Below are 72,089 nucleotides of genomic sequence, written 5' to 3'. Positions count from 1 at the left end.
GTTGAGGTACAACAGAAGCATAAAGTATCACAAAAAAAAAACAACATATAACAATTAGCATGTTGTACCATATAGATACTTTGACCACAAGCTGTTATTGTTTTTTCTTCATTTCCTACATGGGGCCGGATAACTGCGTGCTATACTGGTTTGGACCACAAGGGGCAGCTGATTCGTATAAAAGAAACTCCAGGGAGAGTTTAGCTTATTTAGTGCTTAATAGCTAGTAGTTTACAGACAAGATGGTAAATAACTGATGAAATGAATTACTTGATAATTGAGCTTCTTTTGGTACCTTAGCTTCGTTTCCTAGCTACCTGTACATTTTTGGAGAAAACAACAAAACACTGGGATGTCATGAACAGACATAAGCTTGTATTAGTCTCAGCGTCAGATGCTCCGCCCACAGGCCATGGCGCGGCTGATATCTTTTGTACACTTTTCTGGTTATGAGCTATCAGCTTTCTTGACTTTTGCAATCTCCTTAGCTTTTCACACTTTCTATGTGGCTGTATTCAGTGAGAAAAATAAACCTTTGAATGCTGTAACCAAGTAACTTTTCAGAGCCAGATGTCACTGGATTGGAAAAAAATAATAATATTTTATTTTAAGGCCAATAATGTTCTTACACTGTTGTTGTCCTTCGACCCTCATGCTTCGCTCACTTACCCGTGACCTCCAGCAGCTGCTGACTGGATCGTCTACACTATGTGTTTGAGATTGTATTCTTCTCTTTCTGGGGACCGTGTCACAAACTGAACAATCTTACAGGAATATAGCCATATTGGTGCATAGGCGAAATTCCCCCCATAAGAAAAAGGCATTCCGGTGTGTGTGTGTGTGTGTGTGAGAGGTCTCCACTTGTGCCATTTGGTCCCCATGATTATAACAACACAAGGATTAGTGTGTGTCTACGTGTGTGTGTACAGTAAGTGTTTGTGTGTGCTTTGCTCTAACACGCCGCTCTCTGATAAGCGCTTTCTCTTACAGTGAGAGTGAATGTAGCAATCACAGAGTCAATGGAGGGAGATGAAGGAGGGAGCGATAAGGACCGATACGTTCAGACCTGTGGAAGGGGTCACTTCAAAGTCATGCAAACGTTTAGGTTTGGAAGATGTATTCACGAGAATATTACAAGGACTGTATTTTTGCAGTTGCTTTCATTAATGAGAATTGAGTTATTTGAATAATTGAAGTCCCAGGAAGGATGGTGTAACATCATAAAAATGCTTGTACAATATATTACTAAATTTGAATGTTATATTAACTTCAACCTGATATAATAAATAACATGAAGTTTAAATGTTTAATATCTATTGGATGCTGATTTACGATTATATAGCTTTGTGCTTGGGTTGACTTTATAAACAGAACAAAAACAGCAACAGTTTGTGATGTAATAAAACATGCTCCACTTCTTGGGACCAATCACAGCCTCATATGCAAATTAGTACATATATATGTTCCAGCTCCTAAATGTGTCCTTATGCAGCAAGGGTTTCCCTGATTAAGGGGTCAAACCTAGATCAAGTGTATTCAAAGTCCAGTTATAGTTGAGCTGAGTTGTTTTGTTTTTGTTTTTTTTTTAATTTACACTGAATGACACTGCTGTAGTATTTTTTCAGAATGTTGGCCAACGACTTGCTGACTTTTTCTCAAAAGTGCAAACATGATGACCTACGTTAGAAAATTTCTTAAATTCAAATAATGATCACATACACATTTGCTTCCTTTAGTCCATGTTAATACACTTAACTAGCTAGCTAGCTCACTGTAGGTTACCACATTATATTAGCTACCACTTTTTTCCTAGCCAGTTAGGTTTCCTGTCCGGTGAGCTAGCTAACGAATTTATTATTTGTCCACTCCTGATTCCCTTGGCAGCACAACTCCAGCAGGAAAAAATCGAGGACCTGGCAACCCAGAGCTGTCCAGAGCGGGCGTGGTCATAATATTTAAAGAACGTAATTGATTGACATCTCTTCCCCCCCCCCCCCCTGTTCATGCTCCTCGTGTAACTATTAGACTGTTCAAAGGGAAGCAGTGACACACACACACACACATACACACACAAAATAGGAGGACAAGTCATGCTGCTGTATTGGTGATGACTCACTACAGCCACCCATGACTGCATGTCTGATAAACTTTCATAAATCTGTCCATCCTTTTCTCTTTCTCTCTGATCTGTCTCTCTCTCTCTTTCTCTCTTTCCCTTTCACTCATCAATGCCAGCATTGAGGCCCTGAGTGTGCTTGGGGTCGTTGCTGGCCTGCGACTGGCCCTAGCTACATTCTCTCTCACGCCACACACACAAACACACACATACACACATACAGTGTCAAACAAAGCCTTTGTCTATTTTATGGAAATTGTGTATCTCTCTCTTTCTGTGTGTGGTCAGATTGTGAGATGAACAAAAGGAAAAGACAGCTCAGAATCTCACAGATGTTGGATGAAGGCATATTTTCCTATTTTCATGACCAGCCCCCCCCCCCCCTCCTCGACCCCCCACCCACACACACACACACACACACACACACACACACACACACACACACACAGACATCAAGCAGTGACATGATGGAAGAGACTATGTCATTCACAAGTATAAAAAAAAAGTTACACGCATTCTCACCTATACACCCACACACCCACAAATAAACTAACCCTAAACATGCAAAGACACGCTTCATCTCCATTAAACTCAAAACAAGTGTGGCAATTTTAACTTCAGTATTTGTGTGTGTGTGTGTGAGTGTGTGTTTGGGGTGTAAGTGTAAATGAGTATTTTATTTTCCTGTGTCAATGACAGAGTCTTCCATTATGTCATTGATTTCTTTAGCATTGTTATTTATGCTTCTCAGTGTGCGAGCGACCGCCGAGGGTCCAACATCAAACATCAAGCGTGTTTGATTTTCTCTGCGATATATCATGTACTGTGAACCCCACTGCAACTAACAGCAAAAACAGCGATGAGAAAGCGTTAACAAGAGCACAAGAGGAATAGAATTCTTCTGCTGTCACGCGCAGCAGTTCCCTGAATCCAGTTTTCAATATATCAAAATTATTTGTCATGTCAAATGGTTGTTAGGAACAGCAAAAATAAAACCAAACATGACATGATTCCTGCCGGAGCACAGCATATAGCTGTTTCTTTTCACTATACCTCCAGTTCTCTTTGCAGAACAGACAGCTGTCTGGCTCTCAAAAAAAAATTCCTTCCTCCATACTTTCTTTTATTTCTCTTTTTCTTGTTTCCCAACAAAATAGTCACAATGACAGAATTTCCCATGATAGATAGCTCTTGCTTTTCTTTTGACGAAAAAGCACAAGTGATTGCAAAGAAAAACAAATTATAACACAATTTCGAAAAAAAACAAGCTTTGACTAGTGGTAAATATCATAAACTTGGGGTTGAGGACACTTTCCCAAGTAGGAATTACAAGTTGAGGGGGCATTTTCTTTTATTTCTCCTAGCCGGAAGTCAACAATAGATATCAAGTGCCCCAACTTTATGGCATGTTAAGCTAGCATAATAATAAACAGGCTAAAACACAAATTACCATTACATAGAGATTATGTGGTCTAGCATTTGAAATGCATTTGAAATGCCCTACATTCTAATATGTATGTTAATCAGCCATAGCTTAGAACTTCAATTAATGTAAAAACCCAAATCACATGTGTGATATTTAACGGTAAAGATATTTGAAATTTGAATTTGGTCAATGTTTAAAGTATTATTATATGAAATTTAAGGCTTAAAGCTGAAAGCACGTCCTGTCATGTTGCTTAAATATTTTACAAGCAGTAACTAAGTCTCAAAAACATCCTGACAGAAAACACACACACACACACACACACCTGCAGTCTGATAATGTCACTGATAAGGAATTCCACCTTCTAGTCACAGGATTGTAGGCAGGTTAATATATGATAAAAACAAACATGCTTACACACTTACACACACTCACTCTTAAACCCAGTGACTAAGTGGTCTGTCTTAGCTGATAAGCTTGGGGATGCCGGTGATTCACAGCTGATGACATCAGAGAGCCCTGTCTAGCTGAAGCGCCGGTCCCGGACTGCTCAGAGAGAGAGAGAGGGAGAGAGAGAGAGAGAGAGAGAGACGCTACGTTCCAATACTATTTTTAACACACCCTCATCTTTTGCCATTCTCCCTCGAAGGGAATCCCCATCACCATCTTACACAACTTTACTGGCTCAAGTGAAGATTCTCAGTTTAGCCCGTATGGGCCTGAGGGATTGAATCAACATTAGTGTCAGTTTAAAGAGCAGACTTTTCCCAGGAGGCACTGAGATTTGTTCTAGCAAAAGTACTAAATGAAGTTTCCAGGTAAGCTAGCTAGCTAAAGGTGAATTATTATGTATTTAAACCAGCAGCCGAAAGAGGTAATATTAAACTAAGGATTATGTTGTATAAGTTAAACCAGCAGCCATGTTTGCTAGCAAGATTGATACCATGCTTGGTAACTTATTAACTACTATGTTGTGTAATTAACCAGCCTAAAAGTGGAAAAAAAAGGCTAGTGGAAATTTCACATGAACAGTTATGCAGTTTAACTTTAAACTTTGGAATTGTTGACCCCACGATACAGGTCGCTTAGAAAAATTAAGATGCCTATCGTCCAGAGATTGCAAGTTCGAATCCTGATGATGTCATAGCCATCCGTGGTCGGGAGTCCAAGAGAGCAGAACCGACCGTGCTTTCTGGGTGGGAGGAGCATACTCTCCGTCCCTTGTCAATCACAGTGACACTAGCCAGTTGTGGGCATCTGTGAGATCATGTATGCGGAAGAGGGTAGATAGCGCTTTCTTGAAAGTGCGCTAGGTGTACAGAGGGAATAGATAGTGTGCCATTTAGTTAGTATGATAACTAGCTAACCGAAAAAAAATGAATTAAATAATGTCCGCTGTTGCACAGTAGTTAGCACTGGAGTTGAACGTACCGCATGAAATGTGAGGTTTTGATAAACGGGCCCCTGTTGGTGCGCCACTTTTTAAAAAAAAAAAAAAAACCTTCATCAGATAACAAATGCCTTCTCGCTATGTTCTGAGTCCTGACGCCAGCAATCATCGATCCCTTAGATGTTTAATGGCTCATATAACAACCTTCAGAACGTTTGAGCTGAAAAGTAATGGCACCCACCTTAAGACAGCAGCTATGAGGAAGTGAAGGAGACGGAACTGAAAATAACATCGGAACACAGGATTTCCGTTTCATTAATATAGAGATGCACTCTGAATGTGTGTGTGTACACTCTGAGTACGGACTTGAGCGCTCTCTCTCTCTCTCTCTCTCTCTCTATCTCCCTCTCTCTCCATTCTGTCAGCACTGCTCTCTCACTCTTTCCCCTTGCACTCTCACTTCATGCCTTTCGTCCCTCCCTGTCTTTTGCCTCTCACTCTATTTTCGACCGCATTCCTCTCATCTGAGGTCATGTAGTGTGTGTGTGTGTTTGTGTGTGTGTGTGTGTGTGTGTGTGTGTGTGTGAGAAGTCTTGTGTTTGTGTGTTTGCTGTGCTCGTCTGGATTTGGAGACACACAGGTTCAGACACATGCACTGGAAGGTGGATATATTGATTTAAAAAATGAAAAAAAAATTGAATGATTATTTGTGCAGCTCATACATGTGTGTGTGTGTGTGTGTGTGTGTGTGTATGTGTGTGTGTGTGTGAGGCTTGATATCTTAAATTAGGCCTTTATCAGCATTAAGTTTCTCTCTCTCTCTCCCTTCCAACAGAGGAAACTGCAGTCCAATGATAACAAGCTGCAAGACAATAGGCTGCCATACACACACACACACACACACACACACACATACATACACACAGGACTAGTTTAGCTCCGAGAGGTCAGCGGGTAAATAGAAGTGCCAAGACCCTGCTCTTGTGATAACCAACACACACACACACACACACACACACATACCACAGGAAGGCCTTTATTAGACAAATATGGAACGATGTGGAAATACCAGAGAAGACTGGGAATGCTGCACAAAGAGACTGACGTCAGCCGTGCGAATAAATGCATCTGTCAAGACGCCATTTTGAACTCCGGGAATTATGGGAAATCCCTAAATTCTTACATTCCATGGATTTCTGCTTATCAACATCAGAAGAGGTTGAGTTCCCACAGTCAGACAACGCTGTCTAGTCTGTGTTGTCTAATACTGCTAATGATAAACTGCAGCTAATAGAGGGTAGCGGCTAACCGCACTCTCGTTTAAAGGAGTAGTCCGATCCTGCATGCTAATACGGCTAACGATGAATGAAAGCTAACAGAGCATGACGGCTAATTGTCCTCTCATTTCCCCAATGAAGCTAATCATTTAGCCACATTAGCGTTATCCATCAATCCGCTAAACGTATTCTGTCATGCTAAAGAGATCAAATACATTTTATCCACAGTAGCATTTTAATTTTACATTTTAACTGCGGAACTTTTGTTTGTATTTTAGCTAAACTTGGACAGTATCTTAGCTAGGTGGATGAACAGTGTTAGCATGTTCAGGCTTTTATAACTTTAATAAAACTTTTAGCCACATAAACTCATAACAGGAATTGGATTATTCGCTGGATGGACTGATAGATGGATAAATAGATAAATAGTGAATGGATGGCTATAGAAACTGCATGCTAACCCTACAGCTGGATGAACAGATACAGGAAGTGTTCCTGTATCTATCCATGTCACGCTCAGGTGTTAAAGAACTCACGTCAGTCACACAACCCACAATTAGACATGCTCAGGATGAAGTAAGTGTAATGAAGGAAAATCTTCAAAGTCTGTGTGTGTGTATGTATATATACGTATGTGTGTACAGCTGGGTGCAGGTTTGGGTCTACAGAGACAAAGGCAGCTTTGATGAAGGGTTAAGTCGACACACACTCACGCACACTCACACACACACGCGCCGAGATTATTTAGAGATCAAACAATGACACACACGCGCAGGATACACAGCTTATCACCAATTGCTCATAATTACTGTCTGTATGATTAGCAAAAGACACATCTAATGCCAAACACACACACACAGTTGAGTAGAACAATGAAGGTGGAAAATGATTGTCCCTCCATTAGCATACCCACCACCAGACACAACGGCTGTGTGTGTGTGTGTGTGTGTGTGGAAATTTTGTGAGGTTAACAATGGTCTATTCTGTAGCGGAATGGACCCTCCCAAAAAGAGATCTGACCATTGGGACACATTTGGGGACAATCCAGACCTGTCTCTCTCTCTCTCTCTTCTGTCTCCCTCAGTCTCTGACTGACTGTCTCTCTGTCTTTGCCTCTCTGGACTGTATACAGAAAGTTCCAGGTTGGTGGCTCCTCATTTATTTCTGTCCCGCTCCTCCCAGTTGTGCGTGTCCTGCACAAGTGTGTGTCTGTCTAAACAATATGTGTAGCACGGTCCATGTGTGTGAGTGTGTATCCGTGTTGTGGGTGGAGTTAAGCACCAGTGTACCGCTTTTCCAGTCCTGTTTTTAACGCACCGTCATCGACTTCCCCACGCCATTTCCTCCCCGTCACCATCTCAAGGCCTGAGGGATCGAATCCACACCGGTGGAGAGTTCAGGAACAGAACGTACCCAGAAGGCATTGTGGTTGGACGCCACTTCCTGTTCAAACCAGCAAAAAAATTGGTCATGCAGTTTATAAATGTAAGCAAGAGTAGCCCAGTAACAATTGGGATTTTTTTAACATTGCATTTGAATTGCTACTTCAGAAATGTCCATCATGGCAGCTGATGGAACTTCAGTCATTTACTTCACTGGTATAAATCTCTTCAGCTACATGCAGGAGCTTAAAACTCCAGAACCCTAAAAAAACTCAGACTGTATGCATGCTGGCTTCCCATCACACAACTTTAACTGTGAAAGTAGTCATTTCTCGGGAGGTTGAACCCAAGCCAAGGGTGCCAATACTTTAATTTGTAATAAAATAGAGAGGAAAATAGAGAATTCAAGAAAAACACAAGGTTACCTCACTAGGTAAGGTCACTACTTTATATCCTCTGTAGGACACAAAATAAATAAGAAGCCATTTTGGATTTACTACAAGATGGCAGATTTTACTTGGATACTTTTTTACCTGAAAATATTACAATATTACAACAGAAAAGTGTTCGCCTTGTCTTCGGGAGATCGTAAGGTGGAATCCTGATGATGCCACAGCCACCCATATCCAGGAATCCAAGACAGCAAAATTGCCTTTCTCTCTGGGTGGGAGGGGCATACTGTCTCTCCCCTGTCAATCACAGCGACACTAGCCAATCGTAGGTGACTCTGAGGTCATGTATGTGGAAGAGGGCAGATAGCGCTTTCCTCTGAGAGTGTTACACTGCCCTGTGATGCAGCAGGTCGAAAAGATGCATCTTGGAGGAAGCATGTGTTAGCTTTCATGATGGGGAGAGCTGGCTGGTGGGTGTTAATTGGAAAAAGTGTTTTGGAAGAACATAGCGGGGAAAAGAAAGGAAAAGCAGGACTATAATCAGGGTTTATGGTAATAAGACTTAAAAATGTCTACTGATAAAAAAAGTGCCTCAAAGAAATAATCCTATCTTACAAACCTCAAATGTAGCCCTAATTATAAAAATGGGTCTGTCTGGTTTCAGGTGTGTGTGCGTGTGTGTGTGCGCTTTTGGCTCGGAGTGTGTTAGGAATCGTAGCAACAGCATTAGAGAGATAAAGATCACAGCAGCGGTATTTCATACAGCACTGTGAGGTAGTGAGTGATGAACCTGCAGGGGAGGACACTTACACATCCATAAATCCCCAAATCCTGGAAGAGCTCTGAAAGTGTTACACATTTTATCTCCTTTCAGCTTAAAAAAAAGAAAAACTCTTCTCATCTAGAAAAAAAATAACAGTGTTACCACGAATGAAGGGAAACGGGCCAACATACAAACTGAGACTATTTGTGGAACGGTGCTAGCGCCTCTCTCTAGGCTGACTAGCATGCTAACATAAACTTGCTAACCTGGAGTCCTGAAGCCAAGGACAACATCCCACACAGACTCTGTCTCTCTCTCTCTCTAACACACTCACACACTTGCAGAGTCTGAGACCATTCACCGTGAGGATGAGACACTGGAACCAAATGCTAGCAAGAGCTGAATCTGTCAAACAAATGTAATGTAATATATGTTGAGGTATGTGTTTAAATTATACTGAAACTCACTCTTGCTAGTTCTTATAGTTAGCATGAACACTCCATGAGTCTTCATGCTAACTATAAGGACTAGCAAGTTTACATGAGATTTTTAAAAATTGATTTCTTATATGTGAAATATCCCAAACGTTTTCACTTTTAGTGTTTAGTCAAGCAGTAGGGCCTTTAGCATAAATATTAGCTAGCTAGTTTAACTAGCAACAACTTCCAGCAGTAAGGAGTTAGCATTGCGGTATTAGTAATTAGTCATAAACTGAATATCAAGGTAGTGTTGATAAATTATAGATTCCATGTTTTTTTTTCTTTATTTTATTCATTAAACACTGACATTAAATATAGGAAATATCATTTTTATACACTTTTATAATGTTTAAAGGCCACAGGTAAGGGATTAGCATCTAATGTTACACCTATTAGATAAAGGTCATGGTCATCCCATTAATTTAACTGAATAGAGTCCGCCAGTTTCAACTCGGAATGTGTGTCAAATCTGTAACACGGTGTAATGTCTTCCCCGTGTGGTGGCAGCGATGAAGTGCAAACACTTTGGTAGTGATGTTGTTGTTTAATAAATAAAATGGTGAAATAATAATGTTATATAAGATAAGATTATAATATAGAATATAATGAATGCACAAAAGAAGGAAAGAAAAATATTTTATTTATCTGGTTATTCGTGCCTCGCGTCCAGTGTTCCTGGGATGGACTTCGGATCCAGGGAAAGACTTCCGAAACAGAACTCACAAAATGGCTTCCAGTGCAAATTCCATCACCGCCTCATAATGATCAGAAAACCTGCAGCTCAAGTATGAGAGAAAATGGTACGTTTATCTCCTGCACACAAACATGTATGTACAGAGACGTACAAGATACATCTTTTCGATCTGCTGCTCATGCTGCATCACAGGGCAGTGTAACACGCTCAGAGGAAAGCGCTATCTGCCCTCTTCCACATACATGACCTCAGAGACGCCTACGATTGGCTAGTGTTGCTGTGATTGACAGGGGAAAGACAGTATGCCCCTCCCACCCAGAGAGAAAGGCAATTTTGCTGTCATGGATTCCTGGACATGGATGGCTGTGGCATCATCAGGATTCGAACTTACGATCTTCCGAGGATACAGCGAACACTTTTCTGTTGTAATATTGTAATATTTTCATGTCTCACCTGTGATCCAAGTAAAATCTGCCATCTTGTAGTAAATCCAAAATGGCTTCTTATTTATTTTGTGCCCTAAGTAGTAACCTTACCTAGTGAGGTAACCTTGTGTTTTTCTTGTATTCTCTATTTTATTACAGATAAAGTATTGGCACCCTTGGCTTGGGTTCAAATTCCAGAGAAATAACTACTTTCACAGGAAAAGTAATCATATGCATTTTTTTATCCTAAGAATGTCATACTGTGAATTATTCCACTATTTTAAAATGAACGATTCGATTGCGATCGATTGTTTCACTACACTGAAAAATATAGTTCAATAAATTAACTAATTAACCAAAGATACTAACGTTTCAGTACATTCGTAGGCAAACCCAACAAAACTGACTTTCCCATTTTTCCATCTCTTTGGATTGTTGTCCTTCTGAGCTGTCACTATTTAATTATTTATTACATTTGAATGAAATCTATATTTGAGATTTACACACCACATTGCCGGGGATGAATCTTTATTTCTTCACGTAGAATCGAATGTAGAAATCAGGGTTGCCAGATCAAACTTTTTAAATTATAATCACGGGTTTTAGTGGAATCCAAATGTGTAACTAAACTAAACTCCATCCATCAGTACCCGAAGCCATTGTTTTCAGACCTGTGAGAGTTTGAGATACACTATTTTGCTATAACATTCACCATAAAAGAAAATTTTAACTACAAAAAAAATATGAATTTTGGAAAAATTCCCTCAGCCGCGATACGGAAGTTGAGGATGAGCGCTCCTGGCCCTACCTCAGGAAACTATTTCAGTATGCCGGAGTAAGCAAAGACTCGCATAAAATGAGGTGTTTCCTTCACCTCCTTAGAAGGCATGAACTCCAATTAATTAAAAAAAAAAAATGTACATTTGCTAACTGCTAACCAGCTGTTTTTAACTAAGCTAGTCTGTTTTTTTTGTTAGCACTGATTCGAGGAGCTAACGCAGATCGGCTAGGCATCAAGTCGGATTCTAGCTAAAGGTAAATATTGCAAGCTTACAGCATCTGAATGATGTTTTCGAGCAAAGCAGTGTTGCTTTATAGTGAAAATCATTGTCTAATACTTTTAGATAAGTAATAAAAATCACTTTTTACATGAAAACATGCCATTAGCTTAATTTAACATCAGTTTAAAATGTTTACTTTTTAATCCTCGTGAGTATGTGTAAAAGTAGATTTCACATAAGGATTTTTTTAACTAAGTTTTGTCAGATTTTGAGCTGAGTTTTGAGATTTTGACACATTTTCACTTGAGTATAATTTCATTATGAAGGCGTCCTCAGTGTACTGTAGCGTTAATGTGGGTGTAGTTCCTCGATCTGACCACCAGGTGGAGACATTTCCCAGCTTAAGCTCTGATCCGGTCGCTCATTTTGAAAATAATTCCGGAGGCGGAGCTTTTAATTGTCAACTGCCTGCTTCCTGGTGTAACTGTCAGTGTTTCCTCCTGGCCTCCGTTACTTTTTTCTGCATTATTATTAGTGTTTTAAGCTACAGAGCAGCAGTGTGTGTGTGTGTGTGTTTGGGGTGTGTTATCTTCTGCAGTGTGTGCTTGAATCTGCCAGCTCCATGCCTTCGTTATCCGAAAGCCAGCAGGGAGGTGAGTGAGAGAGAAACTGCAGGAGTAAATAGTCCAGATGAATATCATGCACACGTTCCTGGTGAGAGTTCACATCTCATGAGCAGTTTCTGTAAAGTCCTGACTTTGTCCTGAGGGAGGATGAGTGAGTTTATAGTTTTACACATCTGCAGCATTCAGCTTAATTTGGTTCTAAATACAGAGTTGTAATGATAAATATAATGTTAATTAATCAGTAATTAGCAAGGAATAAGAAATCCTACACGATTATTTAGATAATTATTAGTTTTAGTTATTTTTCTTCTTCCAATTATGATATTCTTTCTTTTATTAATTATTAAACAGATGTTTTTGTATAGCGTGTGTGTGTGTGTGTGTGTGTGTGTGTGTGTGTGTGTGTGTGGAGTTTCATTCCAGCAGCAGTTTCCACTGACATCTCTGTCCCTGTCCCTCTCTCTCTCTCTCTCTCTCTCTATCTGTCTGTCCCTGTCTCTCTCTCTGTCTCTCTCTCTGTCTCTCTATCTTTGTCTCTCTATCTGTCCCTCTATCTCTCTGCCCCTCTCTCTCTCTCTTTCTCTCGCTCGCTGTCTCTCTATCTGTCTCTCAATCTGTCTATCCCTCTGTCTCTTTCTGTCTCTCTATCTGTCTGTTCCTGTCTCTCTTTCTCTATCTCTCTATCTGTCTCTCTGTCTCTCTCTCTTTCTTTGTCTCTCTATCTGTCTCTCTGTCCCCTGTCTCTCTCTGTCTCTCTCTCTCTTTCTTTGTCTCTGTATCTGTCTCTCTCTGTCCCTCCCCCTCTGTCTCTCTGTCCCCCTGTTTCTCTCTCTCTCTCTCTCTCTCTCTCTCTCTCAGATTTCAGATTCAGATTCAAGTAGCTTTATTGGCATGGTAAAAGGCTTTACATTGCCAAAGCATTGTTAATATTAAATTACAGATATACACGTTTACACACAATGGAAAAAAAAAAAATATAAATAATAACCCATAATGTTTTTTTTTATTGCCGACATGTTTCGGAGCATGTTTACAGTGTTGGTGTTGTTGTGTATGTTTACAGTATTGGTGTTGTTGTGTATGTTTACAGTGTTGGTGTTGTTGTGTATGTTTACAGTATTGGTGTTGTTGTGTATGTTTACAGTGTTGGTGTTGTTGTGTATGTATACAGTGTTGGTGTTGGTGTGTATGTTTACAGTGTTGGTGTTGGTGTGTATGTTTACAGTGTTGGTGTTGGTGTGTATGTTTACAGTGTTGGTGTTGATGTGTATGTATACAGTGTTGGCGTTGGTGTGTATGTATACAGTGTTGCTGTTGGTGTGTATGTTTACAGTGTTGGTGTTGGTGTGTATGTTTACAGTGTTGGTGTTGGTGTGTATGTATACAGTGTTGCTGTTGGTGTGTATGTATACAGTGTTGGTGTGTATGTTTACGGTGATGGTGTTGTTGTGTATGTATACAGTGTTGGTGTTGTGTACGTTTACAGTGTTGGTGGTGTTGTTGTGTATGTATACAGTGTTGGTGTTGTGTACGTTTACAGTGTTGGTGTTGTTGTGTATGTATACAGTGATGGTGTTGTTGTGTATGTTTACAGTGATGGTGTTGGTGTGCATGTTTACAGTGATGGTGTTGGTGTGCATGTTTACAGTGTTGGTGTTGTTGTGCTTGTATACAGTGTTGGTGTTGTTGTGTATGTATACAGTGTTGGTGTTGGTGTGCATGTTTACAGAGTTAGTGTTGGTGTGCATGTTTACAGTGTTGGTGTTGGTGTGCATGTTTACAGTGTTGGTGTTGGTGTGTGTGTATACAGTGTTGGTGTGCATGTTTACAGTGTTGGTGTTGTTGTGCATCTATACAGTGTTGGTGTTGTTGTGTATGTATACAGTGTTGGTGTGCAAGTTTACAGAGTTAGTGTTGGTGTGCATGTTTACAGTGTTGGTGTGCATGTTTACAGTGTTGGTGTGCATGTTTACAGTGTTGGTGTTGGTGTGCATGTTTACAGTGTTGGTGTTGATGTGTATGTATACAGTGTTGGTGTGCATGTTTACAGTGTTGGTGTTGGTGTGTATGTTTACAGTGTTGTTGTGTATGTATACAGTGTTGGTGTGTATGTATACAGTGATGGTGTGTATGTATACAGTGATGGTGTTGTTGCGTATGTATACAGTGTTGGTGTGTATGTATACAGTGTTGGTGTTGTTGTGTACGTTTACAGTGTTGGTGTTGTTGTGTATGTATACAGTGTTGGTGTTGTGTATGTTTACAGTGATGGTGTTGGTGTGCATGTTTACAGTGATGGTGTTGGTGTGCATGTTTACAGTGTTGGTGTTGTTGTGCATGTATACAGTGTTGGTGTTGTTGTGTATGTATACAGTGTTGGTGTTGGTGTGCATGTTTACAGAGTTAGTGTTGGTGTGCATGTTTACAGTGTTGGTGTTGGTGTGCATGTTTACAGTGTTGGTGTTGGTGTGTATGTTTACAGTGTTGGTGTTGTTGTGTATGTATACAGTGTTGGTGTGTATGTTTACAGTGTTGGTGTGTATGTATACAGTGTTGGTGTTGTTGTGTATGTTCACAGTGTTGGTGTTGGTGTTGGTGTGCATGTTTACAGTGTTGGTGTGTATGTATACAGTGTTGGTGTTGTTGTGCATGTTTACAGTGTTGGTGTTGTGCATGTTTACAGTGATGGTGTTGTTGTGTATGTTTACAGTGTTGGTGTTGATGTGTATGTATACGGTGTTGGTGTTGTTGTGTATGTATACAGTGTTGGTGTTACTGTGCAGGTTTACAGTGTTGGTGTTGTTGTGTATGTATACAGTGTTGGTGTTGTTGTGCATGTTTACAGTGTTGGTGTTGTTGTGCATGTTTACAGTGATGGTGTTGTTGTGTATGTATACAGTGTTGGTGTGCATGTTTACAGTGTTGGTGTTGATGTGTATGTATACGGTGTTGGTGTGCATGTTTACAGTGTTGGTGTTGATGTGTATGTATACGGTGTTGGTGTTGTTGTGTATGTATACAGTGTTGGTGTTACTGTGCATGTTTACAATGTTGTTGTGTTGGTGTGCATGTTTACAGTGATGGTGTTGTTGTGTATGTATACAGTGTTGGTGTGCATGTTTACAGTGTTGGTGTTGATGTGTATGTATACGGTGTTGGTGTTGTTGTGTATGTATACAGTGTTGGTGTTGTTGTGTATGTTTACAGTGTTGCTGTTGTTTTACATGTTTACAGTGTTGGTGTTGTTGTGTATGTTTACAGTGTTGGTGTTGTTGTGCATGTTTACAGTGTTGTTGTTGTTGTGCATGTTTACAGTGTTGTTTTTGTTGTGTATGTTTACAGTGTTGGTGTTACTGTGCATGTTTACAGTGTTGCTGTTGTTGTGTATGTTTACAGTGTTGCTGTTGTTGTACAAGTTTACAGTGTTGGTGTTACTGTGCATGTTTACAGTGTTGTTGTGTATGTTTACAGTGTTGCTGTTGTTGTGCAGGTTTACAGTGTTGGCACTGTTGTGTATGTTTACAGTGTTGGTGTTGGTGTGCATGTTTACAGTGTTGGTGTTGGTGTGCATGTTTACAGTGTTGGTGTGCATGTTTACATTGTTGATGTTGTTGTGTATGTTTACAGTGTATGTATACAGTGTTGGTGTTACTGTGCATGTTTACAGTGTTGGTGTTGTTGTGCAAGTTTACAGTGATGGTGTTGGTGTGTATGTATACAGTGTTGGTGTTACTGTGTATGTTTACAGTGTTGGTGTTGTTGTGTAAGTTTACAGTGATGGTGTTGTTGTGTATGTTTACAGTGTTGGTGTTGTTGTGCATGTTTACAGTGTTGCTGTTGTTGTGCTGTTGGTGGTCCTGTTCCACTGCTGACTCACAATGCTGGATTTCACAATGCTGGCAGCAGGTCTGAGCTTGCTGAGGTTTCTCTGAGTTCTTGTTTGGCATCAGATTGAAGTCGTTTGCATGGGTTGTGATCACCGAGTCTGTACATGGTCAGGACTTTTCTTAGTTTCGGGTCACTGCGCTCAGGTATTCTGCCAGTTTCTGTTCTCTGTTGAGGGACAGATAACATTCTAGTTTACTCTGTTGAGCTGTTGCTTCTGTCCAGTGCTTTAGACATTTTTCTTTTTGTGTTTTTGATTTGGTCTACCTGGGTTTCTGTTCTGGGGTTTGTCTGGACATGTCATGGATTGTAAAGTCAGCTCCGAGACCAGCTGGCTGAGGGGCTTCTCTCTGGGGTAAGCGCTTGGTATCTTAGGGCTTTGTGACGGAGAGTCTCTGTATCACTATTTTTTTTAGGTGAGCATAGAATTTAATGTTTTTTTTTTTTGTTTTTTTTTAGTGGGTACAGTCCTAATTCTGCTCTGCAGGCATTATTTGGAATATCTCTCTCTCTCTGTCTCTCTCTCGCTGTCTGTCTGTCTTTCTCTCTCGCTCTCTGTCTGTCTCTCTCTCTCTCTCTCTCTGTATCTCTCTCTCTGTCTGTCTGTATCTCTCTGTATCTCTCTCTGTCTGACTGTTTCTCTCTCTCTCTTTGTCTGATTATATCTCTCTGTCTTTCACTTTCTCACACAGTATTGTGTGTGTGTGTGTGTGTGTGTGTTAGCATATATGGTATTTATGATAAGGACAGAACATCCATAACATAACGTAAGTGAGATCAGGAACAAACTAACATTAAATATAACTATAAATAGATTAAAAAAATGCCATATCATTGTTTAATTGAAAAAAGGTGATCATTGGCAGATTGCTGTGGTGTAGGAGAAATAACACTGGTTTGTGCTGCTATAGGAAAATAATCAACCTCATCGCATCACCCTGTTATTGATTACTTTCCTGTAACAGCACAACACGTATTGTTTTATTCCTTACATAGAAAATGATGCGATTATGCGTTTTTTTAAAGACAGATCAACTTTAGCTTCTCGCAACTTAAACAGAAACACAGCTGGGGTTTTGAAACTCACAAACCGATACGTTCACCAATTCTTTCCTTTTTCTTTCCTCGCGGTTTTTCCTCACGGTTCCAGCTGCCACTTTTGTTAGCTGCTTGAAAACCAGGATACATGTGTGTGTTATAAAAACGAGTGTGAGGTTTGAATAAACCCAGCTACTTATTGTATTTACTCAAGAGCAGCACAGCTAGTGGACAAAAGTATGAATTAAGAAATGATTGTTTGGTTTTTAAATGTGTTAACCGAGAGAGGTCATGAGAATTGCCATACGGCGTGTCTTGTCTTTAACAGCTTAGCTCACACACACAAACACACACACACACACGCACAGAGAGAGAGAGAAAACACACTGCAATGGTGTGCTGGATAATGTTAATTAGCCCATTAGCATATAGTTTGAGTATTATTCCTGCTTTAGCCTATTAGCAGGATCAGAAATTGAATCGGAATTAAGTCCTTTTTTTCTTATTTTTTTCTGCATTAATGCTGTCTTTCTTCACACCAGGCCACAAACTATCTAAAAGCCACCCACATATTATAGAAACGATGTTTAACTGAACCTCAATGTTCACTAACATCTTTTGAAAAAGGACAGTTTTGGAAAACAAAATGGCTGACAGGACATTAAAATAGCAAAACATGCTTACTCATATTGGGCGTATATGTTACTAAAGGTTTACTAAAAATAACAATGAATATAATAACTGAAGTATATTTATCATGTTTTGTCAAAATATATTTAATTTTTTTGTCATTTTACCTCAGACCTTCTGCTATCAGCTAATCTGTTGCTAGCAAAACGCAGCATGGAGTTCTGATTAGCCAAAGGTAACAGAATTAGGATGTACTCTAGGATTATGCTTTAGAGAGTCTTAAGAAAGATTATTGAAGGTACTTTAATTTATTCATCTTATTTTTCTTTTATTTATAGCCATTTATCTACTTGTTTGATTGGTGTTAGCAATAAAATCCCCCTCAGTTGTTTTGTGAGGCTCGGCGTTGTCCCTGACAACAAAACATGTGGTGTGTGTGTGTGTGTGTGATGCTGTATTTTAGTACTATGTTTCCGTTCAGTGTGTGTGGTTAACGGCTATGAAAATATGCAGTGGTTAAAGATTAGCATGCTAGCATAGCAGACTTCAGCTAATGTGTACAATGAAATAAATATTTGGCATTTTACTTGTTAATTAATTAATTATAATAAATTAATAGATTACCAGATTTTACATATTTTAGTGATAAATTTAGCCTAGTAGACTAACAGAATGTTTAACAAATGTGGTTTGTTTTGGTTTCATTTGATTTTATATTTTATTTTGCTATTTATGTTAATCAGAATTAAAGCTAATAGGTTTCTGCAAACCAGAGGGAAAGTGTAAGTGCAGACAGTGTGTCTATGATGTGTCTAGAAACATTTCTGTTGAAAGATATATTGCAAAGATTGGGCGAGGGAAAGGGGGATCATGGAGGATAATGTCTGTACAATAGAAATGCGTGCGCACTGCGGTGACCTCGTTCGCTATGCAAAAGGAAAAGAAAAATGTTCGTTTGTTTAGTCTGAACTTAAATGGAGTTATTTGAAAACAAAGGGAGGTTCTGTTAGTCTTAAGCACAATTTAGGTCAAATATTTCTTATTTCGTTTCACGTTATAGCTGATATTTGCGATTTAGTTTTTGTCTTGTTTTGGCTTACGTGATGAAGAATTAACCATGCTCCCGTGTCTCTCGTCCTGCAGAGTCGAGGCGTAGTGCGCGGTTGGTGTCGAACAGATTCTACCCGCACGATGATGACACAGCGAGCACCAGCTCTACCGGATCTGTAGGACCAATCTCTTACAGAGAGAGTTCCGTGAGGTAAGCGTGTGTCTGAAGAGCGCGTGTGTATTGTCTGAGTAAGCAGCGTGTCCCTTTCTGTATGCATCTGTTTATTTTCCAGGGTCTTCAAGAGGAAAACAGGACCCCGCAAAGGGGGCGGGGCTTCTCCCAACTCCAGCAGTGGCAGCAATGTGAGCAAATCGCAGAGTCCGAGCACCAGCGAGTTCCTCACGGGTCAGTTCTGATGATATCGCATGACATCATTTGATTGCTTTCTTCTAGTTAATTATATGAAGGCTTCTAGTGATTTCATGTACAAACACTTATTTTATTCTATGTTTTTGTTTTTTCTCTGGTAAAAAAAAAATACAATTTCTCTAATATGACATACAGTGTCTCTAATATGATGATGATGATGATTATTATTATTATTATTATTATTATTATAATAATTATTTTGTGTAACTATCTTGTTTTTGTGTCACCAGCGAGGAAGAGTTCTGCTTTTCGGGCTCCGAGCAGCACCGTGACCCCTTTGACCGCTTCAGCCCCAAGCACTCCGATTCAGATGGATCCATCGGGTTTCTCCTCAGGATATTCCTCATCAGAGGAAGGATACGGCCGGAGCGGCGGCACGTACAGCACAACCCCCGGTGTGTATGTATGTGTGTGTAGGGAAAAAAAAACAATTTTGTATATGCAAGAAATTGAGTATAGTCTGTAACTAAATGAATGAATGAATGAAGGAATCAGACAAGTATATGGTGTATGTATAGAGACAGGGATGTGATACTACAGTATATCTTCTGTAGTCTGATGATTCATATTTATATATACGTCTGAAATGAGGTCAGTGTGTGCGTGCATGCGCTGTTGTTAGGTTATTCTCTCAGCTTAACCACAGCATCTTCCTGTTTCCTGTCTGGCTGTCTGTTGACTTCCCCTTGATCACTCGTGTGTGTGGCTCAGGGTTGAGGATGAGGATGATGTAAACTTATGACAGACAGTGGATGCTGTAGGTCGCAATAACACTAAAATGTCCACCAATTTTATTTCTGAAAATTCAATACCATCTGTGAATCATAGTTGTATTTCTAATATTTATTTATTTATTTATTTGCTCACTTATTTTTCCTAGCTACTTTTATTTATATATTTATTATCTATAGTCTGAACAAAAACTGCCAGAGGGCCACACCCAAAACTTTGTACTCATGATTGTGTTATTTTATTTTAGTAATTGAATAAATAATTAATTAAGCGATCAAATAAAATTTCCATCACTTCATCCTTTTCTTTCAATCAGCTTTATTCTGTGTGTGTGTTTTTTTTCCCCCAGGCTCTGCTCACACTCCATCAGAAGGGGCGATGGGACGCCGAGACACACTGACCGCCCCAGGTGTGAGATTCGTATCATACACACACTCGAATTTATTACTCACACCTCGGTAAACCTTTAACCTGGTTTATTTACTGTGTTTTTTAGCCCGTGCCTTTGCAGTGTTGTATTTCTGGCTTGGCGTGGCGTGGTACAGTATAACGTCTGGAATGTCTCTGCTTGATGTTTCTCTGCTCAGCAGGTAAGCTGTGTGTGTGTGTGTGTGTGTGTGTGTGTGTGTGTGTTTGCTCTGCATCACCACACTCTTCATCCATCTCTCCTCAGGCGCACGGCAGGTGTGAGGAAGACCCTTCTCCTCCTCCTTCTCCTCGTCCTGTTGCTTTTCGGTGAGTGTGTAGATACACACCTTCACGAGCTGCTTCGTAAAGAGCTGCTACCAGATGTTAAGTCATTTTGTCAGAGGGGAAGAAAATTGATTTCTTGACATGTCATATTTTGAATAATTAGACACACACACACGTTCAGCTTGTGTATTGGTGTTGATAGCGGGTGTGTGTCGTTGCAGGTGTGTGGTACTGGTACCCGTGTGTTACTGCCCTGTTTGCCCGTTCAGCTCGTGCGCCGCCGGTTCAGCCCCGCCCCACAACACACACGCAAGTTCAACCTCGTATGGATGTAAGTGATGTCACTTCCTCAACAATTAATGCATCTGGATGAATTACCTTATTCCACCGTGCTGCTGACTTCTTTCTCTCTCTCTCTCTTTCTCTCTCTCTCTCTCTCTCTCTCTCTCAGGAGCATGATGCCTATGCGAGTTTTGCAGCTCTAAAAGACGAACTCTACGCTGATCTGCGTGAACGAGAGACCAAATGGCTGGAGGACAGAGACAGGGATTTAGAAGACATGCTGGTGAGAAAGTGAATAGAGGGATCCAGATATTTAAGTTGCAATAATTGCGTTTATACAAAGGCCATGTTTCATTTTTGTGCGATTTTTTTGCATCTCGTAACTGCATCATATTTTGAATCGTCGTCAAACGTGTCTCCTAAAATCTGATCTTAGTATTTTTGTGTAATATTGTAATATCGCATTCAACACTCGTCACGATGCAAAAACACAGTAGATGTCACAACTCTGACTTTCTCTCTACCATCTTAGAAAGAGCTCAAGTTACTGAAACAAGATGGAGAAAAGCAGAAGCGCACAAATGAGGTGAGAAAACACACCCATACACACGTACACACACAAACAAACACAATTTTTAATTTTTAATTTTTTCTTGGTGCTTTCTTTTGTACTTACTTATGGCAATCACACATAGTCCCAGCATCACATGTAATGTAATTCTCTATTCTGTGTATTTGTGTGTGTGTGTGTGTGTGTGTGTGTGAGTAGGTGTTGCAAATGGATGTGCAAGACCTAAAAATTCGAGTCAGGAAGTAAGTGTATATTACAGCCATCCTACATCATCAGTGTTCTGCTAAACCACATCTTATTTCTTTATTTTTGAATGTGTGTACTTTGTATTTGTCGCCACCTAGTGTCGACTCGGAGCATCGCAGTCTGATTAAAGAGGAAACCGCAGGGATGCAGAATCAGATTTCCGATCTGAGACTGGATGTGTCCAAACTTCAGTCAGCCTCTGAACACATGAGTCGCAGAATGGACACCCAGGAATCTCAGAACAGGAAGGTACACACACACTCACACACACACAAACACATTTAACAGTGTGTATATCACAGAGCTGTAGAAATACTGATTCTGATTGGTCAGAAGGTGGTGATTGACAGCTCTGACAGTAGAGCTACTGCAAATCACAGGTTTATATTAATCTCCTCATTCTAATACGTTGTCGTTTCTATAGCAACAGCTCATTCACAGGGACTTGTACTGTACTAGAGAATAACTCTAAATACTGATACCTCTTTCCCATCCTCTAGTTAAAGATGGAGCTCTCTGATTGGCTGCTGCAGCAGCTGTCTGGTTCCGTTAACTCCGAGCGTGATGCAGTGATGCGTCCTGAGCTGCAGAGGGCGCTGGAGGACCTGGAAAAGAAAATACTGGACAGATTGGGACAGGAGCGGGAGGACAAGGAGAGGAGAGATGTGTGGAGGACAGTGGGAGAGACGCTGCAAGAAGAAGGAGTGGGAGCAGTCAGCATAGCGGTGTGTGTGTGTGTGTGTGTGTGTGTGTGTGTGTGTGGGTGTGTGTGTGCTTACTTCAGTAAAAATCCAATTAATGCCAATTGCACTGAGTGTGTGTATGTGTCTGTATATACTGTACACACTCACACACACACACACACACGAGAACTCCATATTTACTGTAGGAAACTGTATGTGTAAGCACTTATACATACATGCATACATACATGCATACATACATATATATATATATATATATATATATATATATATATATATATATATATATATATATATATATATATGTGTGTGTGTGTGTGGGTGTGTGTGAGTGTGTACAGTATATACAGACACAGTATATACAGACACTTATACATGTGTACATACATACATACATACATACATACATGCATATGTGTGTGTGTGTGTCTGTATATACTGTACACACTCATATACACACACACACATATGTATGTATGTATGTATGTACGTATGTATAAGTGCTTACACATACAGTTTCCCACAGTAAATATGGAGTTCTCGTGTGTGTGTGTGTGTGTGTGTGTGTGTGTGTGTATGTGTCTGTATATACTGTACACACTCATACACACACACACACACATATGTATATATGTATGTATACATGTATAAGTGCTTACGCATACAGTTTCCCACAGTAAATATAGAGTTCTCGTGTGTGTGCATATGTGTGTGCATGTGTGTGTGTGTCTGTGTGTGTGTCTGTGTGTGTGTCTGTGTGTGTGTCTGTGTGTGTGTCTGTGTGTATATTTTCCCAGGCCCTCTCTGAGCTGTTTTTATCACCCACATTATCCTCTGTATAACGTCCACACTGTCCTGTTTACATTGCCACTTCGTGACATGATAAATGTTGTCCTAATTTATGATGTCACAGGATGTTGAACGCATCGTGCACAGGGCGCTGAGCCTCCACAAGGCTGATGGGATAGGAATGGCCGACTACGCGCTGGAGTCTTCAGGTAGCATATTAATCCTTACATTGAAGTTAATGTGTTAAACATGACCCGGTGTTTATAAACCTGAAACAACAAAAAAGATGTTCTGTCTCCTCCATTACTTTTACTTTTTTTTTTTCTTTTTTGAGATTCAATACTATTCTAAGCATCATTTTAGTATAAGAGGTCACATATTAGTCATTAATACGTAGCTAAAAACCATATCTAGTGTACACAGCTAGTGTACATATGAGTAGTAAATACAGTAATTACAAAGTAACATTAGCTGTTTATTAGATGCTATATTTACTGATCTCATTTTCTTTCTTTACATTGTTTCAGCTGATGAATGGGCTTCTTAATAAAGCTGTATGTTACTTAAGAATGCTGCTACATAATGATTTTAAGTGCAGATGAAACCTGAGTTTCAGAGTCTGTGAATTAAGTCCAAAAATGATGTCAATATTTCCAGTGGGAAAGTTCCTTGTATTCAGAGTTGGGTTCTGCACATTCAAAATAGTCCTCTTCAGAGGAAAATAAGGACTTTGTTAACAGATGAAGTTACATGTTTTTGGACACACACACCTAAGGGTGTGTGTGTGTGTGTGTGTGTGTGTGTGTGACTCGAACCCTGGAGTGATTTCTTCTTTGGTGCGATTCGTTTGAGAAAACAAACCAAACCAACTAGCGAATGTAATGTGAAACACATTTGACAATGCAGTCATGGTTAAAAAAGAAAAAAAGTAAATTTGTGTCTTGTGCGAGAGAAGCGAGGGATGTAAAATGAATCAGAGAGAACAGATTTGTTGCCAATTTAACAAACAAAACTATAAAAGCTATCTCAGATTGTTGCACCGTCCCTATTCCAAAGAAAAGTCTTCCCCTTCTCCCTGCACAAACAAATGCAGGAGTAAAATCACTTCCACACATTCCAGACAGCTAAAAAAACACAGAGCACAGTTATCTGGAGTGATATCAGATTTCTGTAGCTGTATGTAAAAAAGAAGGTGATAAAATGTTTAGGCAGGCATTGAGCTTATCCACACACATTACAAAGCTAGCATAAAGCTGGAGTGTACAAAGTTCAAGGGCTGAAAATCGAGTACAACAGCTAGCGTCACGCTAGTTCAAAGACTAGCATGGGGCAGAGAAATTTGAGAGGTTTCATAACGCATTAGAGAATATGAGTTCTCCTAACTCAGTGTGCAGAATAATAACTGTATTGTTTAGAAATTATATCATTTTTGTTACAGACCTCGATCGATTAGCAGAGCTTTAAACCTGCGCATACAACCTAGTCTTCAAGTGTATGCCAGGCGAGAAAAAAATTGACCCGAAACTTTGCGTCTAAAAACCCAGGTTACTTTTAAACACACGATCAGCAAAATAAAATAAAATAAAAAACAGACAAAACAAAGCAGAAAAAAGATCCCAGATATTAAACACTCAACATCCGACTGTATTTGTGAAGAGAATTTTTTTTTATTTGATCTGTTGTTTAGTCTGAACTGCTGCTTTTATCCCAATGTTGCATTTTGATGTAGTTTAAGGTTCCTGTATGTTTGTGTGTGTGTGTGTGTGTGTGTGTGTGTGTGTGTGTAGGTGCCAGTGTGGTAAACACTCGCTGCTCAGAGACGTATCACACCAGATCAGCCTGTATCAGCCTGTTTGGATTTCCTCTGTGGTATCCTTCTGAAAGCCCTCGCACTGTTATACAGGTAACACACACACCTACACACACGTGCACACACACACACACACACACACGTGCACACACACACTCAGTTATATCTTATTATACTTGTACAAACCAGTAGTTAACATACAAATACCTTCAGAATGCAGAAACCTTTACAGTAACAGTAAAGCCATTATACTCATGTGTGTGTGTGTGTGTGTGTGACCACAGCCCGAGCTCTACCCCGGTAAGTGCTGGCCGTTTCGTGGTTCCGAAGGTTTCCTGGTCATCGCTCTGTCTCACCCTGTGCAAATCACTCACATCACCCTGGAGCACCTGCCCCGAGTTCTCTCACCCACCGGACACATCGACAGCGCTCCCAAAGACTTCGCCGTTTACGTGAGCCACATTAGCAATTTAAAAAACCACTAATAAAACACGCATTAATATAAACCTGTGAATTCTGCTCTGAGTTCTTACGTCTCAGAACGCTAAACTTCCCAGTTTGTTCGATTGTTACATTTATTACTTGCCTGTTCTTCTAGGGAATGATCAATGAGGAGAACAAGGAAGGGAAACTTCTCGGAACGTTCTTTTACGACCAGGACGGAGAACCCATCCAGACCTTCGAAGTGCAGGTGAGAAAGAGTGAATCAGAAAAATAACACTACAAATAAAAGAAAAAAGACTCAGTCGTTTTGAATAGCGTTGGATGTCTGGGATTCTCAAACAGCTACAATGTTGATTGTACAATGTCTACAATGTCTCAGTTTTTAAACAATGTGTTGTTGAATTGAAAATTGATCCCAACAACGAGCAATTTGTTAGCACAAAAACATATATTGTGTGCAAACACTATTTAGATATATTTTGATTCAAAAATGAATTCGCTTGAGCGCTAAATAATGTGTTATATATTGAGAATAAATGAATGTGTATGAGTTTGTGATAGTTGTGGATGGTTGTGTTTTTCAGCACTCTCAGCGGGAGGTGTACGGGCTGGTGGAGTTGAGGATCCTCAGCAATTGGGGTCACCCTGAGTACACCTGTGTGTATCGCTTCAGAGTCCACGGCCAGCCCGCGTCTGCCTAAACAGAGGAACTGCAGGAAGATAGGACAGAGTTGTACGTATCTATGCAAAAAAAAAAAAAAAAAACAAGTCTTTTGAATGTTTAGCAATGACCTCAGAGTCAGGAATGCTCTTAAACTAACGCTATACTTTCAATACAAGAGAGGTGGAGTGTGATGGAGAAATAGCAAGATCTTCATGACCTCAAGATCTTTATATTCCTCCATCTCACTCCACACACACCTGTCAAGTGCTGAACAAACAAGCACAGGGTTACAGTACATGTTTATTAATGGATCTTATGCTAGTATTAAAAAAAATAATAATTCGTAAAAAAAGATACACAAACAGGAAAAAAGTATTCCACCATTTGCACTATTTGCTAACTAACTCCTAAGGAATGTACCTCTTATTTATTGATGATTTACGATTTTGTTTCTATCGGTATGACCTTTCGAAGAAAAGTAGACGAATGTATAATGATGAATAAATTCGAACAACTACCGATTAGCACTAAGTCTTTAGCACAATGCTAATTGGAGGCTTTTGTTAGGAACAGTATTAGCATTTTTGAATTCTCTTTTGAATAAATCCGGCTAAATCCAGTTAGCTGTTGAGAAGTTTTATAGTTGAAGTTTGTATATATTTGTCTAAAATGTGTTAAAATTTGTTGTGTGTTTGACTACAAATTTTAGAAAATTTTCTAAAATGAATTTGCAAAAACATACAGTACGTTTAGTACAGTCCAAAACTACCAAATACCAAAATGTACTCTTTTTTGGTGAGAATATATTGTTTAAAACCAGTATTTAGCTGTACAGGTAAGGAATAAAACACTCTGCGCTGTGCTGTTGCAGGAAAATAATCAACGACGGTGTGGTGTGATGAAGTGGAGTCACTGTAACCACCCTGAAGTTGCGTTGATTATTTTCCAGTAACGCCCTGAAGTGTTTTATTCCTCTCATACCACAGCAATTTGTCGTCAGTTTGAATTTTGCATTTTTTAAACAAAGACATATCACGCTTTTTATCCGTTTATAGTTACATTCAACATAGTGGAACATTATTTAATTGAGTTAGCTCTCCATCCCTAATATATCTGCATAAATTTGAATGTCCCGTAAATTTCATTTGTGGTAACACACGTGTCTGAGTTTGTTCCCTATTCACTACATAGTGCACTATGTGGAGCGTAGCCATTTTGTAGTGTCCCAATTCGCACTAGACGAATTATGTTCCCTGGATAGTACACTATGTAATTATTACTCATAATGCAACATAATTCTTGTGTACAACGAGTGTATACTGCTTCCGCACAATGCATATTATTTTTGATGTTGACATTTCATGTTACAAATTTCAGCTGATATGCAGCTTCAGGCTCGTGTAATGGTTTCTAATAATTTCATTGATTACTTTTAGCTCACTTTAACATAATACTTTCATAATATCAGATGACTAGCTAGATTTTGTCAGTAATAACGTCAAATAATTTCAGAATTTAGGTGATAATTATCATGTCAGTGTAGAATTTAGGAACGCACATACAGTGTTCAGTTTACTGCATATATTTTGTGTTTGATATTATTATATATTAAGTTTGGATTTTGAGGTACGTTTGTGTGCGGTGAGTGACAATCATGTTACCTTTTTACTTTTCGAGCTACTTGTTTTACTTCGGCGTTCTTGTCAGAAGAGATGCTGAGCTTATTGACTAGGATGTTTATCTGTTTTTATAGATTAGCAATTCATTAATTTCTAAAAGAATTATAGCAAAACTATAATGAAACTTTAATCAATATTTTGACCAGAACCATATTTTAATTCTCAAAACTGTAATATCCATGTAACATAAAACTGCCAATGTTCTCTCTCTATATAAATATATATATTTATATCTTATATATGAGGTAAAAATGAAAACATTTCAATGTTGAGTATGAGAATTTCTTTACACTTTTGCATTCTTGCTGAAAAGTGTTACCTTTCTGACTTGAGCTTTGATTGTTATTTTTATTTTAAGAGGCAGAATTTTCTGTATATGATGTCCACCTCCATTTTTGTCATTGGCGATACTGATTCTATATCCTGATAAAGCTGAAACTTGAATATTTAAAACCTTTTCTTACAGCTCATGAAGACAGTATTGGCTTTTATAGCTTTATACAGGTATCATTATTAGAAAAAATACCTATTACACAAAAGTTGTATTATTTATAATCAGCATTCAGAATGTTTTTTTCCAAATGGGTATGTATGTGCCGATGTAAACAGTTTGCTTATTTTAAGCTAGTAGTTCATTTAAGTGTCTCGCAGCATAAAGTTTGTGCCTAAAACATGAGCACATTTATTTTACCTCATAACTGCTGTGTTATTCTTGATTATATACCGTTTAAAATGAATTTCTGCTGAATAGATAGATTTGAGACGTGTCATGATGTTCTGTAAGTGGGCGTGGCTAGAAAAAGTGCACTGTGTTGTATTGTGTAATGATGAATTTCATTCATTCAGCTAAACTCTCCTGCTGGGTCAGGGAAAAAATTGTAATAGTAATTTTAATCATTTTTTACCCAAAAAATCTCACAATTAAATAGTTAATATGTCTCTGCTTTTTGCATTCAAGGAGCTAGAATTTCTTATTCCAATTTTGAATTAAATCATTTCATTAAGCAGCATAATGGATTGTTAAATGATTGTGTAGTTAAAGGTTTTATCGAGATTTAGACCAAAAATACCAATTTTACTTTTTATTTCAACAAGTTCAGATGTAATTCACAAGACAAACTCAAGCTTCATGCTTGAAAATATAAAATTTTCAGGCCAAGAATAATTCTCTGTAACATTTTTAAAAATCAGACATCAGCATTTGGAATATAAATAATGATGTTTTTAAAGGAACATTTTCTCGCTAAGAATATAGATCTCTAAAGTATTTCTTATTTATAATCCAGATGCCAACTAGACTTTTTCTTTCTGTTTAAAAATGAAATGAAAACGAATCACATGCAAGAGCTTGAAAGCGTAATTCCCAAACAATTTTTTTTATTCAAAAGTGTTCTGGATATATATTCAGTTCAATATCTGAAAAGTGTCTGAAATGTACATTACAGTGAAATTTGAGAATTTTAAATTCAACAGGATTTTTATGTTTATTATTTGATTTCTGTGCATTTTATAATAATTCAGCTTCAAATGTTTCATTGGGGTTAAAAAAAAAACAAAGCCGAACTGATTGACACATTTTCAGTAGCGTGGAATAAAAATTCTTCACAAGGCAAATGTTTAAGCGTATGTAATGTATAACTTTTGTGCACTGAAATAACTCGTAATAAGAGGCAGTTAGAAATAAAATTCCGACTGGTTTCACCTCCTACAGCCTCAGAAGCACTTTGCTCGCACAGATGATGAAAGACTTTTTTATATACACTAAAAGAAAAAAAGGGCTACAGTAATTCAGGTGACATTCTTCCAATCTTCAGCTGTCCAGTTTGGATGAGTCTGTACCTATGTAGCCTCAGATTTTTGTTCCTGGCTGACATGAGTGGAACCCGATGTGGTCTTCTGTGATCTTCTCCAAGGTTTGACGTGTTGAGATGCTTTTCTGCTCACCACGGTTGTAAAGAGTGCTTATTTGAGTTACCGTAGCCTTCCTGTTCGCTCGAACCAGTCCAGCCATTCTCCTCTGTCCCTCATCAGCAAGGTCTTTCGATGTTTTTTGTTTTTCTCACCATTCTGTCTCTAGATCTCTGGAGATCTGTAGTTTCTGAATTCCTCAAACCAGCTCATCTGACACCAACAACCATGCGACGATCACATTTCCACTAATTTCTTATAGTTTTCTCAACGCTACAGATTGTAAAGGTCAAAGTTGTTGGATCTGTAGCTCTGTTCAGGACCAACTTCTTCTGTGGCCCACAGATCAAACGTCTTTTTGTGTCTGGCCAAAACAGGAGCTGGGATGAGCTTGAGAACAGCGAGGGCTTTCTGTTTAAAGACGGGTGTTCTTAAGGTGAACAACACGAAGATCTGGATGCCCTTCAGGACAGAGAAGAACACAGATATAACAGGTTTATTTCAATACGTTTAAAAGAGCTGATCGTTTATTAGATCGGAATTAGATGATATAGTTTTTTATTTTATATTGCACAAATATTGTGAGAAATGTGGTGGTTGTGAAAACCTAGTCTGAAAAACGTTCATGTGCGACGTTTCTCTCCTGAGTTTGTGTAGATTTGCGTAAAAGGAGACTCACTAACATGACCCTCGATGAGTTAAACGGATTACACTGTCGAGTATTAAGTTTAAAAGTTGAAGCAGTTTTCCATATTTTATACATATTTTTATGTTTACTTTAGACACGCCAATTTATTCACAAAATATTGTGAAAAACAGTTTTTCGTATTAAGCGATCTAAAACAAATCCATAACTTTAAACAAAGTAATGGCACCCTATAAATGGAGGAAGAGTTAGTGCGTGGCGTTGGCTGAGCTGCATTACTGGAAGCTTTATGCACTTAGAAGGCTCTCTTTTACCATTCAGTCATCATTTTGGTCATTTTTAGCTCTCTTTGCCTTATATGGAGATTGGTGGGTGTGGCTAAATGTAGACTTTTGCAACTTTTGTAAATAAAAATAAGACTATTAGGCCTTGTTTAATCAGTCTGTTAGTGTAGTAATGTGTTAATGTTTTTGTTGGCCAGACTGATTAAACAAGGCCTAATAATCTTATTTTTACTACACTGCAAAGGTAGCAAAATGAAATAACTTTGCTATAAGCAAAAGCGCAAACCTGCGTGGTGTTACAGAGGCAGAAGGCGTAGCTGAGGATGGTTTGCATGTTGGGGTTTGTTTCCAGGAGCATGAAGTAGCCGATGACCCAGGACAGGCCGAGAACCACGGCCATGGAAACGCAGCCGAGCATTTTACTCCGTAGAGGAGTGACCTGTGAACTATGGGAAAAAACTTATCTTAAAGCTAACTTTTTACCTGCAGATGTAAACTGAACAACATTAGACTGGGAATGAAAATATTTGTGGTTATTGTTTCATATTGTTACACACACACACACACCTGTTGAGTTCGGGGTTGGTCTTGCAGGTGGCGTATGAGAAGTAAAAGAGTACTACGATGTTAAAGAGGAGCATTACAGCGACAGGCAGCAGGAAACCCCACAGCATGGGCTTCATCCCATCAAATCTGTTATTCTGATCCACTGCAGCCAGCCAACAGCTACACACACACACACACACACACACACGTATGTACAGGTGAGGTAGCACAGAGATACTAAACTGATTGCTGTTATATTATGATGCATAAAATCTACTGTTACAGAGTGCTGTAAATGGGAATTTTTTTCTCGTCCCATCACCAGTGTTTACTTTTTTCTCTCTCGAAGTTATTAAGACAAAAAAGAAACAGTTTGTTACGTTTGAAAAAAGCTTTCTTTCCTAAAACTTTCTGACTTGCAGAAAACTTTACTAAAGCAACAATTAGATGTTTTTCTTTTTTTTTTTTTTAAGTCAGTTGATTATTCAACTATTATGGAGAGCTTTGGCCAGACAAGTCCCTGTTAATGATCTGTAACTATAGCAACACTACAGTTGCCCTGCTGTGAATTTCACACACGTACAGTCTCTTCTAGTCTTAATAAAGCAGGAATTTAATACAGTATCACTCACAGCGCCTCCTGTCTGTAGTTTAAGGGGTTATTGATCCGGTACGTGATTCCTAACGAGATTCCAACCACCACTGCAGGAAGACCTGGAGAAGGAGATGGAGAATTTAAAACACTGCACCGTAAAGTCCAAGTCCTTCTAAAGACAATTTAAGCAACGAGCTTTACGCTTGAAACCTCTTAACTTTTCGATCTGTTTGAATATTTATTTCAAGCAATATGAGCACACTTATATTAGTAAGAATGACGGATTCTTGTCTCTCACCCCAACCCACTACGATGGATAAGACACTGAAGTACTGTGGCGGCCCTGAGATGGTGTTTTTGATCAGGAGGAAGATGTGTGTGGCGTACAGCGTGCTCCAGGTGAACGCTGCTAACAGGAAGTAATGGAGGAGAACGGTAACCGCTGTACACGGCCCATAGTCAGGATCTTGACGGAAATCAGACAGAGGAATGATATTCTCTTCTGAAACAACAGAGCTGAAGCTGAGGGTCGAGTTTTTAATGCCAAAGATGAAGATGAGGTAGACGATGATCATACACACACAGATGCTGACCATCAGGACCGTAGGACTGGATTTTCTCAACTTTCTGCAAACAGAAAGGCCAGTTTCAACATTTTTAAGTAAAGATTGCAACAAAAAAAAACTGCAGTAGGGGTTGAGGACAAAAACGGCTTAATATTTTTTGCACTTTCTTGTAGGTGCTAGAATGTATGGAATGACTGAATCTGGGATGATTTGCACAGATGTTTTGAGCTCTCCAATATTAACTGAGACCACCTGGTAGCCCCGCCCCCTCCTTCCAGCTTCCATGCTCTTGCGACTTGCAGGCTTGAGGGATTTATAAAAATGGTGAATCGCAAGCAGGGACGAATTAATATCGCACAAGCCTACCATTATGCCTTCACTCACCTGGTCAGGATCTGGAATATCATTGTGATGGTCAAACCCACGACAGACAGAGCACAGCCGATTAGACTGATCATGCCTAAAGCCTTGATTAATTCAGGGTTTGAGCGGAAACTCTGCAAAGAACCACACACTTTACATAAACAACTACTACCAACATATAATAATGTCATATTGATTCAGTTTAATTTCACCTAAATGTATGCAAAGTATCATAATCTACACTTCAGTGTCTCTAACAGGTGTATTAAGATTTTGGGTATCAAGACCTTGGTTTATAATGAACTCATACACTGTGCATTTTACAGGACAGTATCACATGTCTGATATTTTAATTCATTAAGTAGTGCTAATTATATGCTAGCATTCTAATCTCACCATCAACATAGCAAAGTTGGCTAAGTTTGTGGTGCCTTCACATTTGCAGGTTCGATTAGCAGAACTCCAGACTTTTTTGCAGCCTTTTGTACTCCAGTCTTTCTTGTCGTAGTCCCAAAACACACAGGCGAAATCATAGAGGCGCGTAGAAGACACATTCTGCAATACACACATCACCATGCAGTTCGGTAGGGCTGAGGAACACGGCACGTGTGTAACACACTCCAAATGCTTCTCCAAATACACACATGCGGCTATGACATCACTGCATCCAAACACTCATACCTGGTGCCTCACAGTGAACTGAACAAAATCAAGGACATTTTCTTTTCCCAGGTATCCAGTGATCACTCTTCTCTTGATGTTCAGTGAAGGTTGGAAGACCTGGGATCTGAAGAACTGATCGTTATTGTATAGCACAAAGCCAATAGTGGTGCCTTCGCTCACTGGCGTTGTAGCTCGGATAGCTGAAAGAGGGACAGGGCAGAGAATGGTAATGAAAAATACGGTTGTTGTCGCTGTTCCTCTTTCGGCTGCTCCCGTTAGCTGAGAGCAGTGTGGTGTAACTCACTAGTCCTCCAGAGACCCAGTAATGAAAAATACTAATTACTAAAATTTCATTATTCTCTATTCTTTTCACTTCTTCACTTTTGAATAGCACGTTTCTGAGTTCAGGGAAGTTTTAATATTAAATACAGTTTTGAGAAATTATTGTACTGTCATACAATTGCGTAAACACAGCCTTGCAGTATTAGATGTGACAAAGCTGATTAAAACCTGAAAAGTTTCCAGGACCCATGTAATTTGAATAGTCTGGATCAGCCTCTGTGAGCTGGCATGCACCGCTGATCCGAGGCTAACCTGACTGAGTGGGATTGGATAGTGATGTGCAACCCGCGGCTCTTAGAGTCCGAGTACATTAAGGCGCATTACGAGATTAAAAACAGTCTTGCGTGCACTTCTACACTTCATACAACGTGATATCAAAGTGTTGACTGTCTATTAAAGCAAAGGAAATAAAAAAAAACACTTTTCCCAGCATTTTCTTGTGCACAGTTAACTTCATGGCCTTATCGTGATCAGGGTCACGGTGAATCCGGAGCCTATTCCGGGAACACTGGGTGTGAGGCGGGAATCTTGGTCTTCCAGTTCTGTAAAATATGGTACCTTGTTTAAGCTTGACGTTCATCTGGACATCAACGGGGAACTGGGCACTAGGAATGATGGTGTCATTAATCTTTATTCTGTTGGCTGACAAGGTGTCCGAAGAATCTCCAGAAGGTACATTTGATTGGTTTCCATTGTTTAAAGCTGTAGAGAGTATTTAATATAAAAAAGAATGCAATGATTTGTATGGAAGGTTCAGTTCTGTTATTCTATAAATATGAATTGTGGAGTGCTGAAGATTTTTGCATGAAAAAAATGAGGTTATAGAATAAAATTTGAGTAAAATTCTATTGCATTTCTATAACATTTAAGCTCCCTGCATAGACTGCACCAAGCGATCAGACAGAACAAGAATAAAATTTGCTTTGGCAAAAATCCACAATGAAAAAAAAAAACAAAAACAATTTGCGTTCATATTGGAGCAAATTTTTTTAGAAATAATTTTATTTATTAAAGAACAGCACATCATCCTTTTTTAAATAAACCTGGTTTATAGTTTCATTGTGGAGCATTCCTATGGTAATGTATTACAACAAGTGCATTAATATAAACCTGTAATTCTGCTGCTGCACTTGTAATTTGTCAGAGCTGCTGTTCTAGAAAATTAATCAACACTTTCTGACCAATCAGAATCAAACAATGCTTCTTTATTATGTTTGGTAAATATTAAACTATGTACATACTAACAGCTAATAAAAAAAAAATCATGGCAGAAAAATGGTTTGGATCAATAAGTGACTTTACTCCAGCATTAATCTGCGCTTCAGGTTGTGTATCCCGATAGAGAGATGAGCTTTTACTGAAACATATGTGAAAAGACAGAGAGAGAGAGAGAGAGAGAGAGAGAGGGACGAGATGTTCTCTAGCCACACAAACCTGAAAAAACAGTCATTTGGATTTCTGAACTTCGGGACACTTTGATTGACTGTATGGCGATGTTCGGCTGTATGAGCCGTGATCCTTCATCACGCTGCGTCAGGGAAAACTTCTGCAACGTTTGGGTGAGACTGGAATGATAATGAATAAACACACACACAGATGGTTTAACAATACACTGACCTCATTTCCTACAGCTCAGGTTACAGGGTTACACTTTCTGAGAACGTTAGGATGTGTATTTATGATATCATGCCCTGTTCCTGTCAGCTTCTCTTTGTTTAAATGCTCCATGTTGTGCTTTACTTTTTTTAATCCATTTATATTTACATTGAATGTTGTGTAACATCCAAAAAACAAGTTAGTTCCTGTTCTCACTTACACTATAGCAGCTGTAAACAGTCGTTCTCCCACTAGCCTGTCTTCGGTTTTTCTCCCTTTTGAAGTTAATAAGCAAAAAACGCAGCTTGTCACGTTAACGTGAAACCGCAATGCGTAAACTCCTCTGTCCTGAAGATGTCTGAAAACTTACAGCTTTATCTCTGACTGTTGCGAAGAGCTGACGCATTCCATACATGCTCAGTAAACCTCTCCTTAACATTCAGAATATTCAGAAACCTTCACGATACCAATGATTACGCACGTATGTTCAAGAGTAACTCTACGACGCCATGAGATATTTCATCATAACTTAACGTAACATAACAGCCACTCAAAACAGCTAACCAGGTCAAGCTAACTTTAGATATTCAGGTTAGTAAAGGATGAATGAATTCAGTACCTGGTGATGGAATCAGCAGTGACGTTGTAGAACTGCTTCATGCTAGCATTAAGGAGCTGGCTGACTGTGGTGACCGCTGCAAGGTGGACATCCTGACGGAAAATGAAAAAACACAAGATCTGTATCAGTTTGAAACATAGAAAATTAGAGCCTTTTCTGTTGCAAGTCACATGTTCAGCAGGAAGTTGCATCATCCGAATTTCCTGACGAACATGGGAAGAAGAAAAGTTCTTTCATTGGTTTTTTTTTACGTTTTTCAGTGATGTTTACTGAAGTATAAAAATAATATTTTAAAGTAATAATAAATTAGATTAGATCCGTAATCCTTAATGTCCTCATTACATTAGTGTGGATGCTAGTTAAAGACTTTTTGTGTATTTGCTTATTGTACCCTTATAAAAAGATTGAATGGTTAAAAGCATGTTTTCTTCGATTCTTAGAATGTTGACTTACACAGACTAAATAGACTAAATAGACTAAATAGCGTCATAATCATGGATTCACTCAAACTTTTAAAGAACTCAGTTAGAAGGATTTAGTAATAGCAAAAGCTAGCGTAAACGTGACATTTACGAGCATATCTAAACATCATTTTGTGCGACATTGAGGTGGAAAGAAATGAAACGTACCTGACTGCTGTCTTTGTTTGTGAGCAGACTGTTGGCTATCTTTGCAGCGGTGCTGATGTTTTGCGTGGTTAGCTTGTCTGGTTTGGATGTGAGGATTTGGGTGTTGAAGGCCAACTTCTGCCTGGCTCCAGGATCAGCATTTGAAAGCTAAAAAAAAAAAAATCATCCAAATGTTATAGACCCCATCAAACCTACAACCAGGAGAGAATTGCAGTTCCAATTCAAAAAAACACACAAAAAAAACTATTTTATTATGCAAGCATATAATAAAAGCTGTAATTAACTTACATCATTATCGATGGTATTAAGGGTCAGGCCACAGTTCAGCATTTGAGGTGTATCAAAAGTGCCAGTTTCATTCCGGCACCAAGCTGTAGCCCTTGGAAATCCGGCTACATGGTCCAAACACAGAGAAAAAAAATCTGTAAATCTGAAATGTTTCAGCTAAAAATTTTTTAATAAAGTTGTTGATGCTAATAATAATAATAATAATAATAATAATAGCTGTTAAGGGGCTGTTAATGAGCAATTAAGGGGCCAAGCACTTTCTAACTTTCGTCTAATAGAGGAATACCTGAAGCTATTTGACCATCAGCGCTTGTTCCCAAAGAGAGATGCTACATTTTAATGCCAATACATCAAGTATGTTATTAGCCTCACTTTTTGTTTTGCAACTTTTCCATCAAACTTGTTCTCACATTACGGACGAACTTTATTAAATATAAAAAATCAGCCCAACACATTTTCTCCAGCATGGACCGACAATGCAGTGGTTCAAATTTCACAAATTTCAGCTGAATTATTGCGGCCACTAGAGTTGATTGAGACAAAACGTATTTGAATCCTTTAGATCCAAAGCTTTCCATTGTGTTAAGGTAAAAATCTTTATAACTTCTTTATATTCTATATTTACTTTTATGCCTTTTTAAAATTACCATTGTACATCAAATGGAAAGGTTTTGTCTACTCTTTGAGATTTAAAATTTTTAAAAATTAGGTAATAAAAGCAAAACATCTTTCAGATACCCAAACCTTTCTGTTGAGGCAATAAACATTTTTAAAATAATAAACACTTAAAATAAATAAAAACTCAGCATTTTCCAAATAACCTGTTTTTTTTTTTTTTTTTTTTTAAATTCCTTGACCACTGAGATACTTTACCATTAGTTTGCTCTGGAGGACACTGCTGTTGTGAATAACCTGCTTGTCCGATAATTGTCTTTGGAAACGTGAAGCTATTAACAGTTGCTTCAAGACAGACGTTTGCTGTAAGTAAAGACAAACTGTAACATACGGCACGGCACAAAGGTCTTCATTAATCAAAAACAAAAGAACAGAAATATATTTATCCAATAAAATGCCATTATCATTATTATTATTCACTAATATTTGTAAAACTTTCTTTTTTGTTTGACTGAAATCAGAAAACAATCAGGATAACGCAACACATGATACACAACAGCACATGTATAAAGTCAGTATGCATCCGGTGTCATTTGGAAAGATTTTATCTTCATGAAGGAATTTCTTGACAAAGCATTAAAACAGTTCAAGGTCAAGACTTTTGCACCAGTTTTAATGGAAATAAAAATTGTTTTATTCTTCTAATACAACAGCAATTTGGAAACAATTAAAAAATTTTTGTTAACTAAAGAACAACACATTGTAATTAGTATCTGTTTATAGTTGCATTTAATGTTGTGGAACTCTTCTGAAACAAGTTAGTTCCTATCACCACTTATTTTACTTTATAGCAGCTACAAAAAGTTCACTAAAGAGAACGAGAAGACTTGTGTAACACTTCAGGTTACCTCTAACAGTTACAAAGCACTGATACTGGAGACTCCTTCCATATATAAATCTTCACCGTATCAAAAAGTATGCCTTTTTCTTTGTGAAATAACAACATGTTTTTTATTATTAGACTTATTAGAGTTGAGAATTCAACAGCACCTTTGGTAAAAATTTTCTGAAATATTTTTTTAATAATGTTAGCATTAACAACACATAGCAAATGGAAACCTTTTGAAAATTAAATTAAATTAAAATTTTCTAATTAAAATCGATTTTATGATTGGGCTTTGACTGCAACAAGCTTAGGAATCAGTCCGGTCACTAAACTTCCAAATTTCATTTGCTCGAATGTGACGGTTATTGCATTTAATCTAAAAGCACCAACAGATTTATGGTTCATTCCAATTCTTAGCAGTCCAGACCCATGAGAAGCATACTTCTACGTAAAGCACTGCTGAATTTTTTTAAACACTAGGTTCAGGATCCCAAACAATACACGAGCCTATAATTTTGTGTAGTTGCTGTGCTTAATTAAAAATATTCAACTTTGGCACCTGAGAGTTCCAGTGTAATAAAATTATGTGGGAAAGGACGTACATAACTCGCAGAATTTTCCAGTGAAATCATCAGGACAGAGGCAGAATCCGTTCGTTTCACGACCACCATGCTGACACTGCAGGGTCGTCGACGTGGCGTTCGTCACCATGGTGTTCGTCACCATGGTGGTTGTTGCTGTGCTGCTGTTCGTGGCATTTGATGGCACGGTGTTGGGCAATGTGGTGTTCCCACTCACTGCCATCACTGCATTTACAGAAGACAAGAATGAACACGCCACTTTTGGTTCAGTCAAATGTTTGGCCAGTGCACTTCCACGTTCCGGCCTATAAAATAATTCCGTTTCTATCACCATTAAACACGTCGTATGATTTTATAAAAAGGTGGTAGATTGGTTTGTTGAGTTATTGATCTTTAATCACATTCATGCTGGTGTAATTTTACGTCATTACTAATGTATTGATTATGTACACGTTTACTTAACAACGTTTACTTGTTTGTTAATTACTTAGTTTTCATTTGGGTCATAAAAAGAAGATATTTTGAGGTTTGTCTACTAGTGAAAACATTCACAGACAATTCCAGTAATGACGGGTTTTATTTATTGTTTTTCATTTCAATTGCTCATCGCTGTGTGTCCTTCAGTAACACTTTACCTCATTAACCATAACATAATACTAAACATAATTACTATATCATTTTTATCTGTAGGCTCAGCTGCCCTGACACAGTTTATACCCAAAATCATAAAATGTCACTATGGCTGAATTCTGGAAGAGAAGATGAAAAAAAATGGTTTTGGCCAAAATATGGTTGAGGTGTTACACCTACTTTGACAACAATCTGAACAAGCTATGAATATTTTTCACCAAAATGACATGGAATGTTTTTATTTACTGTCTAACCTTGCCTTGCTCTAACCTCGCCTCTGTTTGAAGGCACCGGTTTAACAAGTGCAGTCTCATGTGCCTACAAACGCCTAAAACTTCCCCAGTGAATGTCACACTCTGATCAAGCTGTTGGATTTCAGAACTATATATAAGAGAAAATGTAAACTGTGTGAAGGCGGGTTTTTCACAAGCCGCCACATGTATCATTAAATAACTAGTTAACCCTGCTTATTAGAAAAAGGGTTCAGAAGTTTACAACTTTTTGGCACGATTTTGTAAAGACTTCAGCTAGGTCTGCACTTCAGCTAGCTCTGTAGCAAATCTCTTCTGGACACTTACAGGTGGTTTAGATGTAGGAAAGGGGCGGGGTTAGCAGACATAAATGAAATTCAACTGAATTAAAATGCCATTGAAGTTTGCATGAATTCAGGTTGCGTCTTTTGTTGTCAGTTCCGGTTAACCAAACCAAGTTCGTCATCAAAGCCAGATAAACACTAACTACTAACCCAAATTTACACATTCCTGCTTTAACGAGTGGAGATAATCAAATGGAAAATTTGATAATTAGATGATGAGTGTCAACAAAATGGAAAAAGTCCAGCTCTAGGTTAGACAAATGAGTCACAACTTTGCATATGGACGCTGTTCTTGGGAAACGTTGGTTACATGCAACACAAACCACACAATGAAGCCTGAAAACGTCAGCACTGTTTTGAATGTTTTTCACCTGACCCCTGTAGTATACATCGCATTCAGTAGCCTGAATGTAAGCGATTCTCAGCAAGATAAGAAGCTTTTCCAAAACTTTTCCAACACTGCTCGAAACAAACCTGGTGTGAAAGCTGGAACCAGAGCTTGAGCTGAAGTTAAGTTCATTTCTTTTCTAAATCGAATAGATTTTAATTTTATTTCTTACGCTGTAGTGTCTATAAAGAATAAACTGATCTAAACAAATGGACAGTTTTCTCTTAGGACATGGAAGGAACCATACTACGATGCATTGCATAAGTATTCACCCCCCTTGGACTATTCCATATTTTTTAATGTTACAACATGGATTTTAAATAGACTTCATTGGGATTATATGTCATGAATCTTCACATAATACTGAAGTGAAGTAGAATATTAGTCTACAAAATTATTTATAAAATAAAAAGTATAAAAGTAGCAATTGCATAAGTATTCACCCCCTTTGCTCCAAAACCCCTAAATTAGTTCTGATGTATGATCATGTGTTGAATGGAGTTGAGCTGTGTGTGATTAAAATGTTATATGATCGCAATATAAATACACCTGTTCATGGAAGAACCCAGAGTTTATTAGAGAACACATCTAAACCAATCATGAGAACAAAAGAGTGATGAAAAAAACAAGCCCGGGGCAAAGTTCTGGAAAAGAATCAGGGTTTGGTTATAAAACAATATCCTAAAACTTTGAATATCTCTTGAAGAACCATTAAGCATCTATTTTTTGTGTAAATCTTTATGATCCCATATAATCCAGTTAGTTATATGGTTTTAGTTTCAGGTTGTTACACTACAAAATGTGGAAATGTTCAAGGGGGTGAATACTTGTACAAGGCACTGTATATAAGACTCGATTGGTTTACAAAATAACTACACTGAAAGGAAAACTATTTTCAAAGAAAGTATTATTTGGAGTTTTTATACAAAAAAATACAAACCAGTATATAGTATAAAAGTTTTAAATAATATGGACCATGTCTTTTGTGTTGGATTTTAGGTTTAATAACTTGCTGGTACTTTTTTTTCCAGTGTACTTTCATAATTAATCATGTGGTATTACAGGGAAATTTAGTGTTAACGGGTTGATGACCTGATGCATATGTACCCACTTTATTTTTTCCAGTCTTTTTATGTATTGTATTGGATATATCTCTTTTATTAAAACATTCAAAATATCATGTGATGTCATGTGATGGTCCAACCATTAGTGCAATTCTGAAAACTTGCTCTAAATCCTTTTATATATTTTTTTTTGTCATATTTGGCATAATTTCAAAAGTGTTTTGCATTACGCACCAAACCTGCAAAGCATTTGCACTTGTAATTCTTTGATAACATACTAGGGAAATTTGTGCAGAGTTTTTCATTTGACGAAATCTCATCCGGTGCGACCATCAGTAAAACATCATTCTGAAAGTGGCATGACATCACAGATTGCAAGGATTCTTGAAAACATCTAGACTTTGTTTGTTTGTAAGACTTTGTCAAATTTGGAAAAGTTTTTATATATGACTGTCATGTGGTATGACCTCAAGAAAACAGTGAAAATTAAACTGTATCAGTAAACCTATATAGGTATATAAGTATTGGCCAATAATTTTACTTCTTTCTAGAATTAAACATTTGAAATAAATTAAATTATCTGCCAGTAGAGTATGACAATTTCAAGCGTGAAATTAGTAAAAAATATCTAGAAATAGGTTTAATAATCTTGTTTAAAAGTTGAATTTGCCTATATGCAAGATATTTTTATTTGCTAAGATATCATTTTTGGAGTGCATAGTTGCACAAATATATAATTATTATTATTATAATACAAATGTATGTGTAGATCACATTCCAAATGTTACTTCCTGCCTTCTAACACAGCGTCATATGGTTTGAGAGGGAACGAGCTACTTTTTTAGGTCGCTCTAAGCCTAAATTATGACTCCATGGTGTCAGATGTGATTACATTGAGAGGCTGATATAAATAAAGAATAAGACTTACCTGAAGCAAGAAATAAGAAGCAGAGGTCCATCACGCTAGACAGCTGTAAGTGGAATCCAGTACTGAGCCATAGTTAGAAATCCGTTGTCTATATAACAATAACATCTTTGCGACTGTAAGGACATAGCTACTATTTGCATTGTATGCAAAATAGTATTTGTGTAAAAATAGCATGGAATTTTGTTTTCTTTTTTAAGCAGAGTAAATACTAGTGACTCTGGAATATTTTTTGTAACTCAAGGGTTACGTTTGTTAAGTTGTGGGTCCAAATGTTCACCCCGTATCCCTCGACTGCATGTACTGTATTCTGCCTCGCTTGTGAATAAGTTTGGAAACCTTCTCATGAATTTTATTGTTTATTTAAAGAGGGTTCCATCTGTTTCTTTTTTCTTGAGGTAAAAAAAAATCATCAACCACCTTCTTCCATGACAATTTAAAAGAGAATGAAAATAATAATTCAGGCTTTTACTCAAAAAATATGTCAAGTATGAAATAAAACACTCAGTGTTGCGAAGAAAATAAATAATCACGGGCTGGTGTGCTGAAGCAGAGTTACTGTCATCATCTCAAAGTTGATTATTTTCCAATTACAGCACATGTTTTATTCCTCTCAGCACACACAGCAGTGAGTACAAAGAACAACACAGCATCATTTTTATCCATTTATAGTTACATTTAATGTTTTGCAAAACAAGTTAGTTCCTGTTATCACTTATGTTTTTAATTTATGGGCTTGAATGGGACTAGAATAAACGAAAGGTTCTGCATTGATTCATTCAGAAGATTGATATCTGATAGATAAGAATATTTATTTGTTATTAACTTTCACCATTCATCCTTAACACCTGAACCTATATATAGCACCTATAGTTAAAGGTACAAGTAGCGTCTTTATGATGTGTTTTTTTTTCTCCTTCTCTCATTGGACTGTGTAATTTGTATGTTTTCAGGTTATAAATTAAAATTATTATTATTATTATTATTATTATTATTATTATTATTATTATTATTATTATTATGCCAATTTGGAACCTGAAGAACAGGAAATAACATTACAAGCAAACCTCAGACAGCAATGTTCGAGTGGCCCACGCTAGGGTTGGGTGATATGACCATGTAATTGGATATTGTCTTGGTTATATCTCTTTTATTAGAACATTCAAAATATCATGTGATGTCATGTGATGGTCCAACCATTAGTGCAATTCTGAAAACTTGCTCTAAATCCTTTTATATATTTTTTTGTCATATTTGGCATAATTTCAAAAGTGTTTTGCATTACGGACCAAACCTGCAAAGCATTTGCACTTGTAATTCTTTGATAACATACTAGGGAAATTTGTGCAGAGTTTTTCATTTGACGAAATCTCATCCGGTGCGACCATCAATAAAACATCATTCTGAAAGTGGCATGACATCACAGATTGCAAGGATTCTTGAAAACATCTAGACTTTGTTTGTTTGTAAGACTTTGTCAAATTTGGAAAAGTTTTTATATATGACTGTCATGTGGTATGACCTCAAGAAAACAATGAAAATTAAATTGTATCAGTAAACCTATATAGATATATATAGGCCCACACTAGGGTTGGGTGATATGACCATGTTAGCGATGAGTAAAGTGTAATTAAGCACTACAGAGGATTGTACGTTTTTAAAACAGCTACTGAATTAGGCTGTTACCCAAAATACTCATTTAAATTCAGTTATCCTACAAATAATAAAAGTAATAACAGTTTTACCAAAACTTGTCTGCATTATGAAGCTGGAGGTTCTGGCCTACATGTAAACTAATGAATAATTTCCTCATGAAGAAATCGTATATGAGAAAGAAAAGAAAGACAAAATGTAGGCTATATTATCAGTGCATTTATTCGAGGCATTTTGTTATTACAGAACGTAGAATTACACTGCCATCAAATTGAACTCAAACCGTTTTAATTTCAACTTTTCATTTCACTGACAAAATGAAAATCTTTTAGCCGTGTACAATACGATCACGGCGCCCAACGTGGGGGGCGGGGTGGCGTGACCTGACTAGACTTCTGGGTTTTGTAGCTTTTTAATAGTTAAAAACCAAGGAAGCTTCTAAATAGTGTTTATATTCAGCTTTTGAAAAGTGTTCAGGATCTCAGTGTGATCAATTGTCATGGTAGCGCCAATGGACATAGAACTACATTACCCATCAGCCCCAGCTCGTCACACATCTCACTAATCACTCTCACCTGTGTCTCGTTATACCTTGTTAGCACCACTATTTAAGTTCTAGCTTTTCAGCGTCTCACCGTCAAGCTTCTGCTGTAATTGTTGTTCGTTGTCGTGTGCGCTTCAGTATCGCTGTATGTCTTTTGCCTCGTATCCATAGTTCATGTTTAAGGTTCTTGTTTTCACCGTTTTTGGTTGTTTTGTTTGCACTTTAAATAAATTATCTGCACTTGCATCCGCCTCCACCTACAATCCCTGACATCAGTGAGAAACCCATGTAAGTTTCCACGACAATGCTGCTGCAAACAGACGTACACATGGAGCTGGTGGGTGAACGCAGTGTCACAGGTTATCAAGAATGAACCTTTTAACCTTTAAATTAACAAATTTTGTTATTTGTTTGTAGATATCGCCCAGCCGGACGCCCCACTCTACAACTCAACACTGTGAAAACAACAAATACAGGAACAGTTGCATATTTAACAAACACATCTTGATTTGAAATGTTGTGGTCGTCTGCTTTTGCTCAAGATTCGACGTGTCTTGCGTTCTGAGATGCTTTTCACCTCACCACGGATGTATAGAGCGGTTATTTGAGTTACCATAGCCTTCCTGTCAGCTTGAACCAGTGTGGCCATTCTCCTCTGATCTTTTTCATCAACAAGACATTTCCACCTGCAGAACTCTCGCTCACTAGATGTTTTTGGTGTTTCACACCATTCTGTGTGAATTCTAGAGACTGCTATCTGTGAAAATCCCAAGAGATCAGCAGTTACTGAAATCCTCAACTCAGCTATCACCAACAACCGTGCCACGGTCAAAGTCACACAGATCAGATTTTTTTACGCGCATATGGACATCAAAAATCTTTGAAAGACAGGGGTTTAGCCCTGCTAGCATGCTAGCCTTCTAGCCATCCCTGAACATACAGATGTTACTTCAGATTATACCTTCTTAGCAATATATCATCCCGCCCTTCATGTAACATTCATGTTTTAAACCAAAGTCATTTTTCATAGTACCTGAGCAGTTGAATTGGTTCATTGAGAGTTTACCAAAACACGCACGTGTGCTTGGTGAGTGGGCGCGAGTGTATCGTTATTAGAGTGAGTGTACTCGCTGATGAAAGTAGCGCAGCCGTGGCACTGACCCAGCATGGGAACAGGGACAATCCACTTATACAACATTATCACGCATTAGTGATGTACACCTCCTGCCTCCCGTGTGTGTGTTTGTGCAGGGAGAGAGGAGGGGGAAGACGTAACTAATCATGGGTCAGCACCACTGGTATGAAAATCTCCATCATCTTCAGGTTTATTCTGGGAAAACAAGCTGAGCGCCGGGCTAATGGGTTGACATCATCCCGACGATAGCATGATGGCAGGAAGGGCACGTACGCCGAAACAGACACACACAGGTGCAACGAGGACACCTGTACTCAATTAACTCACTCTTTCACTCACATAAAACCCACGCACATGTGAGATACACACCATACACTCCAAGCTCAATATACTCGACGTTATCCACATTATCCTGTTTAATCCTTCCTCAGTAACCCATAAGCATGCGCTTCCATGACAACCAGCACAACATATAATGCAAATATTGAGATTCTTATATGTACAGGTTGATGACATACTCACCATCATGTTTATGGACTCACCACTCCATGTTTTACACACACACACACACACACACACGTATCATGGTACCTGCATGATGTAAGCCTCATTACAAGAGCTTAACGACAGCTGTATACAAACGGCATGGGTACATTGCAGTCATTACAAGAACTTAATGCAGGCTGTATACTTTGAGTGTGTACATCTCTTAAAATCCATTATCCAGTCAAACACACACACACACACACACACATCAACCAGCAAAACCATAAAATGCTGTCCACACAAGGCTTGCACAGTTATTTGCGTCTTTGTCATACCACGTACAGCTATTTACTTCAGCGTGTGTACAGGGTGTGTGTGTGTGTGTGTGTGTGTGTGTGTGTGTATTTGTGCAAACACCATATATTCTGGACAATAAGTCTCTCCAGAGTGTAGTTTTTTATGCATGTGGCGGTCTGGGAAAACCCTTCAGATATCGCTGTGGCTGAATTCTGGCAAACTGCCAAAAAAAAAAAAAAAAGATGCTAGAAACTGCTGAACTTCTGAGAGAACACCTTGTTGATGAGAGACGTCAGAGGAGAATGGCTGGACAGGAAGGCTACGGTAACTCACATAACCACTCTTTACAGCCGTGGTGAGCAGAACAGCAACTCAGAACACACAACACCTACAGTGCAGAAAAGGTAGGAACATAAATTGGACACTCCTGAAGATCGTGTTAATTATAAAGATTAATATGCAAGTCATACAGGGTGAGTTTTTTTTTTTCCTTTGAATGTGTGTGCTGTCACTGGGCTAGTGCAACTAGCATACAATTAGGCTAATGCAAAATGATTATCTGTAGAATGTTTGGTTGTATAAATCTCAGAACCCACCCGAGATTCAATAACGTGTCTTATACTGTCTGAAATATTCGTTGTGTGTGAGCTCTTGTGTGAGAGTTTTTAGCTTTGTATGATTACGATAATCCTAGCGCAAGTTTGTGATAAAAGTCACCGTCTGCCGTCACACTCTGCGTTATCTGTGTGTGTGTGTGTGTGTGTGTGTGGAAAGGCTTCACCTGACGTTTTTTTGTTCCCTTGCTGTTTGTTCAGTGATGCCTGTTCACACAGAGAACAGTGTGTGACGGCAGACGGCGACTTTTAACACAAATTTGCATTAGGATTATCGCACTCATCCAAAGATGGAGCATAACTTTATCTAATCCACTCAAATGTCAATTCAAAGTCTTTCACCTAATGTCAGAAGCAGAGGAAGGGAATTTAGGTCTTTTGGTTCCTTCAGAACCAAACAATATTGGGAGTAGAGATAATGAACCATTGTTCATTTATTTGCTTAGTTTTTTATGGTTCTTCTTTAATTTGCTGTTTTTCATTTTTAATAGTTGTCAGTCCAATGTGATTTTTTTTGTTATTTCCGGAGCTGAGAGTGTGAGTGTGGGTCTGAGAGATCTTTCCACAGATAAATCCTTCACATGTTGGTGGGCGGAGGCCAATCAGATTTAGGTTTATGCACGGTGGATCATGACATGAGTCACGACAACAGTGGAAAATGGGAAAATGGAAGAAATACAACAGTGATGTAGCAACTAGAACATAATTACAACAACACAATGACTGAAGGTCACTTATTATAGCCCAGTAAACGAGTTCCTTCTCAAAGCGGGAAGTAACTAAATTGTTTTTAATTTATTCAATATTCCAGTGCGTGTCAGGCAAATTAGAAATACACTTATTAAAAAAGTATACAATTATTCAGTTGGGCATAAATACATGTGCAATTTAATTAAGTAAATTAAGTCTTTCGGACATTTTTTTAAATTAGCAGTAGATCGCCAACATCCCACAACAACATTAGCTAGTCAGCAAGCTGAAAACTTTTATCCCCGAACAAAACTAGCTAGCTAATGCGTTTTCTTTTTAATAAATACAAATACAAAAAACGTAGCTAATATTAAATAATCCATGGATATGAATGACCCCTCGGGCAGCCATGTTTGTGTGTTTTGTTTGTTCGATAGTATTGTGGCAAAGTCTTATGCCATTGTTTCATATAATCATGGTACCGTGACTCTTTATACTGTCACAGTATCATAAGGAAGGAATAAAACCTTGGGGGTTTGCTGTTACAGGAAAATAGTCAACGATGGGATGGCAGTACTGTTGCTGATTATTTTTCCGATAACAGCATATCTCTTATATCGCACCACAACATTTGTTCATTCATTAAAAAAAACATATCATACAGTACTTTTTATCCACTTATAGCTACACTTACATGTTGTGGGAACATCCATGAAGCAGGTTAGTTCCTGTTCTCGCTTATGTTATAGCAGCTTTAAACAAGACTTTCTCGTACCAGCTTCTTTTTATCCTCTGTGTTTTTTATTTTAAAAAAAGCAGCTTGTCACGTTACAGAGAAACCGCAAACGTAAAAACTCTGTCCTGCAAAACTAAAAAAACTAAAAAACTTACAGCTTTACTGACACTGGAGACTCCTTCCATAAATAAGTGGCTCCTTAGAGAAAACTTCATATCAATCAATAACTACATTATATATGTATAATAATATATAATAATATCCATTTATGTTTCCTCCATAAGAGAAATGATAAGGTATTAGAACGTTAATATAAACTCGTGATGTGCAGCTGCACTACTGTCAGAGCTGCTCTTAAAGAAAATGAATCAACACCTTCCGACCAATCAGAGTCGAGAATTCAGCAGCGATGTGGTGTAAACTTCACTGTCGTATTATTTCAGTGTGACTTTTAACACAGTGATTGTACTCTCTGTGATGTGTTTAAGTCAGAAGTCATTAGATCCAGATTAGATCCAGTTATTACTGCTTAGGCTGAGGTCAGAGGTCATTATTAGAATCTGAATATTTTTGGTACAGAAAAAAACTTCAGTAGCATGAAATTTGACTGAACATTATAAATAACATTTAAAAAAAAAAAGCAGTCAGCGTATAAACATGTAACCTCTAATTGCTGCCATGGTGACCCTTAAGAGGTCAGAGGTCAGCAAAAATACACTCTTACAACCTCTCAGGTGTTGTAAACATGTCATTTGTCAATAACTCCAACTGGGTGAGAGGTTAAAGCATGAAGGCCGTCTAGAGTGTCGATTTTTTTTTTTTTCACCCAATTGCCCTTATCATGATCACACGCCACTAAACGCCAGGCTCCTCTGTCACAGACTCATTCGCCCGCCAGGCCGTGACATTTAGCCCAATTCATTAACACACAAACTTGCAGAGAGATGCAGCTGTATGTGTGCAACAAGATGAAGGCTGAGACAAGAAAGAGGATTGAACATGAATGTGTGTCAGGAGAGCGGGGGAATCCATTTGTATCCCAATGACATTACATTTACAAATCTGTATGTAGAGTAAAGGTAAAAGACATTTGAAACACAGGAAAAGTCCTTCACAACAAGTGCATGCTTCTGATAAATAACATAAAACGTTGATAAAACCTCCAGTCCACTATTACTACGTTCAGATATGATGATTAAAATACTTGTTTTTGATGAACATCTCATGTTTGAAACACTGTTTTCCATTACTCATCCATTATAGGTTATGAAAAATGGATATTTTAGCTCATTTCACTCAAAGGCAGTGCCTCATGTTTTATCAAATGTTTTGTTTTTTTTTCCAAGAACTCCTCCAACATGCATTTATTACTCGCAAAAATCAATCTCGCTATCTCATTGGAGAGTTTTATTGGTGTTAAAAAAGCTGCAGGCTGCGCATTGATCTCTGTTTCTGAGATTATAAGCCACAACGGAATATATCAAATTCAAACTTTTTAGAAAAAAATGTACAACTCTTAAATCTTAAGACAACTTTTCACAAAAGAAAGTTTTTGATAGCGTGTTTATGGACAGAGCGGTGCAGCAGAGCAGCAATCAGACAGCAGAAATTGATAATGATGCTTTTGTAGACATAATACAATTTTAAATACATGCTGTATATAGATATGATACACTTTAGCCAGAAAGTATGACTATTTCACAGTTTGCTCTTATGCTAAAGGATCTGCCTTTTTATCTTTCAGTACAGTTGTGTATAAATATACTAAAAAAAACTAAAAAATACCAGCCAAATTTACAAAATTTTCTCACGTCAATGCCAAACAGCTGTAAATTACCAAGCGCCTTCACATGACAGCTGGTTTACATTTAGCCACGCCCACAAAACTCCATAAAAGGCTAAGCTCACAGTGAGCTGAAAGGAGTACAGGTACATACGAGCGCTCCCGTATGTCAGGTGGCACTATTAACATTTCAGGAAGAAGACTACCCTTCCTCAAAGTCATGCATCTTGGTCTGTATCAGCTTGGGCACACCTCTTCTGTACTGACCAATCACAGACTTGGTTACCTAGCATGTTAATCCAGCTGCCAAGGTGATCAAAATCTTCATCCGACATCTGTTTGCTCCAGTTACGTCATTTAATTTGTGAAAGCTAGCCTTATTGTCTTAAGTTATGCATTTGTTTTGGATAGCTTTCGTTCAAAAATAAACCTGTGCATACTTTCTTACGAAATAAAAGTTTACTTATTATTTATTTAAACCTGACAGCGTAATGCATGTATAAAATCGCAGTTACTCATCGGCAATTATAAGATTTATATCTGATCAATTGAGGTTCACTTTAGGGAGTCTCTGTGTACGTAAATTTCCAAGTCTGGAGCGAAATGTAAGATACAAACTAGATTTTTACGAATACCTCATTGTTCCTGCGAACAATTTACGAATAATTTGCTTATCTTGGGACTGTCACTCACACAGTAATGTCATTTGGATGAGATATGTTAAGTCCACGTAAGGCTCATTCAATGTGTGTGTGTGTGTGTGTGATTGGGTGTGTGTCACATTTTCTCAGTTAATCGGTTAGCTAGCTTATGTTGGCTAGCTGTTTTTTTTTTTTGTTTGTTTTTTTTGTTTTTTTTTTAAAGATGAGAAATTACATGGGAATGTGTACATGTGCATTTGAATGCTAATGACTTCCTTCTTCCTCCTTGAAGACTTCTGTATATGGATTCAAAAACATGACCACATTCCCATTCAACTTATAAAGAACTCAGTGACACTCCCATATATTTCCATATATTACCTCAACACCATATGCTGTTATTTGCCATTTGCAGACAGACTTTATTCTGTTTCAGCCTAAAGAATAACACTTTTACAAATTCAATACCATATTCATGAATGTGTGTGTGTGAGTGTAGGACAAGCAGGAAAGCAGCATGAGATGATGAGACCCCGTGCACTTTGCTTGTTTGTTTGCTGGGATTTTCTGAGAACAGAACAGCGACGTTGGAATATTACGAACAGCAGGTCAGAACACTGGACCATCAAGCACGTCAAGCGCAGACCGCCGAGAAATACCCAATTGTCCAATTTAGCTTCTGAAAACACAAAATTGCAGGAGTCAGAGAGGTCTGTTGTGATTTTTTACAACCTATAATTTAAACCCCCTCATTTCGGGTGAGCGCAGAACAGCAGGTTTTGGATGCTGAAGCAGTCTACACTTTTAAATATATATATATATCCCTCATGTATAAAGCCTGGAATATTCTGTGGACAGATACTTTTAAACAACAATGCAGTTTATTTACCTATAAATAAATAAATGGATAGTTATCAATTGATATATGTTGATATTTGAAACATAAAGAAAGCTGAGATTGGACTGTTTTTACCCAGTTTTTTCCCAATTTGGTTGCAAATTCACCCTCGTTATCTAATTCCCTGCTATAAACAAGCTACAACAAGGAGAAAAAGCAACAGCACACTTTGATTTTAAGCTTTTTTCTCAACTCTGTCATTTGGTTTTCATTTATGAGGAAGTGAATTTAAATTTCTGGCTTTTTTTTTTTTTTTAGGTTTTGAGAGAGATATTAACTGTTTAATATTTAATTAGTAATGGAATAATTCTAGTTCAACAGCTACCTAGTTTGGTTGTGTCAAAGCCTTCCATAAACTCCAATTCTCCAATTGTGTGCATTACCTCTGTAGTTTCCTGTAGCTATAAATGACTCACACTTCTATATAGGATTATATAACAAGATTTAAGTACACAGTGAAGAAACCAACTCCACAGTAGGTGCAGATGCTTCAACGGCTTTGCTGAAGTGTCATAAAGAGGGTGTTAATACAACGGACTGGATGTTAAACGCCTAAAAACCAAAGGAAGAAGGAGAAGAACTCAAGTTGCTAGGTCTGGTTTTCCTTCGAGCCTTCACTAACGAGCAGGTTTTGTCTGCATTTATCTGTTTTGGACTGTACAAACTAATGTTTCTGTGAGCGATCTATGAATAAACTTGTTTCCTAACAGTACTAAATATGATGAAAGGATGTTCAGTATAAGCAGATTGTCAATAAAAGTCCGGACATGAACACAGGACAGTCTTCGTGATTACAGCAGCAGTCAGTTCATAGGTACAAATCTACAATATCCTGGTTAGAATAAACACTGAAGAAAGTGTTAGACTTGGACGTAAACTGTTTTTAGGAAGTATAAATCTTTCGAGTATCCATGAGGGACCATCCACAACAGCAGAAGGTGAGTCAGAAGTGGAGCTCATTCCAGTAATTGACTAATTCTAACTACATAAAGTAAGATGTTAGAGCAGGGCAAATGCTAGTGGTTAAATTGTTAATATATCGTGTTGGTGGATGTGTGAGTGAAGACTTTAAAGGGAATCCAGAGGTCATGAAATGGCCTTATTTTGCCATTGTTGAAAACACAGAACAGTGGTCTGTTTGGTTTATTGTGTTCCAGTCTGTCTTTTTCCAACTGATGGCTTTCTTTCAGCCAGGAAAGCACAAAGCGTTAGGGGTCAAGCTGGGCCAATGCTTTAGGGAAACAAAATGCTTTTTTGAAAGAAGAATAAGGTCTACGTTCAGCTGAGGATGCCAGACACATTTTGTTCACATTGGCTCATTTTTAGAGATGTAAAGCTACAAAGGTAATCATTTTTGTGCCTGTTAAACTCTCACCTCACGTTGCCTACGTTTAGCACGACTAACCTAAAGTTAGATAACAATGCTGTAACTTTTGTAGTTCGTTCTAATAAGTGATTTCTTTATTTCACGGGATGACTTCATTGGATGATTCTGACTCTTGAGGATTTAGAAGTTTACACAATTTTGTGTTATACCATTTATTTTCTGTGGACAATATTACATATGTCATATGTACTTCTGAATAGAGCAATAAATTAGTACAAAGATTCCTAACAATATACATCCAAACATATGTGCAAAACTTAACGTAACCTCAGAATACAATTCACCTAAATATGGCCTAAATAAAAGCACATATGTAAGCATATAGGGTGGCATGGCGGTTCAGTGGGTCGTGTTGATACCTGACAGTTCCAGGGTCTCTGGTTCGATCCTGAGCTCAGGTTACTGTCTGTGTGTAGTTTCATAAGTTCTCCCTGTGTGCTTGTGGGTTTCCTCTGGGTTCTCCAGTTTCCTCCCAGAAACAAACTATTAGTTGGACTGGCTATGCTAAATTGGCCCTAGGGTAGGTGTGTGGATTCCTTCCTCAATCTGAGTGTTTCTGGGAGAACATCTGGCTCCAGCAAATGGACCTGAATTTGAGGCACGTCATTGCGACAAGATAGAATTTCCCACGGGAATATTTTCCACTACGCCTGCTGAGACAGCGCGGCAACCTGGAAAAGTCTGAAGTAAAACAAGTCACCTGCGACTGCGAGAAATACTGTATGTTTGTTCGCATTTTGCTTTAAAGCTTTAGTTAAATCTTTCTTAAAGGAATCTTTCTAAATTACATTCCTGTAGACCTTAGCTATGTAGACAACAACTTTCACGGGTTTGCTTCTTGTAATAGGCTTTATACGGAAAATTTTAAAGATTGTATTTACAGTGGATATTAAGTTATTTCATTTTGGGCTGCTTCAGCATTCTGAGAATAAATAAATCATGATGTGTGTGTGTGAGTGAGTGTGTGTGAGAGAGAGAGAGAGAGAGAGAGAGAAGTAGTGTGTGAAAGTGGTACAGTCTAATACAGGGCTTAGCTGCTAGCTCTGACATGAAGCCAGATTCTCACAGAACAATTATTGTTTAAAAAAAACTGAAATGCTGAACTATAGCTGTGCTTCTGTTTCTCATTAGCCAGTCCTCCTCACTTCTCCTCACTCACTTTCTCACTGCTCATTGTTTTTTTACCCTCAAAACAGTTACAGCCATAGCATTTTGGCTATTTTTTGAGGGTTTTTCCCGCTCTAATGTCCCACTCTAATGGCGTCACCTGCACGTGCGCGCGCACACATACATTCTCATTCCCTCGCACACGCACGCGCGCGCGCTCGCGAGACGGCATCGCTTTTATTGTAGATTTAATCCATTTCTACTTGTTGTAGGATAATCTATGTTTATTTATTTATTTATTTATTTATTATAGATATTACATAATGTAACTGTATAAAATGTGTTGGAGAATTAGTTGGGGCCACAAAATACTTGCTCGCGCCGCTGTGCGCGCGCACGTGCAGGTGACGTCACTGCCCGAATGAACGGCTCTAGCCTGCAGTTAAATCCCTCCATTTAACCACAAAACCTCTTCCTTCCGCCTTTTAAAAGTAAACAACGAATCAACTTCCTGATTATTTTGTACTTTTCTATTTCTATCACACTCTTCCCTCATGAAATATTACATTATTTTGTCCGAATTTAGTGGAATTTCTAAAGAATCCACTGTTTTCCTGATTTTAGAGACCTGAGTGACTCCCATCATAGCCAATAGGATGCGTCGAATTTGATCACGTGACTCAGACGTCGCCAATCACGTCCAATTACAGGGCCACGCTTAATTGAAACGGTTTGTTTGTGAAAGTGCAGCAGAAAGTGCATGTAAAAAAAAGGTTTTTGCTTCTAAAACATGAAAGTGAAGCCCAAAAGTGAAACGATAGAGAGAGAGAGAGAGAGAGAGAACAGAAAGAATCAGACATGAAGAAATGTGAGGACAGTGGGTGCTTTTTCCTGGACAGTGAACTCCAGCTGGTGCAGTAAGTGATGAACTTTTCATCATCCTGTTAGAAAAGGCACTTTTAGTAAATTTCACACCTTTTAATAAGCTAAAATTGATTATTTATTGATATGTCTCATTTTTAGGGACTTAAAGGCCACTGCATTCAGGGAAGTGCTTCAGATGGGGTGAGTCACGTGACTTTGTGTTTAATAACAGCAGTGCCAGAGTTTGCATACAGTGATAGTTTTTTTCCTAAAGCTTTCAAGAGAATAGTGCAATGCCATTATTTGTGTGTGAAAGACTTGCTGCTTGTTTTCTGCTTCGCAATGATAAGAGCTGGATGTTGTGCAGGTGTAGACAGCACTACTGACCTGCCAGATTTCTGACTGTGTATGAAATATTAATAGTGTGGAAGAGTGTATGTGCAAATACTTTATATGGAAAAGCAGCGCTAGTAGGATCCAAATGTAATGAGGGCCACACTGGGGCAGAGTTCCACCAAGGTCAGGTCCTCCGTGCATACTGCCTAGATCCCGGATAAACCATTGAAAACAGGCTCCCAAGGAAACACACACACACACACACACACACAAAACCCACACAATGTAAATACTGTAACGTGTAATCAAACTATAACTCTTTCTAATGTGAAAGTGTTGTTTTAAAAACTCTGCAGACCCACTGCCGTGCTTTAACCAGTCCATCCTCTCTTCTGTACGCCTGATTTATGCGACATCTTAGCAAGCATGATTAAAAGATCCTAGTAGCCAGAGATCCTGTACATATGAGAAAAAGATCGCAAAAACGATTTTACAAAATAGGCAAATTAACAGAGGTTAGGTGTTGTGAATAATGCACAGGCAAGTTATTAAACACCACAAATAGACATGTTCAGACATTTTATTTAGCATTTTATTTAGCATATCCATTGTTAAAAACTCTATACAAATATAAAGAGCTTCTCTGTTTGTCCCACTCCTGACGCTGTGTAAGGTACCTATAACTTTAATCAACAGAAACACACACAGATTTCCATTTTTCTTTGAACTTCTGACTAAAAATTTGCAAATTAACAAACATGATGTATTACAGACGTAATACGAGAAACTAACTTGTCTTGTTGATGTTGCACAACATTAAATGTGACTATAAATGGATAAAAAGTACACCGTGTTGTTCTTTAATAAGTGAAACTTTGTAATCATGGCATAAGAGGAATAAAACACGCTCGCTTTTAATTGGAAAGGAATCAGCTTCGGCATGATAGGAGGAACTCCGCATTGATTATTTTCCTATTTTATATGTCCGAAGTGTTTTATACCTTAAAATGCAGAACAAGTCGTACGACAAAACAGAAGGTTGTGCTAGGTTTGTGTAGCGTTTATGAGATTTATGAGGTAATAAGGAGAATGGTGCAACACCAGGACACTGCCGTCTCTCTGGTTTAAATCTCAGACAGGGCAGAATGAATACTGCCGCGAATCGGATCGTCTGTAGCCCTGCTCTTACGCTTCTGAATCTTCCGAATACGACACTTAACCCCAGCCGAGCATCGTCAAGCACTCGGGCTGTAAGTCATCGGAGCCGTCGTTCTCAGCACGAGATCTGGTTCTGGCGCAATATCATCAGTCCCAGTGGGTCAAACAGCGGTCACGAGAGAGCACGCCTGGAAATCCTGCCGAGGGATCATCGATCGACGTATAAAAACAACAACAAAAAAGTTTTATAGTCATAATAATAAAAGTATTTATATAGCATCTTTGATGCAATAAAATGCAGCTTAAAGTGCTTTATGAAAAAAAGGCAAATATAAATCGCATGTACAAGATTGGAGTAGGCATTTTAAACATGAATAATTAAAAAAAAAATAATTAATAATAATAAAGTAGCTATAAAAGTAATTAACCCTTTCCTGTAGTGTCCACAATCCTGAACTGTTCATTTAAGGCTGTTTTTTTTTTTTTTTTTTTTTTAAGAAATATATTGGATATAAACATGTTTTAACAAACATTATCATATATTTACTAGATCTGTTCAAAATGTGTATAAATATAAAAAGACATTTTCAGTAATTTTGCACTAAAAAGATTTAAAAATGTTCTGTAATATTTAGACCTGAAATATTCAGAAATAACCTCAGTTGCTTTTCTAACAGAAATGTGTTTTTCAGACGTGTTTTTTTTAATAATTTATGCACGACAGGGTTAAGACAACATATTTGCCATATTTAAATAAATAAAGAATTGCTCATAAGATTCAGCTGGTGGACATCTGGCTCTTTAGCTCAGAAAGGAGAGGAGGCTTGCGTCCACCGACACTTTCACAAAGTCAGCCAACGCAAATGGAAATTCTCGTGTATCGTCATAAATATTCAGAAGCCTGAACAGTCTCCACAGAGACTAAAACATACACTTTGTACAGATTGTTTTTTGTTTTTTTTTTTTCCCCAAACCACTGTTTCCATCACGCTGGGTCAAACGTTTCGCAATTTTAAAATCAATTCACGAAAAGAAAACGTGCAACAGGCACACAAAAAAAATCCTCAAAATGACGTAGAAAAAAGTGATTAGAGAGAAGAGACTACAATACCCAGAGTGCTCAGCTGTTTTTGCTTTTGTTGTGCGTACGAAAAAAAGAAAAGACACCTAAACAAGAGCGTAATGGAGAGATTTTAGCGCTCAATGTGTTTGTTAATTAGAAAATTTTCGTAGTCATGTTTTTTTTTTTTTAAAAAAAAAAAAACCTGTTTCACTCTTTTTCACATTGTGTCTTTAAAATGGTTTTTTTTTTTTTTTTTTAGGCTTTATTTTATTTATTTATTTATTTATTTGCATTTTGAAAATTTCACCTCAGTCAAATTAATTGTCACATTTTTGTTGTTTTTTCAAATATCTGGCATTTCCTTCAGCCTGAACTCGGGGATGAGTTGATCCATCCCGTCTTTCCGATTCCGACTAATCCGAAGGTGCGTTTTCTTTGGTTCTTCCTAGTCGGAGCTAAGAAATTAACTTACGAACTTTAATCGGATACACCATTAGAAGTCATTCGTGTTTTTTTTTTTTTTTTTAACTCCTCCTCTTGAAAATGACACTAGAGCTCAGTTGCGTCTCATTTTTGCACATAAATCTACCAAAGCTAGAATAAACCAGTTTCCTCTTCTGAAAAAAGCTGAAATCCTTGCGGTGGCTCGTGTTTCGCTAATAACGTTACGCTGATTGCTGCGTATCGATTACGTGCGCTCTAACATCACGCTGTACTCCACAGCACATCCTGCGTTCTCCAAAAGAAAACAAAAAGAACCCAGAGCCTTTATCTTCACTAACTTCCACACCGCCTGGGCTTGGGCATTTCTGTAGGGTGTGCGGGAGCAGACGAGCATTAGCATAGTCGTTAGCATAGATTAGCATAAGAACTATTCTGCGGAATGTGCCTGTGGTTGGAGGGTTTCCTCAGAGAATCGGTTCAATATTACAACCTGCTAATTTGCAAAGAAAAGCAGGGGAGTCCATCAGCGCTGGTGTAGCAGTCTTCCTGGTGCGCCTTCACAGCGGAAGCCTGACCCGTGTCTACAGACGTCTCATTAACTCCATCGTGTGTGTGTGTGTGTGTGTGTGTGTGTGGGTGGACGCCGGGTGTTTCCAGAAGAGTTACGAGGTCAAAAAAGATCCCCTGCAATATTTAAAGGGCTTCCAGCGCGCTCGGTTTTTAACAGGACACGAGACCCTTCGACAAATGAAATATTCATTTAGCGCGCGTTTCATTTGAATATTCTATAACCTTTCAATTTCTCGTGTCACCGAGAATGTTTTAAACATGAGGGGAGGAAAAGGGTAGGATTGCAGATGGCACCTAACCTGCACACCAGCAAGCCTCAGCTGCCGTGCTCTGAATCTTTTAAAGCAAAAAGTAAAGCCGAATAATAATAATAATAGTCTTTAATAATGCATACATTTAATATTTAATATAAAATAATAACTTCTAGTGATGCTAATTATAATATAATAACTTCTAATAAGTGCTTTATGTGTTTGGAAGTAAGAGGAGTTTCTGTTGAGATTATTGCGTGGTGACTTGACGTTGTCGCTAGACCACTTTATTGACTTTTTTTTTTAAAAAAGCCTAGTGAAAATCCAGCGACTTTTTAAGCAGGTGTTGGTGACTGTCCTGCACTCGATACAGCTCTCCAGCTCACATCACAGCTGGATATACGAGTTGAGAGAGCTTCTACTCAATTACCCACCTGCCCCACTCAAAGACACGCCCACCTGCCCCACTCAAAGACACGCCCACCTGCCCCACTCAAAGGCACGCCCACCTGCCCCACTCAAAGGCACGCCCACCTGCCCCACTCAAAGACACGCCCACCTGCCCCACTCAAAGACTCGCCCACCTGCCCCACTCAAAGGCACGCCCACCTGCCCCACTCAAAGGCACGCCCACCTGCCCCACTCAAAGACACGCCCACCTGCCCCACTCAAAGACACGCCCACCTGCCCCACTCAAAGGCACGCCCACCTGCCCCACTCAAAGGCACGCCCACCTGCCCCACTCAAAGGCACGCCCACCTGCCCCACTCAAAGACACGCCCACCTGCCCCACTCAAAGGCACGCCCACCTGCCCCACTCAAAGACACGCCCACATGCCCCACTCAAACATAAAACCATTAAACAATAGAAAATAGAGTTAACAGAGCGGCTTCTCTCGAATCACAATGTGTACAGCCTGATTGAGTTGCGCTTACTCAAGCCTATGTTTCCAACTACCAATCACTGATCACTGTCCCTCCCAACCACCAATCACTGATCACTGTCCCTCCCAACCCCCAATCACTGATCACTGTCCCTCCCAACCCCCAATCACTGATCACTGTCCCTCCCAACCACCAATCACTGATCACTGTCCCTCCCAACCACCAATCACTGATCACTGTCCCTCCCAACCACCAATCACTGATCACTGTCCCTCCCAACCACCAATCACTGATCAACAGGACAACTTTTCTTTTTTTTCGGTAACTAGAAAGCTGCCTTTTTTTTTTTTTTTTTTGTCTTATTAATGTTGAGAGAGTAAAAAGAGAGGCTGGTGAGGGGAACGACTGAGAGAACACGAAATAACTCGTTTCAAGGAAGTACCTCAACATTAAATGCAACTATAAACGGATAAAAAGGACGACGTCTTTCATTCATAAATACAAAATTGTAATCGTTTGCTAATTGCTGTGTTAAATGCGTAATAAAATACTTTGGGGTGTGCTATTATAGGAAAATAATCAACGTTGAAGTGGTAACAGTAACTTCACTTCATCACACCGAGTCACTGATTATATATATATATATATGTGTGTGTGTGTGTGTGTGTGTGTGTGTGTGTATATGTATATATTTTACAACAGCATGACATTGTTTTATTCCTTACTTTTGTTAAGCAATAAATTGACCGTCACATTTACATGAATTACGTTACATTGTCAGTGCTAAAACTAAAACTAAAACTAAAACTGCATTGCATTATGGGTAACATGTGCCCATATATATACATGTGTGTATATATAAATATGGATCATTTTCAGTAGCAACGTTAACAGCAACTTTTACGAAATGTCTGAGAACTTTGTACTAGTCATGTTCTGTTGGTTTTGAAGTATTATATAGTGGCTAGGACGCTTTTTAAAATGGCTGACGCGCTACGCTAGTTTTCTTTTGCATTAATATGTAGCTCCAGTGATGTCATTTCCAGTTGGAAAGGCCAGTAATATTACACATATTAAAAAATTACATAAATGTTGTTATGATTCAGTAATTCAGGCGATAATAAATTCTCAGAAATGTCAGACTAATAGTCGGGTTGTAATCACTGCATGTTAGAAGCATGTTTATAAGCACGGCTCGTCTCCCAGATGGTGGACAGAAATGAGGTCGGATTATTTTATTTTATTTTATTTTTTTTGGACTGAAGACGCCTACAGTTTAGCAAATCGGATGAAGGCAGGAAACCTGAGTCTCTTTCATCAACTTTCGTCTCTCACTCCCACTATACCGTGTGAGAGAAGGCACTGTTACTATGACAACCTGAGTTTTTTAGTGATGTGAACATCAGCAAACATGAGGTGGTCGATGCCTGGAAGGGACGCCTGTCTAACTCGTAAGGGTTTCTCCAGATGGAGATGGAAATGCCTGCTGGAAAAGTACATAACCTGGCATGTGGTGTGTTGATAGCTTCTTTTTTTTTCCTGATGTTAACTGAAAAATGTTAACCGTACAAGACAAAGCAGGTAGATGTTTTGGTTTGTTTTTAAATCATCTTGTTTTGGCAAGTCTGTCCAACACAGCATCTTTCCATTTTGGCTCACATTTGGCTTGTTTGCTAGCTAAACACAACATCAGTCAGCTAGCAATGTTGGGCGGTAGTGTTCTTACCATTACTTCATTTCACTGAGAGGAACTAACTGAAGAAAAACCAAAAAATGGCGCCCATTTCAAGGACATTAAAGCACACAATGATGACCGCCTTCCTTATTTTGGACAGATCTCAAGGTATCATGACGTGCGTTCTTCACAGCTCTTGGTTACATCATCATTTATCTGAAAACAAACTTTAAGCTTTAGCTTATGTAGGTGTTGTGTTTTATTTCTGGATTTTCCATGTAGTTTCATGGAATTTCCAAAATTAGCATAAAAGAAGTCAATGGAAATCATATATATATATATATATATATATATATATATATATATATATATATATATATATATATATAAAGTATATGCCCTCTTTTGGAGCCTATAGTCCTACTTTAGAGGCCAGTTGGACCTCGCTCTTGGCTCTCCATAAATGTACTTTAAGGGTATGAAACAAAGGCTTGTGTGCTTTTTGTTGTGCACTGTACTGCATCGTAGGTCCCGTTGGTGTGGTTTAATGGATTCTGCCAAGAAGAATTGAGAGCAAGAGAGAGGAACAACAAAAAAAAAAACAAGTAAAAGCAAAAAGAAAGTAGCAGGAAGTACAGGGTCACAGAGAGTGAGGGAGGTGAATGAAAGAGAGAAGTGGAGCGCAGGGAGAGAGCTAGATGGCACTGCCCGCAGGCTAATAGCAGCTAAAACCCTATTAGCGCATCCTGCCCTGGCCCTCCACACGACGAGATGATATTAAACACTCATAACAGCTGCACACACACACACACACAGTCTCACACACACACACGACGTATGACAAACTGAAAAAGGGGACAGGATCCACAGAAATACACGTTAGTCAGGTGACCGTAATTAGATTCCAAGATACGTTTCGATCATTAGACAGTAGAGCTGAGAGACCTACAAATTCTACAGTCCCAAACCGCTATAAACGCACTTCACCTTGAAATAGAATCACTAGAGTATTTCACAATTCTTCATTTTTGCATTAATGTGTCAATTCACTTAACATGTCTTGCTCGAAATGTCCTTCTCCACAAGTCGTCCATTTTGGGTTATGAAAAACGTACAATTATTCATTAGTACGTTATTAATTTTTAAAAAAAATTCCACGCTAAAAGACTCAAGCTGTAAAAAAGAAGAAAAATGAGACGGCCGCTTCAGTTTTGAAAGTTTCCCGTTCACATTAAAACCATCCCGTTCACTGTTCACCTCCCGGCCTTATACAGATGTCATGACCTGCCACGAGAAGGTCATGTGACCAGGCATGAGTCAGGACGCTACTGTTAGCGGTGTACTTTCCAGCTGCAGCTATTCTTCCTAAACCCCTGGGTCGTGCTTCAGACAAGAATTCAAAGTGTACGGCTCCGGAGCGGAGAACATTGTGTTTCTGCGAACTCATTCTCTGGCAGTTTATACCTGTTCCTCTCACTCACTCTTCTGCCTAATCATATTCTCCCTCTCTGCTTTTGTCCTCTGCCTTTCTGAACCCCCACCCCTCTCTCTCTTTCTCTCTCCCCTCCATTCTGTCTGTCACTGTGTCTTTTTTTGCTGTACGTGTGTGTGCGTGTGCGTGTGTGTGTGTGCATGCGTGCCCACGCTCCTTTTCCCCCTGCGCACTAAGCTTCATTCTCGCCCAACACGTTCCTCTTCATATTTCCTGGACAGAACATCCTAACCCGCTGCGTATGAGCCAGAACACGGCCGCCAACCAGCTCAAAGCACAAGGACACACACGCCTGCCAAATGATCCTCCGTCGTTCCGGTATAGTTACAGCTACAGCGAGAGGACTTTCAGAAGCGGCCATATGGCGCAAACACGGGGCAAAGTGCACTGGGTCGATGCCTAGATACCAGCAATGAGATGAGTACACACAAACTCGTCCAGAGGGTCTAGTGCTCATTTGATTCAGGTGTCCTATCTGAGCTCTGTGTGTGTGTGTGTGTGTGTGTGTGGAGGGGGGCAGAAATAACAGGTTGTAAAAGTACTCAAACATGTATTCTGGACAAAATAACGTCGGTTATGTATTTTATCTCTGCATCTGAGCCGACAAGATGTGCAGCAATCAGTAATTTGCTGCATGACAGGTACTTTTAAATCAGCCATCTATTTAATACAGTTGTTGGAGGAAATGTTATTCTGCATTGTATTTATTTAAATTTTATGTTTTTCTACATTTTCAAAAATCCAGTACATGTAAATGAATGTCACTGGGGCATAAGGCCACGCCTCCTTTACTGTGACTGACAAGCACGTAGGCCACGCCACTTTCACTGGCAGTGATGGGCACATAGGCCACGCCTTTATTGTGAATGTCAGGCACGCCTCCTTCGCTGGGACTGACATAGGCCACGCCTCCTTCACTGGGACTGACTGACAAAATCCACACCTCCTTCACTAGGATTAATTAGCACTAAGGCCACACCCCCTTTACTGCTACTGATAGTGACAAAAGCCACACTTTCTCCACTGGCACTGATGGGTACATTAATCATACCTTCTTAACTGATAATAACTGGCACATAATCTACACCCCCTTCACTGGGACTGACGGTCACATTAGCCACACCTCCTTCAGCGATACTGATAGCCACAGAGGCCACGCCTCATTCATGTGGATTGACAAGTACTAAGACCATGCCTCCTTTACTGGTACTGACAGGCACAAAGGCCACACCTCCTTCACGGGTAATGAAGGCACCAAAGTCACGCTTCCTTCACTACAAAAAAAAAAAAGACCACACCTCCATCACCGCCATTCTCCATTTATTACTGAGTGGAGACCCGTCCACTGATTCAGATTGCTCAGTCTTCCTCTGCTCCCTAACAAATTAGATTAGCAATGTGCTTATTAGCGAATTAGTGGTGCTTAATTTCTGCAGTAGCAATCTACATTTTGTAAAGCACACATTTTTTTTCCCCATACCCTAGTGACTGGACAAAATCATCTGAACAAAAATGATCACTACAGATGCATGAACCCAGTGACCTTACCATGCCGACTGGTGTGTTTAATCATTGTAAGGGATTAGATGAAAGTTTACAGATCTTTGCCAGTGCACTGCCTCACCATTTTTGGCTCGCAACATTCAAACCAAACTCCATTAAGGTTAAGCAGGGACTGGAAACACACACTTCTAATCAAAAAGCAATACAAAAGCTTTACGGTGGTCATAATTTAATGCTAATGACATTGCTGATACTTGCCATGTAAAATCACCAGAGGCCAAAGAGGAAATGCTCATTTTCCACACCACTATGCATGTTCGGCGCCTGGAATGAAATTACCCATCTCAATTTGTAACAGCAAGCTTCAGGCCAAGTTTGGCATACGTACTCATTTCGGGGTTCAGCTTGCGTAATCGGGTTATCGGCGCTGGGTATAAGATGGAAATGTGAAAAAAACTGGATCATAATGCAGTCATTTATATCGGAATCACGTACCTGTAGATGCAGCCAATTCTACGCTCGTTTCCAAAGATCTGGGAACAATCTCCTTCTCACTGGACGTGTAACATTGCCATGGGCCCTGCTGGAGCTACGGGGAATCACAACAAGTCTCACGGGTCTGTTTGAAATCCAGGACACAACTGAGCTTCCTTCCAACAGACAGCAGAACCAGGGGCTAAATTAATATGACATCTCCAGGTGTAGAGCAAGCAGTTTACAATACACAATGCAAAATGTCTAGTTTCTAATTTTACAAATGGCAATCCTAACATGAGGAAATTCTTACAGAAGCATCTTTAATACATTTTGTACAATAGGCATAGAAAGGCTGTTCTCAGCTAGCGTCTGTCACTGGAGACGGAAATAAATCCTTTGTCTTACGAACTAATGTATATAAACAACATATTAAAAAAAAAAAAAAAACATTTCTGCCGCATGAGAGTCACGGAATCATACGAATACAGTATGCTATAGCAATGGACTGGCTTTGCAGGTAAAGCAGCTTTTCAAATGCGCAGACACAAAATGCATGAAAAGAGGCATGACGGAGTGAAAGGAGATTTGCGTCAACATCACAGACGGATCGAGACGGATTCATGATTTTCTAATGCGTTATTTCTGAAGCTCGGTCCTTTAGTCCCCTTGCACAGATCGTTTGTCTTTTCTAACATGAGACATCTAAGAAATGTAGCTAGCTGGATAATACTAGCTTATGTGGTATCATTCAGGGGTAATTGTTACGTGCCAGTTTAGAATCTATTGGAAAATATTGTAATAATTTTTAAAAAATGCGAGCTAGTTTGCTTTAGCTTGCTATTGAGTAAGCTAGGTAGCCTTACAACTACGAGCTGACAATGTACGCAAGAGCACGTTCATGTGACGCTCTAATGCTAGCCACACTAACATCCTCACAAGATTCACAATCAGATAAAGATACCTCAAACTTTTAGTAGCCAAGATATTTAGCATTGTTTTGTTTCTTTTCCTTCAAAGTCATTTTAAAGCATTCTGAGTCACAGGTAGCTAGCTAGCTTTAGCTTTGTTTAGCTGAAGGGAAGTCACTGAGCTTACTAGTTAAATCAAACATATTTTCTTAGAGTAAGCATATTTTGTCATATGAATACTTGTTTATTAAATTTGGTAGTTTGTGTAGTTATGACGGTTACTGTTTGCCTCACAGGCTGTTGCTAAATGAACTCAAAAGGCACACTTGCCGGCTAGCTAGTTATCTAACTGTGCTATGCTAGCTTGATTAGAGTGTAGATTACATTTCAGCAGTTGAGTAAGATATGAATGCCCAGAGGAAATGACTAAACACTGAATAGTGTTAAAAGAGGAAAATAATCAGAAGATACTTAGATTTTTGAATTTTCATTTAACTCCATGTTTTGTACAGTACGCAAGGCAGTAGCCTAGCAAAGTAATGCTAATTTCGTTGGTGTGGCTACTTGATTTTCAATGCTGTAAAGTTTTATTGTGAATCTTTCATGAAACATAATGGAAAGTGCTTAGCACTCTTAGCATATCAGTTCTAGTAATCAGCATATCTGATTGCTTAAAAAAAGTCTCATAGTTCAGAAAATACATTACTATACCACAGCGGTCAACTAGCTAGCTAGTTATCGCAAGCAGTCTAACTAACGCTATAAACTGTATAGTTTAGATAACGTAAGAACTTTTTTTTAATCCAAATTCATCCAAAGTAACTTTAAAATGAGTCTGAATACAACAGGTAAACCATCGGGAAGAGTTGTTTAGCTCTCCAGAACGCCTTCTCAATAATGCAACACCATCTGTGCTCCTGATCCTCTCGCATTTCACTAGGCTTCATCTCAAAACTGACAATCTCAATCCTCCCGGTTGAGGAAGCACAGCCTTCTGGGTGGGTCAGGGTCACATCGGCGTGAACGTTATAAAACTGTACTGCCATTCCTGCATTGCGATCACGAGACACCGAAGACTTATACGTGCGCACGGATGTTGTTGCGTGTTGGATGTGACTTTAACTACAGACGTTTATTGGGCTCGGCATGATGTTCGACGAGAGGATGTGAGGATGATCTCCCAACCACAATCCAATCACTCCAATCACGCTCAGGGCTGCAATAAAACCCATCATCTCCAGAACATAAAAATCTCCCGACTGGCACTCGGGTTGTACTCGTACAGTAAGTTCTAGCTGTAGTCACATTTATAGCAGGAGTGAGTCATTTTCTGAGCTTCTCAGCTCATTAACCTGCATGCACCTGTTCTCAGGTAAGGCCCGAGCGCCGAGAAGACAGACGGCAGCACATGCTCGAAATCACGTCCGCACTGGCTCACATTCGTACATTTTTAAATATTAATGTCGGCTAAAGCTTTGATTTGTCAACATGACGTGCAAGGTCCATTAACTAATAGTGGGAACGGTATGAAAAATTCACGGTGTAATAATAACGCGGCCCGATATGACGGTAAAACTTCACTTTTATTTATGCAGGATATTAAAAACCATATAACACCGCAGTGACAGCTCAGCGATTCAAATATTCATTTAGGAGAACTGCTACAATAATTTATGGGTGGCTTGTTAATAAGATTACTCTTAGCCTTCAGGTTAACAATAAAATTTTTGTCTAATTTTTTTGCTTTGAATACGTCGTATATTTGAAGCGACATGCTACATGAGGAAAGACGTCTTAGGGCCTTCCAGGACTACAAAAAAGACGTGAGGAATTAGACTGCGCGTATCAATTTAGGTCTTGTGCTGCCTTGATAAACGTCATTCCGCGTCTCAGTACAAGACGGTACACAACCGTAAGCGTTGCCATGGTGATAGCACTACGTGTTGTACTTATAGCATGTTGCACAACCAATGAGTACTGCTAGTCACCTCAAATCACCTCGTTTTTTATAGTAGGTTATCAGTTGTATTTGTGCAAACTGTACCTGAAGAAATCAAATGTTCCTTTTTATGTTTTTCTGTCACTAAATTTGAACGAATTTCTTTCCCCAGCTGAGCTAAATATATTTTGGAACCAAATACATTACAATATTGTGGGCTTTTTATAAAAGACATCGATCGTACATTGTTTCCTGGGAGCTGATTCTATTTGCTGAAGTATTACATGTGAATGCATTTCATTCGGTTGCTTTAGGAAAACAAGGTCTCTGGGTTGCTCGAAAATGAACAGCTGGTCAGATTGTATTAGAACACAGCCGCTGAGGTGTCAGACAGGTAAAGCAAACATGATGATGGATGAGCGAGTGAGGACGCAGGAGCGGAGTCGACATAATGGAGGTCACACTCGATTCGGCCCCTTTCCGACCTGCCGGTATAGGGGCAAAGCCTCCAGGGGGGCGTAATTACTACCACACAGCCGACTCCTCTCAGAAAAAACACACGTGTAATGGAGGGATGGCACAACGCCTATTATCTGCCCTTGTTTTCTCCTATACAAAATATCATATGGCCAGGAAGGGTCGTTGTTTGGCAATTTTTCAGGCATGTGAACACATGTGAGGGCATGTGGCATGTGGGGAAAAAAAAAATAATAAAAAAAGGTCATCTGAACCTCCCTGAATCCCACGTCATCTCATGTGTCTGAACAGTGGATGTGCAGGTCCATACTATATGACGCACAGGATTCTATTTCGGGCCGTGACGATACATGGTGGTAAAGTGTGATGAAGACATTTGAAGGAAGGACAGAAAATGTTATATTATTAACATTACGCTATAGCACAGAGTGCACTGCTTTTCAAAAGATTTCTGCATATATTTCATTATTACAACAATATTTCTTGTTGTAATAAACTGCTGAAGGCCTCCTGTTAAAGGAACAGTTTGCCCACAAACGGTTGACCTCAGATGTAGTCAGTCAGCAAAGACTTGTTTGGATTCTGAAGTTTACTTCTTACCCTGGAGTTACAATGCTAATATAGCTGACAAGTACAGGAATATATAGCCTCCAGTTTAGCCTTGTGCAAACTGTGTGTCTAAATCATCACACACACACACACACACACACACCTCAGAAAAAGAAGTTTGGTTCAGTAACACCACTTGCACATAAAATAGCAGAATAATTAAAATATCAAAATTAAATTGGAACTATTTATCACCCAAATCAACTCTAATGTACAATTCCACCTTAAAGCTTTAGGCCACATTACCTACCTGAGTCTGAGTCTGGTTTTAGCCCTCTACCTGAGTCTGTTTTTATGTTTTTAGCCCTGTTTTTAGCTCTGTGACGTCCTTTTACTCATTATCATTGGTAAGTGTGTTTGTGCAAATTGCATGCCTAAATCATGAAACACTGAGTTGTTCAGTATCTCAGTGCTAAACCAGAGCTATAAGCCTCCAGTACTTGTCAGAGGTATTAGCATAGTAGCTCCAGTACAAAACTAAAGAAACAATCTTTACCCCAAGTGTAGTTTATAAGACATCAAAATTGTGTATGCGATTCTTTTTTTTTTTTTTTGCCAGCCACTCACACCTTTAATATTTTTTAATCATTCTATCACACATGGTTTGTTGGTTTTATTACGTGTGGTATAATAATAATGAGTCATCCATGCACGGTTTTCCCGCGCTGTTCCCACGTGATTGTTTCAGTTTACCAAGACCGATAAAGCACAGATGAGATTTCTTCATTGTGCGACACAGGATATCATACAAGCCATATGATTAAACATTTAATACACAAACACACAAAAGCATATCTTTTTGAGCACTGCTTCCTGATAAAGGCCAGCACAGAGGAAATGGATCTTGTGGATAGCGCCGCTCTGAGATCCGGTTAGCTCCAGTTAGCGTCATTTCTGATGCACTAATTTTTTTTTTTTTACCTTTTAATTTAACCAGGAAAGTCATTAAGAGCAAATTGTTATTTACAAGTGAACACTGATGCTAGGCAACTTTAAAGAATAGGCCGTGAGCATACAGAGATCAGCCATAACATTAAAACCACTGACGGGTGAAGTGAATAGCATTGATTATCTCGTTACAGTGGCATCTGTCAAGGGGTGGGATATATTAGGCAGCAAGTGAACAGTCAGTTCTTGAAGTTGATGGAAGCAGGAAAAATGGGCAAGTGTAAGGATCTGAGTGACTCTGACAATGGCCAGATTGGGACGGCTAGACGACTGGGTCAGAGCATCTCCAAAGCAGCAGGTCTTGTGGGGTGTTCCCGGTATGCAGTGGTTAATACCAGCCAAGAGTGGTCCAAGGAAGGACAACCTGTGAACCAGCAACAGGGTCATGGGTGCACCCAAGCCGTGGGGAGCGAAGGCTAGCCCGTCTGGTCTGATCCCACAGAAGAGCTTCTGTAGCACAAATTGCTGAAAAAGTTCATGCTGGCTCTGACAGAAAGGAGTCAGAACACACAGTGTATCACAGCCTGCTGCGTATGGGGCTGTGTAGCTGCAGACCGGTCAGAGTGCCCATGCTGACTCCTGTCCACCCCTAAAGCTCCTACAATGAGCACAAGAGCATCAAAACTGGACAGTGGAGCAATGGAAGAAGGTGATCTGGTCTGAAGAATAACATTTTCTTTTACATCATGTGGACATCCGGGTGAGTGTACGACGCTTATCTGGGGAAGAGATGGCACCAGGATGCACTATGGGAAGAAGGCAAGCTGGCAGAGGCAGTGTGATGCTCTGGGCAATGTTCTGCTGGGAAACTTTGGGATTCATGTGGATGTTATTTGACACGTACCACCTACCTAAAGATTGTTGCAGACCAGGTACACCCCTTCATGGCAGCGGTATTCCCTAATGGCAGTGGCCTCTTTCAGCAGGATAATGCGCCCTGCCACACTGCAGAAATTGTTCAGGAATGGTTTGAGGAACATGACAAAGAGTGTTGACTTGGCCTCCAAATTCCCCAGATCGCAATCCAATCGAACATCTGTGGGACGTGCTGGACAAACAAGTCCGATCCATGGAGGCCCCACCTCGCAACTTGCAGGACTTAAAGGATCTGCTGCTCACGTCTTGCTGCCAGATACCACAGCACACCTTCAGAGGTCTTGCGGAGTCCATGCCTCAACGAGTCAGAGCTGTTTTGGTGGCACAAGGGGGACCTAAACAATATTGGGCAGGTGGTTTTAAGGTTATGGCTGATCGGTGTAGCTAGCTAACTCAGAGCCATTAAATGATTTTATATAGACGATGAAAAGACACAGTGGCAGTAGAAACAAAACAAAACTATCAGGAGTATCAACATTTACCTCAGATATGAAGAAAAGACTCCCTACTACTAAAATTACACTGTGAATACACTTAGCATCAGCTGCTAACCGAACTTCCATGAGATCTGCCATATTAAGATAAGTAACCATGAGCTAGCAGAAAATGATTATGTTCTAACGTTGTGAAAAGCACGACCTAATTATGATTAAAAAAAAAGATCTGCAGCCACTGAACAAACGTAAGCAGGAGACTGCAAGTACAATGGATTGCCCAACTTAAAAGAGCTGGATGTGAACATAGTGTTCATCAGGAACATGTTGCTCACACACACACACACACACAGATTAAACAGGAGAGCCCTTGTACACCCTTTTAATGGCTTATCAAGTGTGTATTTATGCGACGTGACTGGCAGGATATAATTGCTCTCAGCAGAGGAGGTGTGTTAATGTGTTTAATACTCCAGTGAATGACAGAATTAACTTGAGAAAGGCTGTCTGTTCTGAAACGAGTGGAACACTGGGAAAAAAAAAAAACATTATTCATGCCCGGACTTTCCCCTGTTCACTCGCTCACGTCAAAGTTTCCGATCCAAGCCCAGACCTGAGCAGATGAGGGTTAAAAGGTTTTACTCAAGGGGCCCTTAGATCTGACCTCGCAACCTTCTGACAGTCATTAGTGTACAACCGTAACCGCTGACTCATAAGAAGTTGGATAATTAGGTTGAGTTGAGAAGGAAATGAAAAACGAATTGGTAAATTGGATCTTGACCCCGTGCTACGTGACTATATCTGCAATGATGATGACAACAATATCTGCATCTCTTTAATAATCATCAATAATCATCCCCTT

The 72,089-nt window shown here is 38.9% G+C and overlaps 2 protein-coding genes across 2 annotated transcripts; one reads left to right on the top strand and one right to left on the bottom strand.

The window, feature by feature from the left end:
• Window positions 1–11,819: 11,819 nt before the first annotated feature.
• On the top strand, window positions 11,820–28,316 carry sun2 (Sad1 and UNC84 domain containing 2). The gene is made up of 18 exons (XM_026947970.3): window positions 11,820–11,998; window positions 18,668–18,785; window positions 18,868–18,980; window positions 19,235–19,399; window positions 20,086–20,145; window positions 20,233–20,326; window positions 20,410–20,471; window positions 20,651–20,760; window positions 20,881–20,994; window positions 21,244–21,297; window positions 21,481–21,524; window positions 21,627–21,777; window positions 22,029–22,253; window positions 23,146–23,230; window positions 24,809–24,924; window positions 25,116–25,283; window positions 25,430–25,522; window positions 25,860–28,316. The coding sequence occupies exons 1-18, from the start codon at window positions 11,968–11,970 to the stop codon at window positions 25,974–25,976; spliced, it is 1,920 nt and encodes a 639-aa protein (XP_026803771.3). The 5' UTR covers window positions 11,820–11,967; the 3' UTR covers window positions 25,977–28,316.
• Window positions 28,317–29,181: 865 nt separating this feature from the next.
• Window positions 29,182–38,968, bottom strand: adgrg7.1 (adhesion G protein-coupled receptor G7, tandem duplicate 1). Its single transcript, XM_053229308.1, has 14 exons — window positions 38,767–38,968; window positions 36,664–36,767; window positions 36,376–36,522; window positions 35,747–35,838; window positions 34,966–35,096; window positions 34,090–34,233; window positions 33,208–33,359; window positions 32,923–33,081; window positions 32,548–32,660; window positions 31,896–32,224; window positions 31,635–31,716; window positions 31,024–31,182; window positions 30,743–30,902; window positions 29,182–29,988 (listed from the first exon to the last, which is right to left on the bottom strand). Exons 1-14 carry the CDS (start codon window positions 38,966–38,968, stop codon window positions 29,800–29,802), a joined length of 2,163 nt encoding a protein of 720 aa, XP_053085283.1. The 3' UTR covers window positions 29,182–29,799.
• Window positions 38,969–72,089: the final 33,121 nt, after the last annotated feature.

Source organism: Pangasianodon hypophthalmus, chromosome 25 (genome assembly GCF_027358585.1).
Source record: "Pangasianodon hypophthalmus isolate fPanHyp1 chromosome 25, fPanHyp1.pri, whole genome shotgun sequence".
In the NCBI taxonomy this organism is placed as follows: Eukaryota; Metazoa; Chordata; class Actinopteri; order Siluriformes; family Pangasiidae; genus Pangasianodon; species Pangasianodon hypophthalmus.
The sequence above is the reverse complement of the archived record's forward strand: the minus strand, read 5'-3'. Positions and strand labels throughout refer to the sequence as shown.

What these genes read in the sequence shown, in the direction of transcription:
- sun2 (XM_026947970.3), top strand. Translation starts at nt 11,968, where the DNA reads ATGCCTTCGTTATCCGAAAGCCAGCAGGGAG. An exon ending in CACGTACAGCACAACCCCCG is followed by an intron (nt 19,400 to 20,085) that starts GTGTGTATGTAT and finishes TTTTTCCCCCAG; the next exon opens with GCTCTGCTCACACTCCATCA. An exon ending in GATGTTTCTCTGCTCAGCAG is followed by an intron (nt 20,327 to 20,409) that starts GTAAGCTGTGTG and finishes ATCTCTCCTCAG; the next exon opens with GCGCACGGCAGGTGTGAGGA.
- adgrg7.1 (XM_053229308.1), bottom strand. Translation starts at nt 38,968, where the DNA reads ATGGCAGTGAGTGGGAACACCACATTGCCCAACACCGTGCCATCAAAT. An exon ending in GAACGTCAAGCTTAAACAAG is followed by an intron (nt 33,360 to 34,089) that starts GTACCATATTTT and finishes CAGTGAGCGAAG; the next exon opens with GCACCACTATTGGCTTTGTG. An exon ending in ATATTCCAGATCCTGACCAG is followed by an intron (nt 32,225 to 32,547) that starts GTGAGTGAAGGC and finishes TTCTGTTTGCAG; the next exon opens with AAAGTTGAGAAAATCCAGTC.